Source organism: Semicossyphus pulcher, unplaced genomic scaffold (assembly GCF_022749685.1).
Source record: "Semicossyphus pulcher isolate SPU_LCO1_2020_fin unplaced genomic scaffold, fSemPul1.0.p SCAF_16, whole genome shotgun sequence".
Taxonomy (NCBI): domain Eukaryota; kingdom Metazoa; phylum Chordata; class Actinopteri; order Labriformes; family Labridae; genus Semicossyphus; species Semicossyphus pulcher.
The window spans coordinates 21,484,352-21,556,440 of record NW_027211670.1 but is presented as its reverse complement, the minus strand read 5'-3'; the positions used below and the strand labels follow the sequence as shown (position 1 = coordinate 21,556,440).

The following is a 72,089-nucleotide window of genomic DNA, read 5'->3' as shown; positions in this document are numbered from 1 at the left end:
ACCGTGCTGCCCTATTAATAACACCAGAATATAAAATCTGTGTGATACCTCAAGGTTAGTAGTTAAATCGGATATATTTTGGCCGCCGGTTTAGCTCAGTGGTTAGAGCGCGAGCCTCATGTATATAGGCCTAGTCCTGGACGCAGACCCTCAGCTGCATGTCATCTCTTTCCACATTTCCGACTCTATCCACCGTCCTATCTAGTTAGAAAAATAGATGTATGTAGTGGAGACAGAAATAGTAGATAAATGACATTTGGACGTCTGTGTGCGCACACTTCATGCCACCCCTGCAGAAGTCCCAGTTGGGTCACCCCGGTCCAAAAATTCTGAAAGGGGTTTCAAGTCCGAATGTCAAGTTGGTTTGAAACTAGCTGTGCCAGGCCCATTTGGTGGCTCCTGTGTACACATAGCACCTAAATGGGTGTCAGCATTGAGTACACAACTTAAAAAATTCTAAGCTCTGTATTAACAGCGTTTAAATCCGCCTCTTTCTCTGCGCTAATCCTTCCTTAGTTTGTGCCTGTGGAGGTTTAGGAGAACACGTTCTTTGTTGGTTTAACATGGGATTAACGTGAGTGTGAAACTGCTGAATCCACGGGATTACGGAGTTTACTTCTTAGTGATCAGCAACACTGGACCCTGAGTTTATCTTGTTTTAAATATTTAAATGAGCCTTACACACACAGATAAACAAACTGTTCCGAGTTTCATGAGGTGAAATAAACAGAAAGATGGGGAATCATTGTTTTTTGTGTCCGTTTATTTCTGACATGAAAAAGCCGACATGGCCGAGGTTGAAAAGATGTTTTCCTGTCATGGTGGACGTCAAAAAGGACTCTCTGAAAATACAGAAAGCAACAAAATAAAGCAAATATTCTCTGGGAATCATCTCTGTTTAAAGTCTTACAGCGCCAACAACGGGAGGAATGTGAAGAATAAGAAAAAATCAAATACCAGCTGGTCCGAATCAGAAATGTGCCACAAAATATCTCCTCACATCTTCTTAGTGCAGCTTTGGGAAAGCACAGTGTAAATATTATGCCAAAGCATCTGCTGGTGATGCAGGATTGGAAACAGTTGAGGAATACCAGCAAAATGGTGCTATCAAAACAGAGGTCCCGTGGGATTGTGTCCAATCAGTCCTAATCCTGCACAGACAGGAGGGAAAGAGAAAATGGTTGTAGTCTGTCAAAGAGTGGCATGGCACAAATACATAAAAACTCAAGGGAGTTAAATTTTAAGAGTAATACAGCCAAGACAGCTTTGGCTACAGGCCGACATTGTCTATTCCAAACTTCATCTAAAAAACAAGCATTTTAAGTTGTTTGTACGTCGCATCTTTGTCTCATTTTAGTTACTTCAGCATCCTGTTTACCGCAATCTGAAAACCGGCTCTGGTTTAGCTAACGTAAGCGTAAGCTGTTCGGCTGGTAGAGTCGGGTGTCTTTCAATTGGAAGGTCAGAGGTTCGATCCCCAGCTCCCTCAGGCTACATGTGTAAGTGTCCTTGCGCAAGACACTGAACCCCAAGTTGCTCCCGGTGGCATAGCCAACGGGTATGAACGTGATAACTGATCGACAGTCGGGCACTTTACGGCGCATGAATGGGTGAATGTAAAAGCAGCTTTGAGTGGCCGCTAAGACGACAAAAGCGCTATTTAAGTACAGTCAATTTACCATTCTAGACCAGCAAAGAGTTGGAGCCGCTCTGGAACCTGTTTTCCCGCCCAGGAGCCGGTTCAATTTCAGTCGAAACACAAAAAACTGGTTCACAATCGCAACTGCCTTGATGGAAACGGGGTGTCGGTAGAGCGGACGCCCCACATACAGAGGCTACAGTCCTCGACGCAGCGCCGGCAGGTTCGACATCCTGCCCTCCGCCCTTTGCTGCCTGTCATCCCCCACTCTCTCATCCCAATATTTCCTGTCGCTCTCCAGCTGCCCTGTCCAATAAAGGTCTAATAAATCTGTTTATTTCACACTGGTGAATCACAATGAAGCCGATTTGTGGCTCGCGAGATGCTCTGAAAATACGTGTTTAACCTACGGAAATAAACACATATAATCTCAAACTTTTTTTACATGCTTCTTCAACGTCTAGGTTCAGAGGTTTGGTTCCAGTCGGGGCCAGACACGTTTAGTTATCATGCTAATAAGGGATTGATTCTTTGAAATTGTCATGTAAAGGAAAGTCTTCGTGGCAGCTGGAGAAGTGAGCACTAAAGCCACCAGGGAAGCTGAGGAACTCCTTCTGTCTTCTCGCATTTGCAAGCCTATAGGAAGGTACAATCACACACACACACACACACAGAAGAAGTGGGCATTGTGCCAGCTCCCTCGGGCGTGATGCTGCTTGACCACAAAACCCACACTTAACACCTCAGCCCAGTAAACACACCCTCAACACATCCTCAACAAAGGGACAGAACAACCGATCTGCCCTCCTCCTCGCCATCCTGCTCGTATCTGTCCGTCATCCTTCCCTGCAGGCCCCGCCTCCTCGTGTGCTCAAGAAGAAGAAGAAAATGATGATTAATGTCATGCTGATGTCTTTACTCTTGTTAATATACAGCTGAAGATTGAAACAACAGACTCGCCCCTCCAAAGGGATTTCGAGGGGACGGTGTGTGTGTGTGATTTCTGTGTGTGTGAGACAGACAGGTGGTGCTGATGGGACTACGTGATTCACTTTGCTCCTTATTTGCATACATATGACAACCATCTGTGCTAATAGGCCTGCGCGATGTCTCTATTAGGCCCTCTGCCACGCTGTTTTGCCTCAGGACCGCCGCGTTGTACCAACACTGTGCGCACGTCCGTTGGCTTTGTGTGACACACCAGCTGAGGACATCCAGAGAATGGAGACAGGGAGGGATGCAGCAGGAACGCGTGTGGGCACCAAACTCAGGTCGAACTGCACTTAGGGTTTGTTTAGAAGCTCAGAGCACCAGAGAAGAGGATTTTTCTGCAAAGGAAACAATGATCAACAAAAAGTTTAAAAGTCAACTGTACTTTTGGCGAAGTGCTCATCTTGAAATTGACCTACATGATGATTCCTGCAGATCAGATTCCCTGCTGTTCATTGTCGTGCATGTTCCCGGGTGCATGCGACCTGAATGTGACAAAGGATGATCCACAAACCTCAAAGCAATAACGCATTCAGTTTCGTTCTCTTTGGCGATAAACGGTCATTTGCGGGCGCACACTTCCCAGATATCCAGAGAGTGCTGCATGTGTGACGTCCACGGTTGGCTCCGGTTGTAACTCTTGATTTTCCTGGCTGACGGTCGCTTTCCTTTTTAGACTGTTTGCTTCATCTGAGCGTCGAGTTTGTTTCTTCTTCTTTGGATTTTCACTTCTTGTTTAAGTTGTATCTGTAGTCATCCATCTTTTCTTTGTTTGTTCAGCCATAGTAGATTACTGTTTACTCGCAACACTTGCAGAGACGGGAAAAACAGCCGCTTAGCTCCGCCTACCCTCTCTGGCAGACCAACCACTGCTGGGTTATGGAAAACGCGTCACTAACTTTCGGGTTAGTCACCCAGTCTGTAATACTGCAAATGCAAAGGCTTTCATCAGTGGGCCATAGGCTCAATCACCGTTGTGTTACCTCATTCGGTGACAGATAGAGGCGGTTCACACCTGGTATCAACACATGGTTTTCGTGATCGAATCACAAGTGGACAGCCTTAAGGTCTGAATGCTCCCAGGTCGGATTGAAGTCGCATTCAGATCCGATCACTCAGGCCACATACGGAGGTGGTCTGGGACGCATTTATCCACATACGTCTGGTAGTGTGAACGCACATGTGTCCTGGGCCACATTAAGCACCGCCCACTCTCCCCGTATCCACGGCAACAATCACTCTTAAAAATCGTTTTTTAAAATGTATTTCTCATGTCACTCCAGCTGCTTAACCATAGTTTATGCAGTTCATAGTGACTTAACAGACTTGCATTATTAGACTGTAAATCAACAGGAAACAACTCATCAAGTTGACAGCCGGGCCTGACGATCCTCACAGCGTCGTGTTAATTGAAAGTGGCCTTTTTAGAAACAAAGAGGCGCAACAGAAGACGACTGGTTGCAGCAAACAAGGATGTAAAACTATTCTGCAACTCTGAGCACAAATGTTTCATGAGGAGGAACATTTTCACCTAATTTGTTAGACCTGCAAAACTCCCACAATGCATTCTGGTAAGAGATACTGGATGTACTGTACCTCTAAAAGTATATATGTAAGACATAAATGCGCGGTCACACTGGGGAGACGGTGCTCATAGCTGCCATAAAGGTGAGGAAATGAATGCTGCTACTCTCCTCTGTCCTCTGAAGAACAATGAGCTGCAGTCATCCTCTTCCAGGGAAACCTAATATACAAGACAGTGAACATACGAGGCCGTGAACAAGATTGGTAGCGAAAAGGAAACGGCAGACAGAGAGGGAGGAGAGAGAGAGAGAGAGACGGAGCACCCCGTGAGGGAAGCATGCCAACATCAGCACTCTGTTTTATTGTAGAATCGGAGCTCTTTTTTTCTCCGATTTTCCTCCAGCTTGTAAAGAGGAAACAACTCTTGAGCTGTGTGTCTTGGAGATACATAAAAGTCAGTGAACTTGTTGAGTCACCGTGGCGCCTGCTCGGTCCCCGGCGCTGCACTCTGAAAAACCGTCTGCGTCTGTTTCATAAATTTACTAATAAGAGAAGAGAAAACAGAAGGGGCGAATGAAATCACGCTTTGACTCCTCCATCCAACTTCAGGCAGAGACAACTGATACCAGAATGTTCTTACCAGTGTAATATTTTCCCCGTTGTCTGCCATATGGCTCCTTCTCACATGCCACTTGGAAATTTAGACTCTATTGTAAAATTGTTGAGTCTTTGACTGGACATAAATGTGATGCCTGCCTCCTGACAGTCCAACCCAAGAGCATTTTGACATCTGGATGTTTTCTTCCACTCGTGCAGACTAAAGGGACAGGGCAAGTTCACTCGTTTCCTTTGATCGCGTCTGATAAGTTTGTACATTTGAGCTTTTCTGCTGCTTGTTGCTCGGGTGCGTCTGGAGTCGGAGCGGGAAAGTAAATCCGGAGAGGAACGTCCTGAGAGAGAGACATGTAATGCAAATTAAGACGGAGTAACGGCACATAGCATTTGCTCATTTACGCTTTAATTATCGAGACAATGTACCGGCCAAAACGACACCAACAGAAGGTCAAATGCACTTTAAAGAACTGCATTGAAAATACTGTAGACAACTTAAAGAGACAAGTTCAAGAAATTGAACTTGTCTCTTGCCAAAAGATTCTCTATTTTCATGCAGATTCTTTTAATGGAGATAACTGCTGAGTTAAACTGGACTCAGTCTGCCTGCTTCCCCTTTGACTTCCTTGTTACTGTACACCTTCAGTTCTCGCTTTCTCTATGTTCTTTGAACCGCAGTGGCTTTGTCGTCGGCTGTGTTCCTGTTTCCCTGTTTGCAGCATGTGTGACATTCAGCATGTTCAAGCAGCCGTCTACAGCAGCTTGTTTCCTCTTGGTAGTTGGGTCGGATCGCGTTCCCACCACAAACAGCTCCACAGTTTGTTTGGGAGCGGACCCAGACCACCTCCTCTGAAGACGATCGCCGGTTCACACGGGCCCAAACAAATCACACCAAGAGGGTCGGATTGAAGCAGACTGAAGAGTGCACATTTATGGAAATCGACTCGGTTGAGACAGAAAGTTTGCGTTGGTATTTCTTCATCAGCCTCCTCTCTCCTCCTCCTCTCTCATCATTTAGCTCTTCCTCCTGATTACTGAAAGCCTGTGTGGGTGTGATGACTTCAAACTCAGTAGAGCCATCCTCTAATGTCATTTTTTTCACCTCTCCTCCTTTATTTTCTCTCTCCGGTTGACTCTTTTATTTTACCTTCCTCCTCCTCGTCCTCCTCCCCCTCCGCTTGCTTCTGACAGCTCACGTAGGTGTGATTACTTCAAACCTCGTGTACCTGTTTTCTCGATCCTCTTTTTTACACCTTCCTCCTCCTCTTTCCTCGCATTTCTCTTCTTGTCTCTGGCTCCACTTTGACTGCTCCTCCTCTTCCTCCTCCTGTTGATAAGTGGCAGCTTGCAGAGGTGGGATGTCTGCAGCTGCTCCTTTGGCCTCCTCCATCAGGTCCAGACAGCAGACTCCCAGGGTGGTAATGACCACCGAGCAGATGATGATGATAGCAGCCGGACAAAGGACATCTCATAGCTCATCCTCTACTCTGTCTCACTCCCCTTCTCTCTGTCTCCTCCATGTTTGCAGCTCTAACGCTTCTTTCTCAGGTTTTTCTTCTGCAAAAATAAAATGCAATTTGGTCGACAAAGATTTTACGAGGAAGACAAGAGGTTTGATTTATCCAAGAGAAGCCGTTAAACCACCTGCAACTTTCTTATACTCTCAAACTTCTCCTGCTTTATTCTCCTCCGTGCACCTGTGATGCATATAAAGTGAAAAAAACGAAAGGCAGTGTATCATTAACCACCCACCAAACTCCACTCTGCCGAGGAGAGATTTAATTGGAGGTCCCTCCACCTACAACCGCAGGCGCCCCCGGGCCTCTCGTTGGCCCTAATCCTGTTGCGTAATGTTTTTGCTCCACGTCGTGCCTGGCTGAAAATCAATTAGCAAGCGCCTGCAATCGCAGAGTGCAGGAGGACTCCTGGATGCCGTCCAAAGCACTTAATTTGTTCCTGAACGGACGAGAATTATGCTCCGCTTGTAGTCCGGTGTGTTTTTTCTTGAACGGACAGTTTTTTTTTGAGCAAATACCAAAAATGTTTTCTTGACCCTCCCGCCCCGATGAGCTAATCAACGCTCATTCCCTCCCATCCTACTTCTTCTCCCTCCAACGCCCCTCTCGTCTATCATCTCCCTTCTCCAATCTGCTCCTCCTCTCCTTGTTTTCTTCACCCCGGAGAACAGATGAGGGACGATGAGGAGAGGGCGTTTGAGGGAAAAGGCAGCTACAATCCTCCCCTCACTCTAATGCATCTTTCATTTTCTGCAGAGTGAAGGACAGACGGGAGATAAATCAAATCACCCGGAGGATTAATATCGCTCCGTCTAGATGAGAGCAACAGACAAGGACGTGTGCATTCCCTCAGATTTACTCCTGACAAACTTCTACTGGGACGTGTTTTCTTCCTCTAATGGAAATGTGACACATGAGCGTATGTTGCATGCAAACGAGGGATTAAATAAGCACAGTGAAAAGCATTGAGCATGATGACACTTAGCAGAACAGAAAGACAACGCAGAGTGTCACTGATGAGTTGAATGACCTCCCTGCCATCGGGGGATGCTTATCTTGGAAGTGTCACTTTTACGAGCGAGGGGACGCTGCTGTTAATGAAAGCGAGTGCCAGCGTCTCATTAGAGTCGGAGTCGGTGTGCCAGCTCTGCAGAGCGAGGGCAGCCGTGCACAGAGCTAACGGGCTCATCAAACTGCAGGAGGACTCAGACCCGACGCAGAGAGCTAACGCCGCAATAATGTCCTCAGTGAGGAACGAAGCCACCTGCTTGGCTTCAGCAGCTGCTCCTCGACGCCGTCGACGGCGCGACAACATTTGTATCTGATGACAGTTTGAGTGAGTTAACATGAAACTTGGAGAGCAGACGTTGTATTAGAAAGAGAATGAGTCACCGCTCTGATATTTTAGGGAACAAATAGAAGAGACGATGAACCCACTGATGTGTTTTTTTGTAATTGGAGTTAAAAGTTTAAAAGCTGTTTAAACTTTCATGATATTCCAATCACCATGTTTTTTCCTAAATGTAGCGTCGTTGTTGCTTTCCCAGAACTAACTTAGAATAAAAATAACACCTGTGATCAAGCTGGATGAGCTCTGAAAGAAAGATGAGGTAGAGGATATAGGGTTAATACCGATCTCGGCACACAAACAGAAAAGTTAGTTAAGATATGACGGTCCACTGGGGGCTGCAGGGGATAGCGCTGTCGCATCACAGCTAGAAGGATCCTGGTTCGAATCCCAGTTTGGACATGGTGGGCCTTTCTGTGTGTTCTCCCTGTGCGTGCGTAGGTTCCCTCCGCGTACTCTGGCTTCCTCCCACAGTCCAAAGACATGCTCGTTAGCTTCAAGACTCTAAAATTGCCCGTAGGTGTGAGTGCAAGCCTGAAAGACTGTCTGTCTCTATGTAACCCTTTTTACACTGCGGTTCCACCACAGTGCAGTTACAAAGCTCCGCCATCATGATGCCTTTACACAGCGTTCCTGTGTTGGAGAAGCAAAACATGCATGAGGTGAAAACAAACTCCGCCCTGCCGGCTCTGCTGTTCAACTCCGTCACTACCGGCTAGTCGGTCGTATTTCAAACAGAAGGTCGGAGGTTAGATCCCCAGCTCCCTCAGGCTACATGTCGAAGTGTCCTTGGGCAAGACAGTGAACCCCAAATTTCTCCCGGTGGCATAGCCAACGGGTATGAATGTGTTAACTGATTGACAGTTGGGCACTTTACGTAGCAGCCTCTGCCATCACTACATGTGACAGGTGGTGTAAAAGCAGCTTTGAGTGGTCGCTAAGACTAGAAAAGCGCTATATAAGTACAGTCCATTTCCCGACGCCGGCTCAAAGGCGGAACGACTTCGCCTCACCATGCCGTCGAAGACGAAACGTAACAGAGGCGTAATAATCTCGCCTTGAACTGGCAGTGTAACAGGGGCCTGTGTTAGCCCTGTTATTGGCTGGAGACCTCTCCAGGCTGTACCCCGCCTCTCATCCAATGACAGCTGGGACAGACTCTTAAACAAATGGCTTTTAAGGGATAGAAAAAGTTAACTAGGACTTAAACAGAGCATACTTTGGGACTCTTGACAGCCAGGCTAGCTGAGCCCACCTGCTTCCAGTGTTTGTGCTAAGTTACTCACCTCCTTGCTCCAGCTCAACACTTAAAAACATACACATAAGTGGTATCAGCAAGGCAGCAAATGAGTGGATTTTCATCAAGGCCAAACTATTCCTTTAATTCATATTCACACATGTGAAAAGGACTTTAAACGTCAAAGTAATTTAATATAAACGTTCTTTCTGCTGCCTTGTCATCACACCTTTGACAGCGCTCCTAAAGTGTATTCAGTCTGGGTCCATTATACTGCAGCTCTGTGTGACAGAGAGAGAGGCGACGTGGAAAGCCCCTGCTCGCCTAATGTTTGGATTAATTAGCGAGTCTCATCCCCTGACGTCCTCTAGGAGGAGGACACACTTTATCACTCCAGCCTGTGTCTGTTTACCAAAAGGAGACTGAGCGATCCAGGCTGACAAAACGTCCTCTCCGTCTCTCCTTCCTTTTGCTTTTTCGCTACAGTAATTGAGCAATTAAGCATGATTGATTGATCGGGGAGAGTGAGAAGAGGGAAAAATCTGCCCGGGGACACTGAAGGGATCCATACAGTAGCTTTAAATTAGTGAGAGGAACGGCAGCCAGACATCTGACTGCGGAGCGGCTGGGGAGGCTTAGAAGACCGATAAGGAAAATAAGACAGTGTAAGTGTGTGTGTGCGTGAAGTCGCACATAAAGCTGCCAATGAATGGAGATGTATGTGTGGTTTGGAAAAGAGAGAGAGGAGGGGAATTGAAAGTGTAATTAGCGTCTGAGTGATAGCAAAATGTTGTCCGACCATGTCTGTATTTTTCCCGGGAATGTACAGTGAGATACCAGCGTTACATGCTGTTAAATTCACGTCATATCAGATCAAAAGGCGACATTCAGGAGGCTATTTCCTAGCTTGAGCTGTCATCTCGACTCCAGCGGGCTTTCCGAGGTCATTACTGATAAAAAGCTGAGATAAATGAACACTCCTATTTGTTTTTTATCCTGTGCTTTCATTTTATTTCCTTATCTGGAACTGAATCACGACTAAACGCGTCAGATAACGTGACGTTTCATTACCATAAACATTAGCGATAGGGAAAAAGGGAGCATATCCATTAAAAGGGGGTCTTCTCTTCAATGTAATCCCCATTATTTTCTCTCGCTGCTATATTCCTGAGAGGTTAAAGGTCAAACAGTAATAAAAAATCTCATTGACCTCATGTGCTGCATGGAAATGTGCTCTTTTAGTTGCCCCAAAGAGAAACAACAACGCTAATGCTAAATGGGCTTTTAAAAGCACACAAGCTAATCTTCGGGGATCTATCTGAGCCCGTCCGGCACATATGGCTCCGTCCTCGTCTTCTTTCCCAGCCAATTATTGATATATGAGGGTATTAAATATGACACCTGTGTCACAGACGAATCCCCCACACTGGGGTTCAACCATCGTTTAACCGGCGCTAGTTTATCCGCCGCTGGTGGCAGCTGCGTGACAGAGATTACCTCCAGGTCCCCTGCCCACCCAGGCGGAACAACATCTATACATTAGCAGTGTCTCCACGGCTGCCGCTACACACACACACACACACACACGCACACACGGAGACAAATGCTGACGCTATCTTTTAATCTGAAAAGTGAAGCTAATTTTAGCAGCTTTTCGTCTTCCAGAGGACGTTAACAGCTGCAGGAGCACAAAAGCAGAGGAGGACATGTTTCTCTGCTCGTGGTAACACACACAAGCACTTTTACAGAAAGCAATTAAACGTAATATAGCATGATTGCAATAAGCCAGCAGAAAGAGCAGGTAGGAATTCCCACTGCTGACGAAGTTGTTTTGTAACGATCACACTTTGAACATGCAGCAACACTTCATCGTCTCTCACGGCGGTGATAAAAGTGTAATAAAAGGCAATGGGCAGTCGGCTTAAAGCATGTGTCAACAGCTTTGCGGGGACTGAATTAAATATGAGAAAAGTGACTGAGTTATTCATGAGTGGTTGAAGCTCAGCAGCAGGAGGATGTGCTGAGTGTTTAGCATGCATGCTAAGTCTTTGGAGCATAATCGATATTTTACACAGTCAGCTCAAACATAGATGCACGAACACTCTGTGAGTAGAAGAACTTCTCTCTTCCTGTGTGAGAAAAGAAACATTACATTACACACCTCTTCAAATCACGTCACACCAGCACAGTTATGTTAGCACTTAAAGCTGCAAGTGTTTCAGCTGTGGAGCATTTTGGCTAACATGCTAGCAAAAAGTTGCTTACACTCTGTTGACACAAAGAAACACTGACATCCCTTTGAAGTCTGGTTTCTAACCAAGAAACGTATTGGTCTGTTTGTGTCTCCACATCAATGACTGTATATATAAATGGACGACATTTCTCCATCTGCTCCCATTGTACGAAAGTGAAGCCAAAATAGCCCGCTTGATAGACGCTGCCATCTTGTAATGGTGACGTCATATGGAGCCAGAGCTGCGCAGTAGAGATTGGTGGGTGGCGCCGCCGTAGCCACTTCCGCTCACCAAAACACACACTTTACTTTACGAAAAAACAGCAAGGATCCCGCACGCCGGTGTGTTCAACATCAGAACAGCTTCTTGTGTTGGTCTGAAGCAGACGTTCACAGATATGGAAACTTCAGTGACTATAGTGATGTTTTAGTTACGCCTCCTTTCGCCGTTCCACCTCTACTCTGCTAATCCAGAACAGATCGGCTGCAGGAACCTTATTTGTCAACAGAGCTGTCAATCATCATTTTGGCAGCATCAAATAACTAATTAAAAATAAAATGAACACTTGGACATAAATCGGCGGATTAAGAACTAACTATAATGACAGAAACCATGTTTGAGAAACATTTATTTGACTTGTATTTTGATTTTATAGTTTGACTCATGTCCCATCTGTTAACATGGAGGAGGCAGCTTTATGAGCTATACTACAGCCAGTCAGCAGGGGGCGATAGAGAGGGTTTGGCTTCACTTTGAGGGAGCTGTCATGTCGTCTATCTTTTTATACAATCTGTGGTCTCCCCCAACTCCTGAGGGAAATATCTGGCTCTTAAGCTGCTAAATGATCCGCTACGTTTGTTAGCTAACCGTTAGCTGTGTCTTTCAGTTGTTTTTATACGCAGATATTGTTAAGTGGGGTTATCAGAGCTTTTTTTACAGAAAACAGCTGCCTTTTGTGAGAAAAATTGCGTTTTCACCAAAAGCAGCAAAGTTAGAGGCCCTAAAACCAAAACAATGAGCTGAAAGAGCGTAAAACACAACATAAAGCTAAGAGAAGCTGCACAGTTTGAGGATCATTTCTGCCACAATGAGCAACATTAACATTACATACAGGACTGTGATCAATCAGTTAAATGTACATATTGTTCAGTGCAGCTTTAAAGGAATCAAATTTAAGAACAAGTGGACATTAAGGCTGAAGAACTTTTCATTAGCATCCTCTCTATTACAAATCAAGTCCTCGTCCAGACAACAGCAGGTTTGTTTTACTGGCACAAGCTTTAAAAAACCACTCTGTCTCGTCGATATTACACTGTACAGTAGATTTCCTCCCTAAAGGTAATAACACTTTGTGCTAACAATTAAACCAGCGTGGGAGGAGAGGGTCCAACCACCACCTCCTTAACACACTCTCATTCCTGAGTTAAACATTACTGTCTCCCTGAACGCTTGTTTCCTCCATTTGAACGTGATCCAAACCGCTGGCAGAGACTCCTCCGACACCTAATGATGGGAGTGAGTCCGGAACTGGCTGGAATTCCAGCTGCAGTCGGAGAGTGCACTTCCTAATTAAAAAGTCTGAGCTGCTCCAGCGATACCCATTCATGAGGAAGTTCGCCCTCAGTTGAACCTTGTCCACCCACTCCGTCCTTACTGCCCATAAACGCGCTGCGAGCTCGAACAGGACGTCCCAAAAATGGATGTTATGCAACCCTGGTGCCATGATGCGAGGCTGTTTTATTTCACTCTATGTAATCTCTGCTTTTGTTTGCTCTCAAGGCTGGAAGTTGCCAGTAAACACATTGTTTATAGGAAACCTCCTCCAGCAATGGGAACCACTTTATGTCAGGAAGTGTTGCAAAAAACGAACAGCTGGAGGAAAACTGTTTACGCACCAGACCTTAAGGGGAAAAAAGGTTTTAATAAGTAGACACATGTTGTCATGATAGTACAAGTTCATAAAAGAATCACCTTCTGTTTCCACTCCAAAGAAGAACTCGGCCCACGGGGGAAAACAAATCACGTTGTTCTCATCACATCTGCAGCTGAGGAGCAGCGAAGCTCCAGCTGTAATTAGAAACACTCGACATGAGGGAATAAAGAACTGTTTGACTGACATAACTCACACTTAGCAGCAGAGGTCAGAACCCATCCTAACAAAATATGAATGATCGTCTGAGTCGCTCCCAGAGGGGTTGTTCACAGGCTAAAGGTCCTGAACGGCAACATTTCCCATGCTGCTGGCGTGCCGCAGACACACTGTGTTCAACTCGATGACCGGAAAATGGAAATCTTTTAACATTAGTGGGCAAGGTTCTGAATATACACCGCTCAAGTTCCTTAAGAAAAACGCTAACATTAGCGAGCTATCTTTCCAATGCTCTAAAAACCAGCTATATCTTAGCGTAGCTGGCTAGCATCAACATGAATTCAGTTATTTTACCAGAAGTTATGTCACAGCAGTAAATCTATTTATGTCTCAACGAAAAACCTCGTTAGAGTAAGATTTAAATGTCAGAGCTTTTCTTTTAGCGCCTCGTTCAATAGCCGATAACGATCCACTTTTATCAATCATTAGATATTTGTTCACTTTGCATCTTTTGTTGGATAATAACGCCACACGGTGAGGGCCTGTGTCCACCAACAACGTTTTTAACGCCCGCGACTGCACTTCTCACCGCCGCTTACTGTTGCTAGGTTACGAATGTTGTCTGGCGGTACTCCCGCTTTCCTTAATGAACGTTAAGTCTGTTTTAAATCGCTCTCTATGCTTTATATTTGCTTTTAATCAAGGAAACTGAACATAGAAACATAAATGTCCTGGCATTAGCAATAGCAGCTCTACACCTGGAAATTGAACCCTCCAAAAAACAAAAGGATTAGCTTCTTGGCCGCCATTGCTGTTGACAAAGTTGATATCTGAAGTCCCGCCCCTTTTCAATTTTGATTGGTTGGTGAGGGAGCGCGTTCCAAAAGTTGAACTATTTTCAACCAAGAGCGCTGTGATGCTGAGCGCTGAAAACACTGTACTGCACTGGTTTTGTGTAGAAAATAGAGGCTGCCAGCACAAAAAAAGTAAGTGTACTTTTTTTTAAGTAAGTGGGCACAGGCCCTAACTCTCATTTCAGCATCAGTATTGGTCATGATGGTGAAAAAGCATGTAGCTGTGAAATTCAGACTCTGTATGTCCGGTTGCTTTGCAGCGGCTCTCCAGTTCTGCAGTCTGATATTTTCTTAATTCAATTGGCAGATGTCATTTTGTTGAGGGAAATCAAGGCTTTGGATAAAATAAAGAATAAGATTCACAACCATTTGAAACCTCTCAGGCTGTTGGGAAGATTCGAGGTAGCTGCACAGGTTCAGTTTAACACTTTGTTAAAGCCTGACACTGGTTCCGTCTTTGACTACAAATTCAACAAAACTATTCCACTTTCACGCCTGCAAAGATTGAGACAAATGTTCAATATTATTATTCCCTAAATCTTAAGTTTAAGCAGATAAAGGAAAAAGAGGCATCCATCATAAATCACAGCTTCATTTTCTTCATTAACACTGGAGCAGTCAGCCAGAGGAAGCGCAGGTGTTCAGAAGATCAGCAGCAAGAGTAACAAAAGCCTCCGAACTATCTAAAGTGCATGTACTGTGTTAAAAGGTATCCAGCTGGAGAGTATGTGCCACTGGGGGACTAAAACACACAGAGAGAGAGAGAGAGAGAGAGAGGAAAGATGGCTTCTCAACCTGGCTACCACATCTAACACACAGCTGTTTTTCATTCAAGGGTCAAAACATGTTTTTCATTTTAGTTTAAATCAAATTAGTCCTTCAGTATTTATAGGCCCTTCAGAGTGTGCACACACCTGAAGCTGGACTACGGAAAGATTTAACTACAGCGCACACGCACACACACACACACTGCAGATTTCTATCCTGCTCGGGGTCCTTCTTGAGGGTGCACAGGCCGCCTTTCGGGGACTTTACATACATTTACATTGCACACAAACATGCATAAAACAGCATAAAGCACAGTCGGTTGTGTTCCTCCTGTGACTTGTTGACAATGAACTTGGGAAAACCCAAAAAAAAAGCCTCCTCCTTTCCCCATCTGGAATTGTAGACATCCTTCCCCTTCCTTGCTTAATTCACAACTTCGAGACAGCATCCTTTTTTTCTGAGGGTTGTTTTTTGCAGGAATGCTGGCGGTTAAACTTATATTTGCAGCGCAGGAGACGTCACAACAGCTCTAAAGCCCTATAAAGTATCCCGGGATTCCCGAGTATGGAATGTCCGTCTATTCCTGTTGTCCTCCTCCCGCCCAAAAAGGTCCTGCGAATGCCAGATAATGACAATCCCACCTGGAAAGAAATGTCCTAAAAAAAGAGACAGAATCAAGTTGTGAAAAGACAAAATAAATCAGTGTGATTTGTTGTGCACATGCTGATATGGTTAATAAACGTATGAAGCGATTTCATATGGATTTCTCCTGAGCTTTAGATTGATGTTTCCGACTGGTCCGTGGGGAGATATGGGAAAGAATGAGGAAAAACAAGACGACAGAGTGTCTATTTTCTGTCTAAACCTGCAGGCGTTTGACTGACAACCCAACACATATAGGTGCTACACATTGCCATGTTTCTCGCCCCTTCACAGAAAAACCTGTTTAATATTCTTAAGCAGCCGGGTAAATATTTGGCATAAGGAAGCACTTGATTCAGGCAGGACGATTCAACTCAGACACCGGATGGGAAGGGGGACATGAAAGAGGTCCTTCATGAATCCGACTGGCCCCCGGGGTCAAATTTCAAACGCACAAACACACTCGCTCTTCTTGAGTTTGTGCACGAATGCACACAAACACTCACACAAACTCATTCCGCTGAAAAGCCACGTGTAAAATGTTTAGTGTGGCGACATGTACCTCATAACGTCAGGCGATTGGTAGTTTATTGTAAAAACTCTGGAATTCAGCCCAGTGAAAAGTTTAACGCTCTGTAAATGAGCTGAAATGAACCCAGAGGTCTTTTGAAAGACAAAGACCTGCAGGGAGACGGAGCACTGTGCAGCCTCCGTTTCACCATCGAACACATGATAGCACCACTGGTTACATACAGCAGTATATCTGGGGTTGGACTCTATTTAAGGCAAACGTTGGTTGTTTGTCGAACACTCAAAGCTCCTTAGTATAAAGCATCTAATCTCTATTTACAGATTCTACATAGAAATGTAGAATCTCTATTCAGGGACGTGGATTTCAGGGACGGCAAGTGTTCTGGTGTTCGTTTTTACTACGCTTGTAGTCCGAGTAATATTGAGCAACTACCGACCTCCTCGAATGCATCAGAATTAATCCATCCGACCTCCTTTCAACAAACGAGCATTATAAAAGTAGTTTTCTTCTCCTCTTGTTGACAGACTTTTTGCAAATCTGCATCACGATGTTGAAATTTCAGCAAAGGTAAGACTGTCTTGCCTGGAAGTTGTGTCTCGCTAACCGCTTGCTACACGCCCGACATGTTCACTGTTGTCCCCAGAAGATACATCGTTGTCAGACGATGGGACCCGAGATTGCAAAGCACCTGACTTTGATCCTTGAAACCATGTTTGGATCCCATCCCAACCAATAGTTAAGTACCAGGATGCATTGTGCCAGCACTCAGCTTGAACTTATATGGCTGACGATCCAGCAAGCTGAAGTTATGTAAAATGTATCCTCCTCCTACTTCCGGGGCACCAACTAAGTGATGACGCTGGTGCCCAGAACAAAAAAAGATTCAGCCTCAAAGACACGGGGGACATGTTGGAATGGACAGTACCTCTTTAGGGCAAATGCCCAATAAAGAACATACCATGGTTGTGTAAATGTAAAGCATAATTCAGCACATTTTGTCAAAACAGGCAGGCAGAAACCAAGAAACCAAGACTTTAATCTGGAGCTTTACCAAATCTTTCAGCCTTCACCGACTCTGTCAGTCTAAAGATGGTTGATGCCTGAGTTGTATTTTACGGGCGGCTGCTCTTCGCTGTTGCAGACAGCTGAACAGAGATGGTGTAATGCTGGTAAAGGGAATCTCATAAACCGCAGAAGATAAGCAAATGTTCAGACCCTTGTATATCCTCAGCTTATGTGAGTTTGTTTACTGGAAATTACCTCCCATGGGGATGTTGGTGAGACCCATTAAGATTCAAGCATATTGAGCTCTAAGCTTCAGAGAGCTGCAGACACAGAAACCCATCAGTGGGTCTTAAGACATTCAGGCCTTAGAGATATTCAACCTGGAGTTCTTACCAAGTATTACCAGAATACTTTGATCAGCTTTATTTTACAGAATGTGCGACTGTTGTTCGTATGTTTCAGTTGACATCACTACCTTTTTTATTGCCCACCCAGGGGTGTGGTAAAGGCAGCGGTATTAGTGGTAGTCCTGGATCTTGTTGGGCAGGCTGTGGTGCTGCTCCGCCTTTTATTACAACAGCAGAAGAAAAATTAGAGACAGAGAGAGCCCACATCAAAGCTGATTCAACCACCTGTACTCCCCCCAGTTCTCCCTCAGCGCCGCGCTCTGCACAGATAACTCCTGCTCTGCCAATGTTTTCGGTTGAAAGGAAACTATTGATCATAGTTCAGAGGAATGGGGCACCAGGCAGCAGATACAGAGCGGCGGTGTCGAGGAGGCCGGGGCAGGTTTAAATGAGAAAAGCAAAATGAATTATGCAACTCTCTCGCACATCCACCTTTTTGCTCATTATGTGGAGCCAGCTGAGTGGTAATTAAATTCATGCACTGATAGGATTCCCTTCGTTTTCTGCCACTGTGCCTCTCTTATGCACTTTGTCATCCTGGCACTTTCCAAAAAAAGGAGGGGGGTGAAGCGCCGGGTTGTTGCCGCTGAGAGAACAAGCTCTTTGGTCATATTCTTACTTCCTTCATTGTTCCTTACTTTTAAATGCAATTGGGAATGTAATCTTCTGGAATATATCAAATTTGGACTTACAATGTTACAGTTTCATTTAGCAGACGCTTTTGTCCAAAGTCACGTACATCTGAGAGTTAATACAACACAAGCAACGATCAAGACAGAAGGTGCCAACAAACAGCTTCAAGTGCGAACGGACACATCATCATCAATAGCTTCAATATCACAATGGTCAGAGGTGTTCATAAAGAGCTGGGTCTTTAGCTTCTTCTTAAAGTTGAAAGGGACTCTGCAGACTGAATGGAGTTTGGTAGCTCGTTCCACCACCTGGGGACGACTGAGGAGAAGAGTCTTGTTAGCGACTTAGAGCCCTGTTGTGATGCGAGTACCATTGGCAGAGTGTAGTGGGCGGGACGGAGTGTAGACCTGGATAAGGGCGTTCAAGTAGGCAGGAGCTGTTTTGTAAGCGAGCGAGCGGCGACTGGGAGCCAGTGGAGGGATATGAGCAGCTGAGTGACGTGTGCCGCTTTGGGTTGATTGAAGACCAGTCGCGCTGCTGCGTTCTCGATCATCTGCAGAGGTTTGAATGTGCATGCAGGAAGGCCTACCAGCAGGGAGTTGCAGTAATCACTGCGTGATATCACGAGAGCCTGTACCAGCAGTTGTGTTGCATGCTCTGAAAGGTATAGGGTCTGATCTTCCAGATGTTGTACAGGGCAAATCGACATGACCGAGGAATCGAGGCCACGTGAACCTTAAAGGTTATCTAGTCGTCAATTTCTTCCTTTGTTGTAAAACAGCAGATTCCTAAATAAACGCTTTGAATTAAACCTGCCCTGTGATTGATTGCCGATCAGTCCAGGGACGGCCCTGGCCCAATGACGGCTGAGATATGCTCCAGCCCTCCCGCCACCGTGAACAGGATAAGCGGTATAGAAAATGGATGGATGGATGGATGAAACCTCTTCCAATGCATTAGGCGAGCTGTTGGTTACAATTTAAGTCGTGTGATCCTTATGTAGACTGAAACTGCAGAGTGTAATCTAACCACAAGAGATTGTTACAGCCTACGCTACATCCTTGTATCTGTTGGTGGTTCGGGGGTTGGGGAAATCATGAGCAGACCACCACCACAGTACAGACGACCCACACTTTCACGGTAATGTGTGGAACAGCTTTGTCCCCCCACAGATAAGAGCAGCATCCAAGAATGTTCCATATTTTCCTGCCTTACAAGACCCTTTGGACCACAGCTGCCAAGACTCTGTCATGCAAGCAGCCCTGCACACTGACCTGCAGGCTGGAGGGTCCTCCTCTGGGCTTGGGGCAATCACACGGTGTGTTACGCTAGCTGGTTTCCACTGAGATTTTCTCCAAGTCATTACAGAAAGTGTGACAGGGATATAAAGAGTGGAATATACTGTAGGTTTAAGCTAATTTATATGGAAGAGAGATTGTTGAAGTGCTACTTTACATGGATGGAAAAAGAAAAGCGCAAAGAAAGGCCTGATGGAAGATACAAAGACAACAACCAAACGTTTCAGCTGGATTCCTCTCAGATGTTCAACCACAGAGAGTTCAATATTTAATATAGGTTAAACTTTACTTGAAGAAGCAGTTGTTTTTTATTTTATAAAATTAGGTTCCCAGGAATGTAAAGTTGAGTTACAACGACTTGAACAGTATTGAGCAGGATTATGTCAGGGTTTATGATAAGGTCAATCGGAAATTATTTCCCACTCGTACCAATAAATGTCAGACAGACTGGGGACGACTCTTCAATACAGATGACATTTCATGGTTGTTTCTGTTTTTCTATCCATTGATTCACCATATGTCTATTTGTATTTGCCAGATGGGCTCAAAATGAATAAGCAGAAGAGAGAGCTTCAGTTCGGGTATGCAAATTGTATAGACATAGTGAATCTGATTAAAGCACTTCTTGATTGATCAGCGACTGAAAAGACGGTGAACATTTGGATGGACACTGGGCTATATGATTATTTGATGACTCATCAGGTACACTTGTCATGTCTGCACCTTAGTTACGTTACGTTTTTTGTTACCTCATGTATCATGTCTTGTGTTTCCTGTTTTATTTTGATCACTCACTCTTGTCTCTGTTTGAGGTCTGTTTCCTGTCCCTTCCCCCGTCGTGTGCTCACCTAATCCTGATTGTCTCTTCCCCAGCTGTGTCTAATCACTCCTCATTACCTCTTGTATTTAAACCTCATGTCTCGTCGTCAGTTCGTTGTACCTCGTCGTCACGTTCCAGCATTCTCACAGCATTCTGATTCACGTAAGCCTTGACCTTGTTTGTTTTCTGCCTCTTGCCTCACGATTTTGACACTGTTGCCTTGTATGATTGATGCCTGTTATTAAACCTTGTTTAAATCTGCTCCTGAGTCGAGTCATGCAATTGAGTCCTCCTTTCTCTGGTTCAAGTTCTTGACAACAGTGGGGGGTTAGTCTTAGGGTTCACTTTAGCTAACGTTAGCATTCAACAAATTCCTTTCTTACATCACTGGAGCCAATGACTGTATATATAGATAGACGACGCGTCTCCACCTGCTCCCATTGTACAAAATTGATGCCAAAATAGCCCCTGCGATAGGCGCTGCCATCTTGCGATGGTGACGTCATATGGAGCCAGAGACTGCGCAGTAGAGATCGGCAGGTGCCGCCGTAGCCATTTCCGCTAACCAATACACAAACTTAACTTACCGAAAAAACAGCAAGGATCCCGCACGGCGATGTGTTTAACAGCAGGACAGCTTCTCTGTGTTGGTCTGAGGTTAACGTTCACAGATGTGGAAACTTCAATGACTGTAGTGATTGTTTTAGTTACGTCTCCTCTCGCTGTTTGTCTGCTAATCCGGAATTGATTGTCTGCAGGAGCTGTATTTGTCAACAGAGCTGTCAATCATCATTTTGACAGCATTAAAGAACTAATAAAAATAAACTTGTCAGAAAAATGAACACTTGGATGTAAATCAGCATGATAAGAAATAACTATAATGACAGAAACCATGTTTGAGAAAAATGTATTTGACATGTATTTTGTTGTTATAGTTTGACTCATGTCCCATCTGTTAACATGGAGGAGGCGGGATTTAAGACCTATACTGCAGCCAGTCAGCAGGGGGCGCTCGAAATGTTGTGGCTTCACTTTTAGGGCACTTTTTAGTCTTTAACTGGAACTAACACTACCGTGAGCTAGCTGTAGCTAGCTATTAGCTAGGAATTCACAACTTTGCTATTATATCAGGTATCAAACTTCAATGCTAGCTAAGAAGTGGTTGGATGCTAACGTTAGCTGTTAAACTGTAGCTTAAGGGTTATCAAATATGTTGTTTTAAATGTAAGTATGGCCTGATGTCCCTCCAGACTTTCACTATCAGTTGTCTTTTCAGTTGCTGATGAATCAGTGAATGTATCTAACTTTTACAGATTCTCTGTTTGTGCGGCTTGGAAACCTGGAACACAGTAATATGACTGCATTTGAACTTCCTTCAAAGAGGGGGACGTCAAAGGAAAAGATGTTTATAAATTGTGAATGGGAAAAGAGATGATCATGCCTAAAAACAATGATGTTCCTTTTTACTTTAAGAAATGTTAGCATTGACCCATAGATGTTCATGTTTTTCCCATCATCGACCGACTTCGAGCTAAGCTGCAAATCTACATCTGATAGTAAAAAAAACTGCCTCCAACCCCAACATTATTTCAGCAGGGGAGGAAGAGACAGTCCATTTTGCAAATTGACTCCTTCAGGAGACTGCGGTCTTGCAATCTCCTCGCCTCCCCCATGTTCTCCTCTGTTGGGAGACACACACAAGGCAGGAAACCGATCCTGCGAAGACGGGCGTGGATTTATGACACAGAGGCAAGTGCGAGTGAACAAGGCCTATTCCCATCTGGGCTGGGAGCCACCGCTGTACTTGGAGATTTATAGCGAGGATGACACAGCTGATTACTCTGGGTTACTGAAGAGAATTGGACATGGACCGGCTTCAGTGTGTGTATTTGTGTTTATGATATTGCAAATTGGAGCACGGTAACCCACTTTTGTTTGACTTGCTCTTCATCCAACCTCCTTGACCTCCATCGCCCCAAGTTTCCCATGGAAGGATGTAACAGTAACATGACTTCTGAGAAAATCAATGATAGAATAAAGGGACAGAGGAATGAAAGATAATAGCACACCCAGACTAATGGAAAAAACACACTGAATGTTGCGCATGCCATCTCTGGATGTGAAGAAATGTGGAGACATTGCTGTGACCCCGTAAACCGCATGTGCTGTGGACATTTCCTTATTCCTCTTGACAAATTTGTGGGCTTGGCGTTGCGCTGCGGCCAAATCCTGGACTTTGAGAGTTCAGCCAAACCAAATAACGGCTGCACAATGGCTGAGGAGTTGTTACGACCCCACTGACCCTGTCTGGAAGAAGAGTCTGGATGACTGTCCTGGATGTACTTAAGCAGCAAACTGCAGAGTGTCTGTCACCTTCTGCAATGAAATGGCTCTGCGCCCACTTGGAAGGTGCTGCCACCAAAACCAAGACAATAAAGAAATGCTCTTGTTCTTATACGCTAAATAAGTCACGATGAGGTCGAGAGAAAACGGCAATAAGAAACAAAGTGAAGCCAGATGTTTGTCTGTTTTCCGTGAACCAACATTATAATGAGATTTGTCATTTGTTTAGCAGCATGTTTGACAATCTGAGCTTTATTAAAAAGCACTTCATGCACCGTGAACAAATCAGAAATTGGGGCAGTGCATCTGCAGTTTTTCTTGGTGGAAGAAGTCAATGCATGTCAGCAAAGACAAAGGACAGGCGCATACATTGCTCGACATCAACTTGGAATAAGTGTGGGTTTCTCACAAACCACTCGCCCCTCCCAAAGCCTACTTTTAGGCCGTTGGGAGGCCTGAAGTCCATTCCATCGGTCTATTTCCTCTTAGCTGTTTGGATGAGACTTTGGGTGAAAGGGGTTGCTCTGTGTGATTGATGAGCCATGGCCAATTAGAGGCTTAGCCTCGGAGGCCCACAAAGACACCCGGGATCTCAGACATAAACATTGGCGACCATAGGGTCTGATGATACCTGTCGTCCATGTGTAGAGTGCAGGGCTCTGGACGGCAGCTGTGGAGGACAACAGTTCTACTCCGGAGGTTTTGGATGCTTCGCCAACTCAAAATACCTTTTAAAAAGAAGTTGTGTAGGATTTTAAAAGAGTCTGGAAATTCCTGGGTGATGTCAGTATTCCTGCGTGGTGCCATTACATTGGGGTAGGAAGTTTGTGGGTGGCTGCTCCATCTGACACCCTGTGGTTGACGAGCAACAGGGCGCCAGGCGGGGGCTCATTAGACAAACTATGACAACAAGATGTTGCCCTTGAAAATCAATTATAAACAGAAGAGCGTCTCTGCATCTGTTTCTGCTTGGAGTTACGCAGCACTGTCTGACTCTTTTTTGTTTTTTTAGAGGGCCTGACTCCACTGCTGTTCAGCTGGTCATCCCTGTGGGATTAGTGATGGCACTAAAGCTTGTGGGACAGCACTTATAAATCAGAGCAGATGAACCGGGGCGATGACAGGTCTGGGAGGCCTCCGTTATTTGACTGCGCTGTTTATTGGAGCTGCCTTGGAGGGGGGGGGGGTTCTCATTATAGGCGGTAAGTGTGTCCCCCAGTGTGAGACATGTAAAACTAGAGTAAAAAATGCTTTTGCAAATTTGTGACGGTTTGCGTGGAGTAACAGGGCCTTTCTTATTAACGTCCATTAATGACCCTTCAGCACTTTGCTTACACAACCTGGGGCCCACGCTACCTTCAATTGATTCAACATGTCACCTTTCCACCACTAAGCGCCGAGGAGCTCGGTTTAAAATAGAAAACTGGATACATTCCTGGACCCTTGAAATTGCTACAGAGACCTGTTTCCCCCGCTGCCACACCAACTTCACAGTAAGCCAGACAGCCAGAGATCCTAGCACAGAGCTGGACCATCAATCTTACTGACATCTGTTCTCCTTTAGAATTATTTGTCTTTGCTTGCCTTGAGAGTAAAATCTGTTATTTGCTAAGATAACAAAGGTTTTTAAGTGACCATCAGTTATTTTAAGAGGAAAAAACAATCTTATTTTAAGGTCATTTTTAGCGCTATTAGCTGCCTTAACATGTACAAGCCACTGGAGTCCTTAAAGTCGGCCATTGTTTCCCCCAAGTAATGTTTAACTACAACCCCAAATCCCAAACCTATCCTGCATCAACACACCCCTTTAGAGCCAGCCTTCCCTGCCTGCTTTTACTCTGAAAAACTGTATGTCATCGCCCTCAAACAATGCAAGCCCTGACTCCTTTTGTGTCTTTGCGTCTCTCTGGAGAGGATGTTTACGGCCGGTTCATTTTTTTTTCAAGAGTCAGTGAAAGCAGCGTGATAAAAGGCCCTCATACTGAGACCACCACCAGAGCTAGAATAACTGTAAAGAGCCTCTGAAAGACCCCTTTGGGTCGAGCAGACCTCACAAACTCCTCCTATTGTTCCTGAGCCATTCCTCTCCACTCTGTCCATCTGTTCTCCAGGTCCTGTCTTTAGGGCCACCTTATGGACAGAAGGCATTAAAAGCATGTTTGGCTTTGTCTTTACTTACTGGAGTGCATCGTGCAATTATCCAAAGAAATAGATCATCCTGAGTTAAGGAGGGAGATTCCCCAAATCCAAGATAAAGAGGTGTCAGTATGTGTTTTTTTACCACATATTAAAGTCACCTTTAAAGCCAATGGAAGCCCATATCCCCAATAGCCTTCTTGATAAGTTATTCAGGGTCTTATCTGCATTATAGTGAGCATCCAGAAGTGCTAGAAATGAGTTTAAATCAAATTCCAAATCTTTTCTGACATTGTGTTTTATTTTGTTGTGGTTATCTTTTGTTAACCTTTCCTGCTTAAGCATCCCGACGTAGTCGGAGAGCAGAGGGGAGACTTTTCATTCTGCTCCAGGGCCGAAGCTGTAGCTAGCTTCAGGGCTAACTACCATCACTTTAACACACCGGCAGCAAGCAGGAAGCAAGACACAGGTAGGGTCGTAGGCTTTTTAACTTACACACAGCCTTTACTGAACATTAGTTCTGTTGTTTTCTTATACTGATCACACTTTTTTCCGCTCTTCCGCTGCTCCGATCCACGCTCACTCTCGTTACTCATGCGCACACTCACTTCCTGGCTCTCTCACTCACTCGCTCTACGACCCACGCTTACGCACTCAGCTATTCCCAAACAGCCTAAATCTCATGCTTAGCAGTCTTTATTGTTATCGTGACTTTTAATTGGGAAAGCTTGGACCACCATTGAAATAAGTCTTTTACAATACAAATAGTTCCAGTGGCATGTAAGAGTGCAAATAGTAGTAAGCTAAATCAGTGTTACGATTAGAGGGGGTCCTTGGAAAAGTTTGAGAACCCCTGGTCTAAACAGAAAAATGTAAAGCTTTTTAAACTGTTTTATAATAATTATGAAGGTTTATATTCACTTAGATTTTGTATATGCTTAATGAGACTCAAAACCTTTCAAGCCTTTTTCTGTAGGCTTTAAATTAAAGATGTTCCACACAAATCAAACGCCTAATTATATGTCTGAAATGCATTAACCCGAGCTTCCAGACTAACTCTCAGGAGGAGAGAGAGGCTGCTTCCTTGGAATTGATTCCCCCGAGCCAGTCCAACTCTCACACTCATTGGCAGCGGATAAACTAGTCCTTGATGCAATAAACAAATATTATTCCATTCTAGCCCAGCGTAGGGGAGGGGAGGGAGGACGGCTGCGTACTCATGAATGAGCCTTGTTGTTAATGTGAGGCCCTGACAGTCTGTTAAGCGTGTCAGTCATCTCTAGTGGTAGCTTACAGATTGCTGTACAAAAGATTATGGTTTGACACAGTGCCCCGCGCAGCCATAAAGTTGGCAGGATTGACTCTCCTCTCAGAAACTGTGTTTCTGCAGCAAAACACGGAGCATTAAAATGGTATAACAGTACTTTAGAAATAAATAACATGGTGTAAAACGCGAGCAATAAACCTTCTTTTTCAGCGCTCGCATTAAACCCAAACCCAAGGAGGTCGACCGGGGTCAGAGCGGAATGAAATCTTGTACAACAGCACATAATGGTTATCTCCTGTAATAAAGGTGCGCCCGTGCCGGATCTGCGATGGCCTTGTATGTATTGTTGGCATTCATCAGCGCCTGCATCTTGATGATGCATGGAGATTACACCGTGTAATCTTAGCAGGGAAGGAGGAGCCGGCAGTAGAGGGGAATGAATGAGATGAATCAGGAGAATTGGATGCTCGGCTTGGATTGCAGCCGGATTTGAGCTCATAGACGACACCTTTATTTTCATTTCCAGTTGTCACAAAGCAAATGAAGTCCTACTGCACGTGCTCTGTACGCGATGGTTTCAAAATTAAATCACCTTAAATTCAATTAACCGACAGGGAATGTTTTGCTCTTGATCTGGGCAGCATAATAATCGCCCTCCCGGGTCAGTTAAATGTTATTGTTGGAGGAAATGAAACACTGCCACGAAACGGACAATCATACCGTTTTATTATCTTAGTTTCAATAAAGCAAGGCTGCAAAGTGAAAGCCGTGCAGAGAGTATTAATCAGGAGGTTTCCATCTTGTTGGCCGTGGCAGCCAGGGCCAACAACATGATCATACACATAAATAACGGGCCAAACAGCTGGGCCCGACAGAGGACGAACAAGGGCAGGAGGAAAAAGGCCAGACAATGAATTAGACGGCAATTTTGAATTAAATGAATCCCGTCTACAGCTTAGATTTATCTATCATTGGCTGAAACTCGGAAAACTCCACTCATGTTTATTACAAGTAAACACAGCTGAACTGAGTGAAGTTCTTCAGGTGTTCAAATCATTAAAAGGGGAAAGTTTTTCTCCACTTTTTACTGTGTCTGAATTAAAATCCAGCTCGAGAAATTAATGTGCGTCTGTGAAATTAAATCTTACGCATCAGTGAAAAAGAGCAGAGGCAACGTTTTACACAGCCAGTGATATATAAGCCTATTTAACAAGTGTGGCTATTGTTTAGTCTGACGTCCTCTAACTAATAAGATGCACCATAGTCCTTTTTCACAGCAGATATTTTGTGTTGTAATAGGAAAAACACTAACATAAGTGATCACTGCATTAAGTTCGAGAGTCACAGTAAGTCATGAGCCTGTATGCACAATACCAAGGGCATACAACTAAAGCATACAGATAGAATCAGCCATGATTTATATAATTTACACCTAGTTTTCATACTGTGACTCATCAAAATGTCTCATGTAAAAAGGCCTATTGAACATGAAGATTTTTCAATGAGGTAGCGTCATGTAGGGATTTATATTTATAATTTATACTTTTACTGAATACCTTCATTAATGATACTGAATTAAATCTACTTATTAGTTGTAGTTCATTTAGCAGTAAGTTATTTTATACATAATAATATGGTATTATTATAGTTTCACTGCACTGTCTGTCAATGCACATTACGTTCAGGAAAGATTACTTTGATGTTGCCTTTTTTTTTTTAGCTTTTTAATACGAAATCTGTTACTTATCTGTTACTTATACTTGTAATATTTAAAAAACGAGAGAAAACATTCAGGCATTATAAGAAAATAAAGTTAAAGGATAGTAAATTAAATCAACAGTAATTAAAATATCTGTAAATCTTTAAATATAAAGTAGGCGAAAACATTTTTTAAAATTATTTTGAAAATACTTTCAGCATATTAAGTATGTGAGCACATATCTTATTCCATATACTGTAGTTTAAAGCTGCTTGTGAAAAAATATCTGCAGCCCACAGAGAAAGTATACACGTGTATGGCTTCACGTACCGGCGTCTTGACGTTTCGTGCCCCGGAAGTGTTTCTCTTTACCTAACGAGGTGAAAATGGCGGCGCGCTGCTTGTGAAAAGGGTCGGACGAGGTGAACGGGAGCCGGCTTTATGATTCAACAACATGTATAAAACGCCATGTAGCAGACTGTCAGGTAACGCATGAACAGATCTGATCTTCCGTTCAACATGCTGTTAAATTTCAAAGTAATTTATAGGTTATTATAGCCGTAAATAGCCATCGAAGCTAAGGCGGAAGCTAGCTGCTAACCTTAGCATATAGCCATCCGTATAGAACTTGAGATGTTTGTTTGGAGGCTAGCAGTGACCTTAAATAGAAGTCAACTACATCTGCAGAACCCATAATTAGCTCATCAGTGCCTGGTTTTTATAACGGCAATATTTCACCTATTACATTGTGACTGTGTGTTATCAAACAGGATGTAAAGCTAACGTTCAAAGCAATTGTAGGATATATAACGGTTACATGACAAGTTGGTATGACGAGGACGCTGACAACACAAACAACGTCTTTAGCTTCGTTATGCAGCACATATTTGCATAATTAAAATCTACTTTTATTAGTGTAAATAGTTTGTTCATAATATAAAAAATAACTGACAGTATAACGAACTGCCAAAATGACCCACACCCTTGTAAAACAGTTTCAACACAAACTACATTGTACCCAGAAAGTAGGATTTTTATTTTGCATAAATGTACTCGGCGGCGAAGAATATGCTAGGTTTATAAATCGTGAAGCTAAAAGATTACATACAAGTCTTCTCAAGGGTACCCAATGTTGTATCATAACAAAATGTTAATGAGGAAATGCAGAACACGGATGTATGATCAGACAGTCTAGGTCTAAGGCTGAGCAGTGTTTGTTGTTATCATGATTTTTAATTGTGAAGGCTGGGACCACCATGGAAATAAGCTAGGCTAACTTTATGCATTTTCTCATGCTTCAATCTCATGCACTTCATACTAATCGTGTTACATGCTTCTTACTGTTTGTTTTATTTCATGTTATTTAACTTCTGTATTAAGTTTGGTCATGTGTGTTTATGTGAATATTGTTTTTAGTGCTGATAACAACGATTACTTTGATAATTGTCAATTAATCTGTTTATTATTTTCTAGATAACTAGATTAATTGTTAACCAAACCAACTGTATTTCATTCAGGAACACTCTTCTCATAGATTTAACTATTTGTTGCAAAATGGAAATGCTTCATTAAATTTGAACTTTTCCCCCCTTTTTTCTTGTAGGGTTAGTTGGTGTAAGCGTGAAACATAAATTAATACGATGTAACCAGACCGCTCGCAGCCTCATTCAGCTACACAGAAGAGATCCGTCAAACTGGCTGACGTACCAGCATCTCAACTTCCTGAAACGCCAGGTATCTTATATCTCATTGTAGCTTTTTTGTTATTTAAGCTTCCTCTGCAGTTTAACGGCTTTGTGTTTATTAGTGCTGCTTTTCTCCATACCTTCTGAATAAACAGACTTTTTTCCTTTCAGTATGTAACAAAGAAGAACAGTGAGCTTTACCAACGAGCCATCCCCAAACAGGCTCCCGTCCTGACCATTGTGGATGAGAGAGATGACAGCATTGAGAGGCAGGTGCAGAGAATACCAACCATCGATCCTGTGGCTACTGATGCAAAGTTACACCCAGAGGATGATGCTGGAAAAGCACAGGCTGAAGTATCCTCCTTAAGGCCCGCTACAGAAGATGTGGCAGCACAGAATGATTCTGTCTCTAGTTCGGTTTTGAATTCGGATGAAACCCCACACATCCATGTGGAGACGGACGAGGCAAGACAGGCCCGACTAGACAAACAGTGGAAGATGCTGAAGGTTGATGTGGCCGACTTGCCGGATATTTACGCCAAGCTCGCCAAGATCAAACTCACAGGTAGAGTTATAATCCCCATTCAAGTGTTTATAGAGTGATGTTGATGCATTCAAAAAGTTACCCAAAATACAAACACAGCACATGAAACTCTATCCTGGTGCATCATCCAAATCACAGATGCTGCATCTTTTGATAAAGCTCAAATGTGTGACAGTAATGTAATGAGCTGCTGTAGTGCTGCAAAATGCCCTGACCTACAAATCTTGTTCTCTAGAAGTAGAAAAAATAACGTTTGTTTGGTACAACAATTAAAATATTATATAATTAAATAATTTCAGTATGGTTTTTATCCCTGCGCATTATGTATGTCTAGTTATTTTCTTGTTTTAGGCTTAAGCCATTGTCACAAATACAATAAGATCTGCAGAATAATCCCCCTCTCCACTTTTGACCCATGTGGTTTTGTAATCAATCTCTGAATTCCTATTTCTGGTGGAGCTTTAGATCTTTGATATCTTATGGACAGTTATTAAATGAACAAATAGAATGCATGGGAAGCCTGTTCAATTTGCACGACACAAAAACTGTGTGCTGTCAACGTCTCTTTCCCTCCACACTGTTCTACTCCTTTTTCCAATGAATCAGGCTTCAAGAGCAACATAACATAGCCTCTGCAGTGTTCTTTAGCAGTCACTTTAAGGTGTACTAAGCCCTTTTTACACTGCGGTTCCTCCTCAGTGCTGCAATGAAGCTCCTGCAGCCTTTTCCATTTTCCATTGGTCCCAGGAACGCCGGCTAAAGCCGCTCCAGTGTTTGTTTTTACATAGCCTTGCGTCTTTGCGGAAGCAAAACGTGCACGAAGTGTAAACAAACAGCGCAAGCTTCAAATACACACACATGGCGCTCCTCACAAGGACGCCGTTTCGCCTCTGCTACTACCTCTGATGCCGGCTCAGAGGTGGAACGACTCCGCCCCGCCATTCCGACTCCGTGCGTTAGAGACGAAACGTAACAGAGGCGTAATAATCCCGCCTTGAACTGGCAGTGTATAACGGGCTATAGTTAAAGACACAACACTCTAAAATGTCTGTTTTTTTAATCTGTTGTTGTCTTTCTTTTTGATTTCAGCACTTGTGGTAACGACTGCAGCGGCTGGCTATGCAATGGCTCCAGTGCCCTTCGACCCCCTCATGTTCTTTGTGTCGTGTCTGGGAACAGGCCTCGCCTCTTGCACTGCCAATTCAATCAACCAGGTCAGTCATCATCAAGTTGCTTCAACACCTGCAGTTGGCTTTTAATGAACCACACAGCCCGGGTGTCAAAGCACCCTAAGAAAGACGTTGAACAAAGCCAATGCATGTTTGTTTCAGTATGTGTGTGTTTTGGTTTGGCTGGTATGCACAGCTTAGTCACTCACACTACAAAAATCCCAAACACATTGCTTGTGTAATTGTTACAAGGATTGCAGTAAACAGTACAGATGCTTCTGCTCTTGGATCTGTTTATTTTCTAAGTAACATTTTCCATTTGGAAAGAGGGCGCTGAGGAGTTGACTCAGAGCTGGAGACATATCTGTTGGTCTAGTGATGCATGATACATTTTTAGTTTCACTTACACCCTCTTTTTATACCGTTTCCCACCATAATTAGCGCGTTGACGCTGGTTTTTCAGACCCAGGAAGACCTTCTTATAAATGCCTATTGCCAGTGGAGTATACTCGGTCTCTTTTCTGCTACGTCACCGTCTGTCATCGCGAACGCGCCCTAAACAGGGTTATTAAACAGTGAAGGTGTTACGATGGTTAGGTGTTTATTATATCTATTACTCATTCAGTCTGTTTATCAAACTCGGCACAGACAAATCACGAACGTTGTTCGAGCGCTGCTCAGACGGAGACGGACGGAATTGGGAAAGCGGCTAATCAAACATAAATACTGTTGTAGACAGACACTTGCATCCACGGTAATGATAGTTAAAGTATCACCTTTGTTCTAAACATTGTCTCAGGATCAGGACATCCTTTCTTTTACACTCCTCTTTAGGAGCATCTCAGAAATGCACCCGGCTCACTGTAACGCTGTTATTATTTTCCTGCTGAAAGCTTTTTCTGAAGCTATGAACCAGGTAGAGCGAGTGAGCCTAAACGCTTAGAATGCCTTGAATACGTGGGGCCTCCTTGTGCTTTCTTGCGTTGACGTTGTACACAGGAATTTGCTCTGTGACTCAATAATGTTAGTATAATGGCCGACCTCTCCCTCAGCCTGAGATTGAACTCATCTAAAGAGTGTCTTTGGCCTGTAATTTGGCAAAGGCCTTGATTACGCTGCAAGTTCCTGCCCTCGGGGCTAACCCCCCCTTACACCCAGCCACCCACGCCTACTAACAACTCCAACTGCTGTCTTCATTGTTTTACAGCTATGAAGTGCTAAGTGACACTGATATGGATCATCCTCTGAACTGATCTTGCTTTCCTTAATAGCTTTCTGTACCCCCTCTGCATGAGCTCAGGTGGTTACAAGCGTGGATACAAATGTGCAAATGTTGACACAGTTTTGTTTTTGTAGTCACGTCTGTATCGTGTCAATCATCCCGTCGCTCAGGTTAAAATTGTATCGTCTCCTCAGTGGCCTGAAAACGAGCTCCTCTGTGCAGCTCTACCTCACACTGAGCAGGTGTGTAAATACCCTTCAGGTATTTGAAAAATGCCCCCCTCTCCTCGTGCCGCTGAGAGTTACCCAGGCTCGAGCTCAAAGAGGTTCAGAGCGATGAGTGATGAAGAAGCGGCTGCCACTGATCGCACTGTTTGTGCCCTGGGTGTCCCTTTATCTGCGGGCCCACCCTCGCGTCAGTCCTGTCAGTCTTCATTTTCTCCACTAACTCAGCCTGAGGTTAGGACACGACACGGCTTCATATTTCATTATGTTGTTTGCCTCTCAGTGCCTCTCTTCTGGCCTCCTCCAGTTGGATCTAGTTTCAGACCTACAGTGAAAGATGAAGTTCAGAGCACGTGTAGCACAAATTCAAATTAGAGAAGTGTTTGTAAGTGATGAGTGAGGGTGTTTCAATTTTTTCCAGGCCTTTCTGGAAAAGCTGCATTGTTGAGAATTAGGCATAGACTGTTTAAATAATGGACGTACTCACCGTGACGTCACCCATCAGACTAAAGAAGTAGCAGACTCGCCGCTTGCTTGCCCGGTGAGAGAGCAGCAGGAGAACAACAATGGGAAACGTAAAATAAGCGGTCTTCTCATCACTACGGACCGCTGTAATCTCTCCTGGGAAAAGCCAACAACTCCTGACTCCTAACACTGAACAGGCTAACAAGCCAGGTATAGCGAGGGCAGTATACCTGCTACTTAGTGCTACAAATATATCAATACATTAACACTGGCATTTAAGTCACCAAAAAGCTGGAGCTCAGACTTCTTGCACGGCCATAAAGTTCCATAAATCCCACAGAGAGAGAGAAACGGATTATTTGTCCAAACTTTGAATGAAAAAATCCCAAAAGGCTCCAACAACACAAACAGGTGAAGTTAAGCTCAGTGTCTGTGTGTCTTTGTCTAGCAGACAGCCAGCCTGTCAGTCAAGTGAGCCGGCTCCTATGATTTAAGGCTTAATGATTTAACGGGTGTGTTATAAACACAAATCTTGAACAATTAAATTAGCAATTTATAACAAAACTTGCCTTTGTCTCAGGCTGTAAACATGTTTATTTCCGCTGTAAAAATTGGCATTTTCCCATCTGCTGTAATGTTATTTCTTGTTTTCTGGAGCCTCAAGTGGCCACTCGAGGAACTGCAGTTTTTTGCACTTCCGCATTAGCTTCATTTTTCAACACCGGAGGTTGCCACTTGGAATTATTGTAGATTTTTGGAAACTGTTTGGAAAAATGTGACAGAATTAAGCAGGAAAATGTGTTTCCAACTTAATGATGACGCGGTCTTTGAGTTGTAGTATAAAATAATAACATAACACTTTGTGTAGACCAGCCATAAAAAAGTTTCTCTACTTGATTGTGTGAATATAACCTCTTCATTTTGCACTATACGAGTGAAAGTGCTCTATAGCAGAATGTATGGTATTATAGGAATGCTTCTGGTTTCTGTAGATAAATACACACTGAATTGTAAAGAGATCCTGGTGGAATATTACTCCAACTTCTCTCTCTGTTTTCACAAATGGCCTTGTGTGTATTAGCCTGAAATTCATCAGCGCTCGCTCCGTTTGAGGCCAAGAGCTCCTTTTTTGTGGCTGGTAGCTGGTATGTGCGCCCGAGCCTTCACATTACTCATTCCGCTGCCTAATCCCTTCTTCTATGCGGGGACATTTTGCGTGTCATCATAGTCTTAATTAGCGAGAGTTGGAGATGGGATTATTGTTTCAGAAAATGAGCCACCTGTTTCTAAGCGAGGCTGACTTTGAAGCTGTTTTTTTATAGTGTCGTGCGAGGGCACATCTTTGATGTAAGAGGTGGTTAAAGGAATAAACATCAAGTCAACTTATTTGTTGGCTGCTTGTTGTCTCCCTCGGCTCGTCTGGTATGAAAACTATGCACCTCTGTACGTACGATGCTTGTGTTGCTTTGTTTGGAGAAGAATGTCATTTTCCTCGCTGTAATTATACACACACAGGCACGAAGGATGTCATGTGTGACACATAATTGCCTGTTGCGCTGCCACTGTGGCGGTGCTCTGCACTTCTTGAATGGACGAACACACTCTGTCGGCTCTTGTTGTCAAAGACACGCCCACACCTGTGCGTGATTGATCTCACCACCTCGGTCATCTATTGGTTTTTTCTAACCCTTCAAAGAAAAAGTGGAGTACAGAAGAAAAACAGCCTACAACTTACCTTCAGATCTTCTGCCAGGCTGTTTTTTTTTAAATTAAAACTCTTTCATCTTGAAAAACTGGTGCTTCAGCATCAGTGTGGTTAGTCGTGATCAAAGCTAGATGTCTTTTTCATATTAAAAATCAAACAAAAGCTTGACAAACAAATCAAAGCAGAGAAAGACGCCGGTGAAGACGACTTCCTATGGATTCTGCTGCTCGGCCCTAATCCCTTAATGCTCTGCATCTAAAGAGGCAGAGGAGTGTGCGAGGATGTGACCACACAGCTGTCGAATTACCTTGAGGAAAGGAGGAAAATGCCTGGAGCGAGAGAAAAATGCTTTGGCTCTTGGAAGTGGCAGCCAGACCTTCAGCGGAGCTGTCAAAAGCCAAGGCTGCTCTTTGTCCCATTGGGAAGTGGCCGTAGGGCAAACAGAAACGTTGTGGTTTCCTTTTAAAATGTTGCTCCATTTAGGAAACTGACGGAAGGGTGTAAGCGCTCAGAGTCACGTAACAAAGGCATTTCTCCGTCTACAGTTTCTCACCACAGTCAGAAGCCTTAATGCTGTCATGTCTTGACTTAAAATCAGGGAGGACAGTCATTATTCGAGCTTCCAGTTCAAGTAGCTCTCATGGTTTGGCAGTAATAAAGTTTTCTTGGCATGTTTTGTTTGCTAACAGCTCTTATTGCTCTGCTCAGACTGTCTGAGGCCTGTGTGGAGAAATTCATCGGCAATAAATTCAGATTTTGATTAGAAAATGGATCTAAAGAGCGTTCAATGTCAATAATTAAAATCAAAGCAGGCATCTAAAGGTGTCAGTGTTATTTGTATACGTCCTTAAAAACCCGAATCGAGACGCATGTTCAAAATGTGCATGATTTTACATCTGTAGTAACCTGCAAACTAGCCTCTTGGCTGATTCTGGTGTAGTTACAGCATGTTTATGATATGCACGTTCCCTGAAAAATAAACAGAAAAATAAAGAGTCAGTTTTTTGCCTTTTATTGAGAGAGACTGGACAGTTAATTGTGTTGGAGACAGGAGAGGAGCGAGTGGGGATCGCACACGGCAGAGGGCCGGGGGTGGGAGTCGAGCTCGGGCAGTGTTTGTTTCATTAACGAAAATAATGACGAAGAAATGTTTGACAGCGACCTTTTTTCCATGATGAAGACGAGACGTTGACGAGCAAAAAATAAATCGTTCAAAATGTATATTTTCCCTCACTGTGTGTCTAATCTGTCCGTCTCTAACCCGGTTGGAGATAACGTTTATCACGAAGGTGGTTGTGAACTTTCTCTCCGGCTTTCTGCTTCAGGCTCTGTGCGCGCTCACAGAAAAAGGGCCGTTTTACACGTCATTTGACACGTCCATCGGCTGTCTGCTTCAGTCAGACTGTTTAAATGAGAAGATGAACAGTAATCTTTAGATTCTGTGTTGTTCATTTACTGTAGGGATGATCTGCTGAAATTCTTAATTTTACCTGAAGCAAACCGGTAAAAACGAGAAGAGGGAGACGAGAGAACGTTTAGAATAAAAGTAACGGCTAAAATGTGACGACTTTTTATGGACTAAAAATAGCCTAAAACTATAAAGGGTAAAAATGACTCAAATGTGGCTAAAACTAATCAGCATGTTCGTCTGAAGACTAAATCTAAAATAGCTGCTAAAGTCAACTCTGAGCCCGGGGCCGCCACATCGAGGACTGTAACCTCTGTGTATTGGACGCCCGAGTTTAACCGCTGAGCTAAACAGCGTCCCATATTTTAATATTCTCAGTAGTGGTGGAAAATTACTTTGTTTATGACTCCACTGGCATAGACTTAAACAAAATGTTTAAAGCAAAAAGAAATGATGACGTCCCAAGCAGTACTAATATCTCTGGCGGCTCGGTCCCACTAAAGCTTTCCCCACAGAGCTCCTTCTGTCCCGTCTGAGGACGCAGTCCCGGCTAACGTGAGGAGAAAAAGCTCTGGTTTGTCTGGTCTGCAGGACTTGGGGGCCCCACACCAGGCGGGCCCTCCACAGGTGCTCCAGCCGTCATCACCTTCCAGTCTGGCCGCTACTTCAACTAATTGGATAATTGGGTCAGACGAGAGTTTCAGTCGGGAGCTTTAACGACCCCGGGGAAGTCCGAACTCCCCAGCAGTGTATCAAAGACCTGATGTGGCCTCTTACTGTCACAGAAGTCCTGCTGCACTGTTTTGACAGTGGCTGCAGTGTAAGCCACACCATGTCAGCTCACATGTTTGTTTTGATGAAAATTGAAGCTGGCGTGCTTTGCGGCTGCCTACTGTCATTCCTGCGTTCGTGACCATGACAGTCAGTCTTCTTTTGTGTCTGCGTCTCTCGTGTGGTGAGCTGTCTGAGGCTGGCACGCATAAGCGAGCCCCCACAAGCCCCCGGCCCATCCTCTCCTACCACTTCAAGCTACGCCCTCCTCTCCCGTCCTGTGCAGGCATGCATTATTTACCCTCCTGCATGCCTCCTTCTGTCTGCATCTTGGTCAGTGTGTGGGTACATGACTGAACATGGGGGAAGGCTACGTGTTATCAGCACATTACGATAACATGCTTTATTTATCTTTTAAAAGCAGGCAGTGCTATCAGAAATCTTCAAACATTAGACGACGTGAAAGGATTTCATAACCATTCCGAGAACATAAAGGTTATTTTTTTTAATGTAAACTCTGGCAGGATCATGACAGCTGAGTCGCCACTTTTTGTAGCACACAAAAACCCTATAAACAAGCTGTTAATGAGCAATTCGTGAGTGATTCCTACGGCTACATATAGAGGCTTTTTTTATCAGCGGAATAATGGAAAGCGATTCACAATGATGGCACTCAGACATTTTAATGCACAATGCTCTGCCACATAAAGTAAATCCATCTTGTGGCAGCTAATGCTTTAAATTTTAAAAGCATTGTCAGGCTCCTCAAAGTCTAATGACACCACAGCGCACTATTTTAAGCCCAAACTAATGCAGCGCAGGCTGGTTGTCACAAGCGATCTTTATCTCAACCGTCTTTGTATTGTTTGCAGTGGCAGTCCTCTTGTCTAACTGCATTAATCCACATATTCAGAGGTTATATTGGTTTGCTGCCACCTAAAATGCGATCTGAATAAAGCCTGGAAAAACCCCTCCATCATTTTGAGTATTCAAACCTTCCTTGAGGCGCATCCATCGCAGCACATGAAGCTGTGAGGGGTTTCAAACTGTGCTGGAGCACATTTACAAGCTACACTTGGTGAAAGTCCTTCAATAACACTTGAGTAAATTTCATTAACATCAGCATGGTGAAACTGTGTAATGTTTATATTACAGTGCAGTCAGACAGCATTAGGACTGCAGAGTTTTGTCTTGGCTCTGTGCTGCAGTGCATTTGATCTAAAATGAAACACTCAGTATGAACTTCAAACGCGTCCTGTCGGCTTTAATTTAAGGCTGTTTACGTCCACACTCATGGAAAGACTTGTACCCCTCTAGAGCTCTTTTTCTAGGGGACGTAAGGTAATCAGATATGTCACCACAAACTTATATTAAGTCCTCTTTTTTTTCGCCGCTTATGAAACAGACTGAAATTAATTCTGATTACTCCACATGAGCTACGAAGCAAACCAGATCATCAGCGACAAGACCGATTATTTCTGGACATATTTTAGCAATGCAATCAATTTTTCTAATGTGTCTTTCAATCTTGTTGGTACCGTTTGTTTCGTTTTTTGTACATATTTTAATTTATTTTTCGGAGCCTCTCCTTCCTCCTGAAACGAACTTTGCCGTTCAAAGGTCAGACCTTAGCCACGATTGTTCTGACAGAATTTGGAGTGACCGCGTAGCCCCTCCCCCATGTGTGCGACCCCTACATGGGGGAGCGGCCGCACTGCACTGTCGCTCCAAAGTTGTAGAAAACATGGCTGCTCTAGGATCGGTTATTCACCTGGGGGTATCAGAATGGTAAGCTGAAATCTTGACAACGACTTGACTACAAGCTCGTGCAAGAAGGCAGCCTGAGGTGAACGAGGATTGGTCGATTTCAGCGAAAGCAAGGTTGCTGCAGCTGTTCTCAGCGGCCCATTTCAGAAGCAACCTTTATAGAAATCACTTTTTCGTTGTGAACAATAAACACCCAAAAATGTGAAACCCATACGGCCCCTTTAATGGCTGATACCGCTGGCGGGGGGGCAGGTAGATGTCAGACAAAGCCATTGGCTGCACCTTGCTTTTGTTAACATTTTCCCAGGCAAACATTTAAAGTGAGTGATATATATGTTAAAAGAAAGCAGATGAGATTCTGAGAATTTAGCAACGATAGAAGACGTATCGCTTTGTCCACAGGGGGCGCCAAAATCGACACAAACCTAAAGTTCCTCACAGGAGCTTTAACTACAACATGTTTCGAATTATATCGATGTCAAAGGTTTTGTTTGTGGAAATAAAACGACGCTCATTAATACTTGATAATAGGAAAATATGAGGCAGAAGTGTCTCCATATAATAATATAGCCAATGCTAACTGTAGGTTTTATGTTACACTGTTATATATTTGATGTACTCCATTCACTTCTTAGAGTCGGCTGTAACTACAGTGGCGCTTGCCAACTTGACTACACCAATATGTTTTGTCGCTGCTTCAGACAGACTGTAGGTGTAGAGAGCGCTCCATCAGCAGCACCGTAGGCGGTGGTCGTCTACCTCAGGCTGCGTTGGCGGCAGAGTTTCTGTGCCCCAACAGTCAAGGCTGCCACAACAATTTCCCTGCACATTGTACGCTGGGGTGCCTCACGTATCATGGTACCTCTTAAGAGGATCATTAGTGGTAACAAGACCTCGCAGCCGCTAAAACCCCACCGACCATCGCTGCCCTTCAAAGACAATGAAAACCTTCCACCGCTGGATTTGTGTCTGCTCCCTGCTGAGCGGAGCGACAGGAGATACGGTTTCAAACGGCTGCTGTAGAATACCTCTGCCATGATGACATAACTATCCTTTCTGGGCAATTTATTCTCCTTCTCCTTGAGAATTACCCCCCACTACTCTCATACCAGAGTCCATTTGATGAATTGCAGGGGATGCCTTCAAAATAACCCCCATATTGAGGGAGTTCTGCACTTGTTTTTCCGTGTGGAAAAGTTCAAAGATATCTCAAAACAGATGGAGATGTAAAAGTGTCGGTGCTTGTCATATTAGTTTCACTTGCTGTGGACTCTAATTGACTGGTCAGAAGTGTTTCTGTCAAAGGATTGTGTTTTTTTATGTTAAAGGCCAAACCCATCAGAGGATTAGCCAAACGGGTGATTAAACAAAAACTAGATCCCCTCTTGGTGCAGATGCTCCTCTTACGTTCTTGTTTTTAACAGCTTAGTTAAAACAAAAGAGACGCTGATCTTTGACATTGATACTTCTCAGTTTTTTTGTCTCCAACAAGCTGTTACTTGACCCTCACAGAAGAGACGGAGATTCCTTTTTAATTGCCTGGCAAGATGGCACAAAAAGGCCTCGATGGGTATCTGTCTCTCAGCGCTGGATTAAACTGAATATTTAACTAGACAGGCCTGTTTAATAGTTAATTTCTTTTAAAGGCTTTTGTCTTAGTCATCCACGGGGTGCCAGTCCGTTTCAAACTGTACAAATGAATCTCCTGCAGCCTCAGACGGAGACAGATGCTTTCCTCTGATAAAGTCATGAAGGGTAAATCCATCTATTACATACCCCCGAGATAATGCCCGAGGGGAAGTCGGAGCAAATACTGTTGCCAGGCAAAGTGTTGGTTAGCGGCAGAGATGGTAATACTCTGGTTTCCAGTAAAGTCTGTTATTATTCATTTTATTGTGAGTTTTGGAATTAACTATTCTTTTCATTCATGAGCTTTTATCACTTCAACTTCTGTGCTTTACATACGCGTAATATAGAAAGAACCGGTGCCAACAAAGTCCTGGTTCTTCTATTAATGGTAAACCCAGTTCAAGGTTATTATAAAACAGCCGCCTGTGATGTAGCTGTTGACGTTTTCCAGATATAATTTATACATTTACATAATAGAAAAGGGATTAAAACATCTATATGTGAAGGACACACTTATTTAAGTGGGTGGACATGCAGCCTATATATTTAATTCAATCATTTTTAGTCTTATTATTGATGCCTTTTCCTCTAAGCAGCCGAGCTTCACCGCTGATATGAGTCCTTGAAATACCAGCTTTCGTCGTGCAGTCAATACACCATGAATAAAACCAACAGGGTGAATTTGAACACGTTGAAACTTTCTCTTATGTCAATTTTTCAATCACTTTTCTTCTTCTTTAATATCAACTGGTACAAGCTCAAATACTATAAACCAAATCTCAGAGTTTAAAGACTCCAAAAATTGTAGCTTTCGCCCAATGACAGCTGGGATAAGCTCCATCCCCCCCGCGACCCTGCACAGGATAGGCAGTATAGTTAATGGATGGAATCTCCATTGGTTGCCAACCATTGGTGGCTAACATTCAAACGTCTTGAATCTTGAATTCAGAGATAACACATGATGTACAAAATCTAGTTTTTGTTGGTATTTCTTTTACTCCAAGAAAAACAATCTTGACCCCTAACCTCCAATCATACCCTGCTTCTTCCAAGCATAGAAGCTAACTTTAGCGAGCATAACAAACAAAAATAGACACTTATGAAAATCAGTTGGTGCAATTACATTTTTTTGGTTTGGTGTCTGACAGGGCAATTAAGTGTGCTTGCCTGAGTCATTGGTTGGGGTAAAGAACAGGATCCTTGTACACTCAAACCTCTACAAACAAAAACAACCTTCAGCCACTTCAAAGAAGACGAGAACGTGGCCTGTCGACAACACGTCGTCATCTTTTGTGAAGATCACACCGCTCACACGCGAGGTGTCTCCCTGAGCTTTTAGCGCCACAGCTTGTTTGGGCGAACACGCCTCACCACAATAGAGTCACCTCCACCTGAGGGGATGAACATGACTGACTGATGGGCAGGTGGAGCCCCTCCTCTCCACCTCCCTGATTAGCCTTTAGTTTATGACAAAACACTGTGATTATGGGCTTCAGTGGCCGACATGACAAGATGCAGACACCATTGAGACCTGAGTCAGAGGAGGGGGAACCACCCACCTCAGCTCTGTCTGGCTCCACTGAACCTTTCTACACCTCTCGCTGCATTGGGGAATGCCTGACCTCATGCAAGCTGAGTAAACGCTCTTACAACAACTAGGACACGCCATCTGATGTATTTGTTTTCTCTCTGACTTATTAGTGCTCGTGGCAGCTTTTTCTGTAGGATAGATGGAGCCCAGGTCCCAATCGCTTTAAATTCGTCTTAAAAAAAGGGTTTTAACTATCTGTACTGAAAGAGAGTGGCATGTCTGCACCTCTTGCATGCATGGTGGAGGTACAGTATTAGTGAATGGAGGCAGTCAGTGTAGAAGCTCCTGTATGTCTAGAGGACAAACTGCTGCTCTTGCTTGTCATCAAGCCTGTGCAGAAATGTATCTCTGTAGGGCCAGAGGTTAGCATGCCTATTCGATGTAGCATCTCTGAATATTGCCAAGCGTTGGTCCACATGGTTAATAATAGTCGGATGAATAAATGTTGTGATGAGTGGCTAAATAGCTATTTTGCTTTCAGTGATTTGGCCTTCCGTGTTTTTTGGTTGCCGCAGAGATAATTGTACATATGGATATATAACTCGGGGTTGGACAAAATATCAGTACGGCAGTACTGATAGCTATGGGTTTTGTTGTTGTCAGGGCCCCTACATAAGACATCACTTTAATGTATTTTTGTACAATTTACTGTTTGTTGTCCATGAAACTCAAGTTTGCCCTCTGTGTCTGAAGGTAACTCAGCCCAAGGCGAGTAGGAACACTCTTTGTCGAGCTGAGATCCGTGGATAATTAACAAAAGCAGGCCTGTTTATGGCGTGCCCGTGAGCCAACACTGAATGCTAATTTCATTCAAACGCAGAAGCTTTTGGGGCGAGGGCATCGGCGCTGGAAAACAAAACGGTCACCAACACGTACCGAGGCTTTTCCTAAGTCGTAGGTGTGTCTCTTTTTGAATGTCTTAGTTTTTAAGTCAAGTTTAGTGATCAATCAGATCTGCAAACAACTTTGTTGTCTTTAAACAGAACTGTTTTCAGGTGGTGATTTGTAAATGGCGCCCTGCGGATTAAAACAATTAGGCCGGTCATTTGCTAAAGGAGGAATATTTTATCTTAAATCTGTCTAATTGTGGGATTAATTAAGACTGGATTAGCATTTATGTGGTCATCGGGTCATTGTCGTGTTGTCAAATGGACATATTTTTGTCGTTTCTTTTTAAACTCCAATCAGACTCGTTTGAACATTTCCTTTCTCCATCACTCTTCCAGTAAATAACGGGATGTTTTGAATAAGTATGCATTACAAAGCACCTCATCCATTTAAGATAAAATGCTTTCGCTCCACTTTTGCTCTGCATGTCGGCTGAATATTATGCAGACATCACTTTATTCCCGGGCACACAGCCTACATTTAGACTCACTGTAATTTCTCACTCCTCTGTAGTTAAAGCAATCTTTTCAGTGCTTTCAGCTTGAAATTTAAAAAAGCCCTTTTCCTGGTCTCCAATGACTATTATTCAGACTGAATTTCCTGAATCTTAACCCACCCAAGTCTTCACTCCTTCATTATGTAATCGCGCAGCATACCCTGAATAGTTGAGGAAGTCACAGGTGATCTTTAGCATACAGAAAGGGTTCTGCGTGACTGTGGGTTTGCTCACATTTCAAAGCAAATATCCTGTATTTCTGTTTCCTGTGATAAATCTCACTCAAATGTTTGAGTTAATCTTTTTATTTGATCTTACTAGGCATGGTGTAAAAACCTCATGTCACATAAAAGCTAAAGCTAAAACATACTGGAATCGCTTTATGTGATAATTTTAACAAGTTAAATATTTTTATTGGGTCACAGATACAAAACACCTTTTTCTTGTTAACATATTTGTTAACAGATTTAAGCGTTTTTTGTTTAGTTTAATTCCTTTCTGTTTATTTTTGCCCTTTGACCCCTGGATGGACAATTTTGTTGCCATCGTGTGTACTCCCTATAAATCTGCTCTTTGAAGTTCAAAGTTCAAAGCCCTTATACACTACCTGGCAAAAAGAAAAGTCACTTTAATATTTCATTGGACCGCCTTTAGCTTTGATTACGGCACGCATTCGCCGTGCCATCATTTTGATAAGCTCATGCAATGTCACAACATTTATTTCCGTCCAGAGCTGCATTCATTTTTCACCAAGGTCTTGTGCTGATGATGGGAGAGTCGGGCCGCTGCGTAAAGGCTTCTCCAGCACATCCCAAAGAAGCTCAATGGGGTGAAGGTCTGGACTCCATATGTGAAAATGATGCCTCGTGCTCCCTGAACCACTTTCAATTTGAGCCCGATGAATCGCGGCAACGAGTCACATCTTTTCTACGACCATGGTTGTTAAAGAAATGAGAAGCTACTCACTGCATCAGTTGGGGTTAAATAACTTGTTCTTGCTCTTACCTATTTGCTTAGTTAAATCCAGGTGGTGACTTTGTGTTTCGCCAGGCAGTGTATGAAAGATGGCAGCATTAAAGCACTCCAAATGTTTTGTACGTCTGCCTTTGTGTCTTTGCTTCAGTGTAGCGTTACCTGTGGTCTTTCTGCATGTTGGTCCACCTGTCATCTCCCTCCACTCTTTCCTCTCTCACCTGTGGAGGTCATCCTGCTGCGCTGGGCGTGGACTTCGGTCTGCCTGTGTTTCAAAAGAAGCTAAAGCAGCTAAATGATGACACGGCAGTCTGTCGGACTCTGTCATGTAGCAACGGTTCATTACTGTTTACAAAAGAGACCTAAGTGTGTGTGTGTTTGGGTGTGTGGCCTGTACTTACTTACAAACTCTGCCTTACTGTACCTATTACCTTCTACTCTTGATCTGCAGCACTGCTTTTTACTTTCCCATCTTTTGTGCCTTCTTCCATCAGACTCATTTGAGCAAGTCTGGGTGCTTGACCGTATTATTTATTTGTTTATTCATGGACATTTTTACGTCGAGCTTATTCTTTCTTTTACACAAATGAAGGTGCTAACAGAAAATTTTTAGAATTCGGACTGAATTGGATTGTTTCCTGTGTAACATTACTGCACCCCTGTAGGCTTTATGTCTTAATAACTTAATAAGCAGCTTTAGATTTCCTGCTTTGTCAAACCACAAACAAAAATGAAGTTTTTTGCTCTGAAGTTTGGTTCTGCTTTGACGTGGCGTCTCTTATCAAGTCTGTGCTGTATTCATGTATTTCTGAACTAGTTTCAAAGGTAAACATAATATTATTTTCTCTTTTTATGAACCTTTTTCTAGCCATGCGATAAAGGAGACCTTGTGAAACCATTCAGGTCCAATTCGTGCCACACTCATCCTTTCATGACATTATCTGCCTGCCCACAAGCCTCCAACACAACAGCCATCATCACACAAGAAAAGGCCTTGACACGCAACATGTGTGTTTTACTCTGACCACCGTTAATATCACCACACAGTCACTCACTCGAGATGAAGGAAGTAACCACTGCTGTGCTCCCATTCATTTTACACCCACACGACTGTAATCAGTCAGAGAATGATAGACATCGAGGTGCACGTTCATGAGTGGTTATAACCTCGTGTGTGTTGCTCTGAACCTCTTTGTCTCAGTTACCAGGTTCCTGGGGATTAAACATTTCCGCTGTGCTCTGTAGTGGTACGGTGTGTGCGTGTGTGTGTGTGCTCTTTCTCCTGCTTGTAGACCTTTTATCTCTATGCTGCTCTATGCTAGTAATTGCTTATGAAGAGACAGGGTGGGTAGAGGAAGAGTGGCTCCAATTTCACCAGCCCACAATTGTTAACGGCACTTTACCTCTTTGAAATGCTGCCTTTGTTTTGGACCTTTTCATGTCCTTTATACCGCCTGCCCAAAAGTAGACGAGGAAAATGAATCTTTCAGCTTAAGTGCTGCTCTCAGAAAGCAGATGCTAAGTTGCTTAGTATACGGCTTTGACTATTGGTTCCTTACTTCAATTCAGCGCCAAACCAAACTCCATTTATCGGCCGAGATGAGTCTCATGCACATTCAGAGTTTTCAATGTCTTCCGAACTGTAAAGCATTTCCAACTAACCACTGTCTTTGGGGTGACTCACGATACGATACACGGTCCACGATAACGATAATATCACGATTCTGCGATAATTGATATATTGCAAGACGATCATATAACGATACATCACGATACCTGATTAACCTCTTTGGCCAATCAACTTCTAAAACGTTACCCTCATTCATGTCGCAAGCGCCACAGCAAGGAGTAATGACACGCTGAGTCAAAATCGTCGGGAAGTCTGTTTAGAGCTTCAAATATTTGTAAATTCTAATATCAATATTAAGCACCAGCCAACCGATAATTGTATTGCATGAGTGACCGTCGATATATTGCCGTATCGATATTTTGTCCCACAATGTCATTTAACTGAATGAAGGATTTTAGTCGGCTAGCGAGCTAAAGTTAGCAGCAGCTCGGCTAGCAACCCCCAAAGCCTTGACATAGGGCCATTCTTGGGTAGGGGTATATATTAAATATTGATATCGCAATATATCGTCGTCCCGACTGGTGTGATACAATTATCGACTCACTGGTGCCAAATATGGATATCTTAATTAAAAAAAAATTCAGCATTAGGGGCATTTTGTATTCTTCACTTAATCAGATGTTGTGATTTATCATGATATGATTGTATTTCAATATATCAATCATCGTAAAATCGCTGTATCGTGATATTATCGCGTATCGTGAGTTACCCTGCGATTCCCACCCCTCTTCTGTTTGTCACCATCATTACATCTCATCCCAGGAACTCTGCCAGCTCTGACTATTCCCCATTTAGACGCTGAAAGCTGTGTCACATAACATCCTGACAGGAAGAATTTCTGTTACATCCACAGACAGATGGTTGACATCTCGCTTGTAGAAACCGTTGAGAAGCTAACTGGTTGTTTTTCTACTTGAGGGGATAGCCAGAGAGACGAGTGGAGAAACGGGGAATATGGCAGACGGAGCGATGGGTCTCGAGGGCACAGCTCTGGCAGTGGAAGAGGACAGACTCTGACAGGAACTTTGTCACCCTGTTCACACAGTCCCATCCCATTTGCTCCAGCAAACAAGACTGAAACTCGTGGATAAATTATTTACTCCTGCTTTTTGCCACTGTTTACAGGCTGTTCCCTCGTGTTGGACGCATTAGCAGATGTTCAAGCTCCATATCAGCAGAGTTCAATCTTTAAATTATTCTGTTTCCTGTCGCTTGAAGATGACAAACTTAGCTGAGGGGGGTTAGAACACTAGAAGAAGTCTTAAACAGGGTTTATAGGCTGAAAACCACAAGTATTTCTAGTTTATAATCGTGGGATGAAACACACGGAAGGCTTTTTTTCCTACTTCCTCGCACTTCTTGAGGCCAGTTGAGAGCAGGCCCCTGATATTAACCATGTGCTCGCTGTGTCTTTATGTATTTGGATCAAGACGGAGGTGGTTGTGAAGCTCTGTAAAAGAGAGGAAAACTCTTTGCACTCATTTTCTACTCTTTTATCTGCCCTGTCTTTGAATCAAACTGCTCTGCACCAACCAGAGCTGCATGTGTGTTATCAGAAGTCTTGTTTACAGAACATGCTGGCGAGGAGAAAGGAAAGGAGAACAAAGATGCTGATTGAGCTATGTAAATCCCACTGTGTGTTCAGTTTGTTGGGATATGCAGGATATTTTCACAAACAACCTTACCCTTGAGAAAAAGCAGCAGTATGAGAGCGGTGACCCATGTCCCAGCATGTCACAGTGCACACAGCAAGCCAGAGATAACTAAAGAATCAAAAAACACACTGAATAGTGTGTTTTTTTTTGCCTACAGTAAAGAAAAAGAAAAGATGTTTTCATACAGATGTAAAAAAAGATGGCTTGTCTGTGTTGATTTTTTTAACAAAAAGACATGTTGCAGCATCTCAAGTTGGGAGTAAAAGGAGTAAAGAATTTTTTGTTAACGTAGCTTATTGTGAATGCAAATGTTGACAATATAGACAGTATGCAAAAAGTAGTCACCCATTTTAAAGCTTATAAGTTTGGCATTTTGGCTGCCATCTTGGTTTTTTCCCCAAGCCGGGGGTCTTCATGGAGCAAAAGGGAACGAGGGGTTAGCATGCTAAGTTTTCAAAAGCTTATGAATCGAACAGTTGTGGCCTGTGTCCACTAACGCTGCATTTTCTGCTGGCAGCACGCACAACCTCAATTTCAGAGCGCTTCTCACCGGTACTTACTGTTGCTAGGTTACTAAAGTTATCTGGCGGCACCTCTTCTTCCCTTGGGAGTGATTGTTAAGTCTGTTTTAAATCACTCTGTATGCTTAGTAATCGCTTTTGTTCAAGGTAATGTTTCAAAGATAACTTAAAAACAATGGAGATGAATCGTGTCCTGGCCTTAGCAGCAGCTCTACACCTGGAAATTGTACCCTCGAAAAAACAAAAGGATCAGCTTCTATTTCGACATTGTTGTTGACAATCGTAGGTCCCGCCCCTTCTTCACGTGATTGGTTGGTGAAGTGACATTGACGAGTGCGGCGGTGTTCCAAAAGTTAAACCATTTTCAACTGAGAGCGCTGTGAGCGCAGTGACAGAAAACAGCTCACGCCGTGGGTGTTTTTGCACTGATCCTCAGAACTGCATTGATTTTGTATTGAAAATAAAAAACGCTGTTAGTGGACACAGGCCCTTATGCGGGATGCTATTTCTGTAGCTGCCTAATTAATTACCTCACAAGCTAAGCTAATGGTGAAGTTAGTTCAGTGAATCTAATAAGCAAAGGTGATGCCTAGCCAACAGTTAACAGTACCCACCTGTCACTTGAAGCTGCAACGCCCTTAATTATGCATAAATCTCAGCTTTAGTGTAGTTTAAAAGGTTTATATATTATTAAAAAATATATAACGCTCTGAAAGTTGTCATGAATGTGTAAACCAGCAATTGAAACCAAAACCCTTTTTTTGAACTAGGCTGTAAACATGTTTATTTCAGCTGTGAAGTTTGGCATTTTAACATGGGAGTCAATAGAGATGGACTTGCTTTTTGAGGCAGCCTCAAGTGGCCATTAGAGGAACTGCAGCTTTTTCATCTTTTTTTCAGCCTTGGGGGTTTCCACTGGTTTCAAATCATCTATCTAGTGCATGTCATGACAGGTCCTAACAATGTAGGTTGTTTCGTTTATAAGTAGATGAACTTGATCCAGAATTTTAACCAAATATTGGTAAATCTGTTTGTGAGTGGGGGAAACACTGGCTGTTCAGAGGACTGGACCTCACTGTGTGTCGTTGTCTCCTTCTGAGGTCCTCCTCATTTTGATTTGAAAGGCTTGTTGAATGAGCCCGTCTGGATGAAGGCTTGGATTCTGCCGAGGGTCACCGCCGCAAATACAAATCTGCCAGAGGTGCTGATGGCTGCTGTCATGTTTGGGAGAACAGTGAGGGCCTTCATATGCGTCCACACGTTATCACTTCTAATATCCAAGGGGTGCATTTCTTCAAGACCCGTCAGAACCCGAGCAGTATCAGAGCTGTATTGGAGCTGACACACTCGCATTCACACCCGTTCGGTTTCTTGTGGTCGGACACAGCTGTGGACTTAAAATCTAAACACTCACATTCTGTCAAACACACACACGGTCATGCACATGCCTCTTCTCCAACTGCACCCAGACTGTTGAGAGGCTTTCAAACTGCATGTCATGTCAGTCACACCCGCACAGATATTTGGGAATGCCCAGTGATGGCGGAAAGGGACTGTTTATTTCTCTTTAAACAAGTGACCACACACTCACACAGACTTGTTCTATGTATCCATCTCTTACTGAGATTATTTCCCACAGTATGTGAGACTGAATAGAAGCGTTGAAGTGTGTGCAGAGTTCAGGGTGATCAGGAAAGTGGAGTGAGATGCCCTCATTAGGTGAAAACTAGCACTATGCTTTTCAGCACTCTAATAAAGGAATTTGCACAGATGATATGTTTACAGGTGAAACTTCTACAAATGAGGATTTGTAACACTGGCAACAAGTCCGAAGATTTAATATTCTGCTGCATTCTTTTAGGGGTTTAATGGCACACACATTTCTGGGTTCAGAACGTGGCTTTTGATTCAGAGTTCAGGATGTTTTTTTACAGCAGGGTAGGGCAGTCACGATACCAGAATTTGAAACTCAATACCATACTAGTAAAAAAAATGATAGTCGATACTCCGTCATCTTCTTGTTTTATGTGTGTATTTTTTCCTGTACAGTGCCAGTACAGAGAAATTCACAGAGTTACAAAGTCGGCAGGATGAAGCACGACTTCAGCTGCAATCAGAAATCTTTTTTTACCCTTGTCATTGCTTTGTTTTCATTAACGGTGCTCGCTCTCTTTAATTCCTGTCTATGTCCCTACACACACTCTCTTTGGGTTGGAAACTGATCGTAGCTGTGTGTTTTTTCAAAGCTTCGGTACCTTTCGGTCCTATCAAATGTAAAATTATGGAGAGTGTTGTTTTTAAAACCCGTCCACGGAGGATGCTCCATTCATAGCCTGTGTAGACCGTTAAAGCCGAACTGAAATGAGACGGTCTGGTCTACCCTTGCGTCACCAAACGCTGCTCCTGTTGCCTAGCAACAGGTAGCTAGCGGGCTAACTAGCTAGCATAACTAACGTCGTGTAACTTAACCTCTTATTTTAATGTATAACACTAGATGTTCGATTGAGTTTAAACCTAAAACTTTTACATTTTAAAGTGTATTCCTCAGCCGTTTAAAAGTCTGCCATTTCGCTTGGATTAGTGCGCAATGCATCTCGGGATACGATGGGCCGTGAAGGATGCACCCGATGGATCCTTCGCGGCCGGGGAAACGGAGGACGCATTTGTCGGCAGCATCAGAAGGAGCCTTCAAATTGGGACAGCCTTCGATGTGCTTCTGTGACGCAATCGGCCTTCAAATACCGCCTTCGAAAGCTGCGGCCGCTGGATTGGGACACAGCTCGTGTCTACAAGTTGCCACAGATCAGCAGTTTTTTTATCATTATGTTGTAATTGAGTCTGCTGTGTGATTCAGAGGCACCAGCTTGATTGGTGTAGACAGACACGGCCTGCTGTAATGTTGATTAACTGTATTCAGCTGGCACCTGGTTGAGGCGGAGTGATACACAGAGTGAAAAGTCCTTTGTCGGAACTAACTGTTGTATCTTCCCTCACATTAGGAGGCACTGTGGTGTGGTCATGATGCAGCATCAATGATGGATATAGTGATATGATCTGACACGCACATGAACTATGACATCACTTCTAAAGAGCACTCATAGGCCCCCCAGAACCCCCTGTCTTAGCAGCTTAAGACAGTCTTCCACACCAAACAAAAATAGACATCACTCATTTATCTGTAGTTTCTTTATTCATGGAGGCCAAGACGACGTCTGTCAGAGCCTCCTTTGATCAGACAAGATAGAAGAAAAGCAACATCTTAGAATAATCCTCTCCTTTAGACATTTTCTTTTCTTCTCACGTCCAAACTTCATCCTCTTTTTGTCCCGCCGCTCCTCCTCTCTCTTAGTGACTCAGTCACTGGGAGTACAACGTGCCTCTACAGTGCAGTAAGCGTTCCCAGATCCTGCCCGTATCTCCACAGGCAGAGCGACTGTTCGGGGCAGAGGTAACGTGGCTCTGCTCAGCATTAATTGGCTGATTACCATAAGGACAGTTTAGCACTTCACTGTCCCACACTCGGGCCATTAATCAAGAGGGAGGCTGTGCCAGCTGAGCCGCTGCCAACAGCTCCACACAGACCACTAGAAGGAGAGGGAGGAGAGGTGTGGGTGCAGCTCAAAGGGAGATGTGATCCGCTGTTCGGCCAGACGGAGAACTGCAGTCTGTGCAGCGGTGCCTCGGAAGAACGAAAGGAGACTGATGTGTGTTGTTAGAGGAGCATGGAGGGTAGTTTCAGCTTGGCTTGTTGCATGCTGAAGCAAAACGTCTAATGATTCTGCTCACATGCACAGACATACAACAGGAATTACTCAGCTATGAAATTATCTCGTAGATTGGGTTTTTAGTCTTATTTTCTTCTCTCGTGAACTTTACAAACAATTTAAGCTTTTCATGTCCGATCACACGAGCTCATCCCCGATCGTTACATCACATCAAAGGATCCCAGAGGGCGAGGAACCCGGGAAACATCTGCCAGCTGTCTATATGCAGCATTCCACACACAGACATGTCTCCTGTTTTTATCTGTCACCTCCACTGCAGATAGTGTAAACTAAATATTAGGATTTATTCTCAGTGACAGAAATGAAGTGATGGAGATGTCTTTTGTGTCAGAATCCAGTTTCTAGTTGTACTTTTGGCTGACCGTCGGGGTGAGTGAGTTGCGACATCACAATGGCGGATCCATATATATACACATATATTGGACCTCCACTGACGCGACTCTCTGTCTATACGGCTCTGGATACTTTGTTCAGGGAGTAGGCGGGGCTGGTCCTCCGCTGTCCTCACCTACGTCTGCAGCGCGCACCTGCTTTCAAACACGTTGTCAGTGGCCTCATAAGGACAGTCCTTGCACTTTTAATTCACTTCCATGTTTTGTTGTTGTAATTTGACAGACATTGTTCCACAGTTGGGCTGCACGGTGTTGCAGTGGTTAGCGCTGTTGCCTCAAAGCTAGAAGGTCCCTGGTTCAAACCCCGGTTTGGGCAAGGTGGGCCTTTCTGTGCAGAGTTTTGCAGTTTGCATGTTCTCCTCGTGCATGCGTGGGTTCCCTCCGGGGTCTCCGGCTTCCTCCCACAGTCCAAAGACATGCTTGTAAGGTTAACTGGTGACTCTAAATTGCCCATAGGTGTGGGTGTGAGTACGAAAGGTTGTCTGTCTCTGTGTTACAGCCCTGTGATTGACTGGCGACCAGTCCAGGGTGTACCCCGCCCTTCGCCCAATGACAGCTGGGATAGGCTCCAGCCCCCCGTGACCCTGAACAGGATAAGCGGTATAGATAATGGATGGATGTTCCACAGTTGGATCACTTCCACTCTCCTTTAGATTTTCACTGAAGAGTTTGAACACCTCCGTGTTCTTGTGTGTTTCCACAAGCATTTATGAAGTTGTTGATCAGCCCATATTTCTAATTCCTCGTCGCTCCCACACGTCTGTCCTCAACTCAGCTTGCTGCCTGGCTGCACGGCTGTCTCTGCAAGTGGCTACACCCGCTGACAACCCACAATGCACTGTGTTTTGGTTTGCTTCCTATATCAGGTCCTACTTTAAGTCCGATTATGTTGTCACATGAATCAAACCGAACCGTGCTTCATTTGGAAACGGGCCGAGTCCTGTCTTTTCTGCTGGACCATGGTCTTAGTGTGGTCCGCACCAGAGTTCGAATGCGTGTTCACACCTGTCCAAACGAACCGGACTTTCAGAGTAAAGTCCCAAAGTCTGGCCCAAAGCTGTCAGGTGGGAACGCACTCTTAATTTCAAAGCCAAACATTACGCAACTTATGGCTGTAAAGCTCTTTTAATTTCACCCTTTTCAGCAGAAATGGAAAGCTCCACTTTTTTAATCCTCATTTTTAATCTCATCTCTTGCAGCTTCATCTTATCTCTTTCTTGCCTTCTTGCTTTTGTGTTTTACATTTTCCCAGCTTCTTTGCACCCCTCCTCTCCAGACCAACAGCAGCACATGCACTTGCTAACAGTTAAATAAGTACTTTGTAAGTGTCTAACAGGTTCTTCAGGGAAGCAGTGTAGAATCAAAGCATTGCTTGCATAGCTCCAAGACCACACGTTTAACTCGAGGCACATCAAAAGCATTTCTGTGACAGAGCAGCAGAACACCTTGCAGTAACCTTAATCTGCCACACCGTTCTGTTGTGACGGTTTAGGCTGCATACATTGTCTGTTTTTGTTCCGTTTCTTTTCATTCACTTGACTTCAAACCGCCGTGAATGTCTGCCAGAACCGTTGAATTGACTTCTGAGGAGAGCTTAATCTATGTAAATCTTTTGGCTGCTTGTTTGTCAAGTGGTTGATCAGAGCCGGTTCACAGCCGGCGCTGAAGGGGGCTTTGAGAGCCCTCGTGCTTTTTCAAGTAGACTTGGCTCGCATGCATCGGAGCACCACCCGCCCCTGTGGATGCCTGCCATTCAGCTCCAGCGTGCCAACAGGTGACATTCTGACAGGTGATGCCTTGGTCTTTTTTGCTGGGTTTAGTCGTGCACCTGTGTTTCCCTCTGCAGAGCGAGGGAGACGCTGTTTAGACCAGCTGATGTTTCCGTGAGCCGTACAGCTGCTCAGCTGTGTGTGTTCCTGTGCCTGTGTTTAGGCGCACGCTAGCCATCGAGTAAACAGTGACTGCACCTTGTGGAGTTACTGTGTCCTTCCTTTCTGACCTTTAATGCACTTCCTGTTGTGTTTACAGAAAGATAGGCAACTTCAGGTGTTCACTGAATAAACTTAAACATTTTACACGTGCAGCCCTTTAACTCTACACTATAAATGATATCCCGTTACAAAGCCTTGTTATCTTCCCTTTCTTCTATACAAGAGTAGGAAATGCCTGCCTGCAGCCTGTTATCAATTGAGCCCCGGTGGTTGGCGGTGGATCACGTTCAGTCTTTGATAGCTCCGAGGATCTGGCAGCTGAACTCCCCCTCTCCTCTGCCTCTCGCTTTGGTCTCGCCTCTTTTCCGTCCTCATCATCTGGCTGATAATTGTCGCTATAGTTCTGGGTTTTATGCGTGTGAGTGTGTGTGTGTGTTTGTGTTCATAATTGAAAGCAGCAGCGGACGCCATAACTTCCGGTTCGGTCTCTCTGCAGCCTCTCTGTGTGTATCCTGAGCTGAGCGGATTCAGTCGAGTGTTCATCGTTCATGTTGTCTGGTTGCTGTAGCTACGCCAGCTCCTCTTCACAGCATTTAGTCAGAGAGTGAATCATGAGTAAACAGCAGAGCTCACAACATGAACCAGTTATTTCGACTGGACGTCTCATTGTTTGTTAGCGAGTGACGCAAGCAGAACCAAAATAAACAAACTGAATCAGAATCAACCTCTCGCCACATCGCTCACTTTACAGATGTTTGTGACTTTGGGACACATTAAAAAATCAAAAGAAAATAATAATACGTTTTATTTAAAGGCGCCTTTCATGGCACTCAGGGTCACCTTACATCATATAATAACATACACCAAACAAAACAATAAACAGCAACGCACCAGTAAGAAAACATCTGTTCAATCATACAAGCAATTAAATTGATTAAAGCGAGTCAGCTCGTTTAAAAAGCCGCAAGTCCAGCAAGTGGACGTGAGGGGGAAGGGAGGTCCAAAGTTTGGGTGCAGCACAGGAGAAGGCCCTGGCACCCATTGGACCGTATGGGAGCGAGAATGAGTGTAACTGCGAAGGAGGTCTGAGAGGTATTACGAAGAGCTTTAAATGTTATTAAAAAGAAAGACAAGAATAGAAAACAAGTAATGAAAGCTGTTTTTCCCTCAAGCAGAGCTACGAAACTGACAAACAAGTTTATAACGCTAGCTTACTGTTTGGGGTTGCAATAAGAGGCGTTAAGGTGCATCTCTATTAATCGTATTAATCACTATTGAAATACACCTCTCAAAAAAACATTATTTAAAAAAAACAGCAGCTAACTTAACAAAATCTTTTATGGTCGACCAGGTGTGCCATTTTATAAATGCATTTCTAGTATAGTTGAATTCTTATCAAGCTCTTTAATAAACACTTGATTATAATATTAAATCACATCACTGAAACAAACTGTATTTATATTTTTTTAGTGTAGTTTTTACTGATCAATAGTAACTCATACTTAAATGTGAATATTGACTTAGGTTTTCATAATGTTAATAACTTAAAGTATCAAGCTTCAAATTTTTAAGACAATTCCATTAAAGGCTTTTTGAGCAGGCATTGTAAATATACACTCTGGTGCCCGCTGGATAGACTTGACCTAATGCAGGTTGAGCTTGTTGCTAAAAGCTGTGACTACACGATGTGATGATGGTTAACCACACTGAAAAGCTATTCCGACTCAGTGCAGGTAAAGAACCTGTTAAAGTTTAAAGTCGATACCTCCTGAACGGAACCTGTAGACCTACCTGTAGCAGCACACGTGCATGCACACACACACACAAAAAATTGGCCCAATAATTGTAATGCCATCGCTGTAGCACATGGCAGTGTGGGGCGGAAATAATGACATGGAGCTGAGAGGGCCGCTGATGTGAACCAGATGACTCAAAAGAAGGAGGAGGAACGAGAGCAGAGCCGGACAAACTGTGAAACGACAGCACAACACACACAGCGGGAGTGACTCCTACATTTACGTCAAATCATCCGTATACACACTCGTCAAGCCGATAGCAACACTGTGGATCTTATGTTTGGGAAAGTTCCTCCGTCTCTTATTTACTGCACAGGTGCATTCAAACCTGTGGGGGCTCAATGCACAGAGCAGCGCTATGCACAGAAACAAGCTTTTTATTTATATGATGTTCTTGGAACCTAAGTGGATCCTTTTTATGTGAGCAGAGGTGCAGTGGGCTTGGCCCCGGGCCCGTCCCAGGCCTGCTTCAGCACCGCTCCGCTCTGGCCTGGCCACAAAGTGCGTTTCTCTCTCATGCGGCCCCTGACCTCCTGACGCATTTCCTGACCCAGGAAATAGAATTAACACCTCAGCCTGGGCCTTTGGGGTCCCACAGACGCACAACACAGCTGTCCATGAGCCTGACCCAGTGCATTAAGACCCAGCTAGCATAATGCTACGCTACAACTGAACCAAAGACGGAAAAGGGGAGGCAGGAGATTTTGTTTGGAGCTGTTGGAGAGCTTATTCCACCGCTTGTTTTAATGTCTTCGGATGCTTGAAGGGTTTAAGTGCGGCTGCACTTTAAGCACAAACTGGAGCCAAATAAGGAGTGTTGTTGATCCCTGCAGTGAGAGGTTGGGTGTTCCTCTGAAACTCCAAACTATGACAAGAAATATGATCACTATATTTTTTCTATTTTTAGCCATTCTGGTTTTGATCACAATATATATAGTTTCACAAAGCTGCCAGTTTAAGGTGTACACTGATCACAAGAAAGGCCTGAAGACACAAGGCGGTTTATAGGTGAAGCTTCAAAATACGGCTGATTAACATGAGCTAAATGTTGTAGGAGCTAGTTTCATTGTTTTCTTTGTGGGCGCGGGAGCACCTGACCAATCACAGGCAGGATTCACATATAGGTAGCAGGTGCTTCACTGTCCGGTGATGCACCAGGAAGGGGACGCAGGTTTTTACCAGGTCAACAAGAGGCAGCGTGGAAATGTTTGTTTGCTTTGAACTGGAATAAATCCACTGAATCGTGTATCACGACTGGACATTCAACTCCTTGTTACCCGAGTACGACCAAACTGGAGCGGTGCATCAGTGGCCTTTTGCTGAACGTAGATATTTTAAAGAACATCCTTTTTTGTTACCTTTGACAAATAGCATCTACAGCTGTCTAGCACACATTTATAAGAATATACAATTTAAAGGAAAAATCATTCAAACTGGTACAAATTACTGAGTTAAGCCTTTAAGTACCAATGTCCCAGACACAGCATGTCAAGCAGTCTGCAGGCTGAGCTGCCTCTAACATTATCTCAGCTTGTTTCTATCAACTCAGATTTTTAGGTTATGATTCCCCCGTGTTGTTCGTTCACAGCATTTTTAAAGGAAGCCAAATTATCCACTGAGGTCTCCTCCTCTTCAAAACAAACAGAGCCAGAAACCAAAACAAGTTAAAACACTAAGTAAAGCACTTTCAGGCTAATAATCTGTGTCTCTCCACTAACCTGAGGACACAGGATGTCCAGTGAGGGGGCTGCTAGCCGAGCGGCCGCTAAAGTCCGTTTAATTGACGTCATGTTCAGATTTTCAGCACACAATGTCCTCCTCCTTGAGGATAAGTGTTACTGTCACTTTTGCTTTTGTGCCCCCTGATTCCAAACATCTTTATCGCTTTCATAGGGGACACCCACTTTCTCCACCGGCAGCTCAGACTATGCTTTGCAATTGGAGGTGGGCGTGTCCTCATGTACATGTACTTCACATGCAAGCAAAAAAACACTAAAAACGCTATTTCTGTTGTTTAATGGACTCTTTTATCCGTCCATGTGGAGTAAAGTCATCCGAGGGTTATAATTTTTATTTTTTGAATATTATCATGATCTAATTTGAGATAGATGTATGCCTAGCCCTGGTCCAAGTCTCATTTAAAGGGCCAATTTGCCGGTTTTCAACCTCCTATTATGGGGAGCTAATGCAATTATGGTAGACAAAAAAGCATTTTCTCTCTGTGCCTTTGGAGGATGCAATCCGCTTCTCCAATGGGCCCTGGAAAACCTCCGCCAGAGGCCAGGGAGCTCGGGAGCACTACACTTCCTCAATCTAGGACGCCCGCCTCTGATGTCATGTCTCGTTCAAAATCGTCAGGTTTTAAATGTGGATTGCAGACCTGAAGATTTTGTAGACGAAGCACCGGTTTGTTCTCATCGTATTTCTGATTCTATTCCGCTCTGAGCCATTGGCTCCTGTCAGAGGGAGGGCCGCAATGCACGCTGGGTGTTGTAGGAATCTAGAATGGGCGAAACCACAAGCTGTTTGTACGACTTTCTGCACAGCTATGGCGCCAATTTCAAATATTATTGCTTTTATCGATGACAGAGAGCACCAGCTTTGACTGACAGTGTTTTTTTCCAGGGGTGAACTGCTCCTTTAACTCAGCAACAATGTTAGGAAACATGTTTGATCCTGTTGTGGATGCTTTGTATTGGAAACTGAACTCCAGGCCTTACTGTGGTGTTGTGACATATCTTGTTCATCAGAACTTAAAGGAGCAGCTCACTCTCTAATGTTATACGACATAAAAATCTATATGACATAACTTCTCTACCTTCCACCAGGAGTTTTTTAATGATATGCTTTCCAATGTCTTTAGCGCGGTAAATCTGGGAAACGGGCTTTAAGGAGAGAGAAGTGGATTATCTGTTTATTAGATATTTTATATGGACCGTATATCACAAGATATGGATCTTAATATTCTGTGGTCTAAGTGCTTTATCTGCTTTCTTCATTAGTCAAAGGCTCTTATGCAGGCAAGCAAACAGACGCATGTATGTGCCACACACACGTACACACACACACACACACACGTACACACACACACACACGTACACACACACACTCATACACACACACACAGATTAGCCAGTTCCTGCGTTTAAGCACCCCATGTGTTTGCATTTTAGTCACACATTGCCAATCTCATGGGAGCACTTTGAAGCGTACTCCTCCAGAGCAGATCATAAAACAGGAGTATAAGTAGTTTTTCACATAGTTGTATCCCAGAACGCCCCCAACCTCCACCTCCGCCTCCGCCTCCCACCCGACAGCTCCGCGCTCCACCTTCCACCTCCAGTCCATTTACTGTGGAGGTGCAGGGAGAGCGTTCGGTTCAGAGGTTTGCAGTGTTTAAAGCAGCTCCCCTCGCGTTGTTTCTCTCCAGATGTTGCACAGAAAGACTCACAGAGGCAGCCGAGGTGGAGGTCATGTGATGGTTGTAGATTTACCAAGTTTATTTACATTTCTGCGAACGTAAACACGAGTAAGACTTTGCAGGCAGAGAGAAACATACCAGAGGGTCCTTTTCTTTCCTTTCACACTTTGGTTTGTTTGCATCTCCAGAATGATCGCCTGCTTACTGTACACAACTTAAACTTTGAGTTTTCTAACCCACATCTCTCTTCGCAAGAACCACAAATTAAAAATGCGCATCTGTATCTGTTAAACTCAACTTTCACACCCAAAATGAAACGTCCTTACTGCTGCTGCCTGCTGTAGTTTTTGATACAGTGTGTGTGCATGGAAAAAGATGGATGTGTTGGTGCGTGTTCTACATTAACCTCCATGTTGTTCTGTCTCCACAGTACTTTGAGGTGCCCTTCGACTCCAACATGAATCGCACAAAGAATCGTCCGCTCGTCAGAGGACAAATCAGGTACAGTTTCCTCTCTTTGTAATTATTTAAAGTGATCATCTCGAAGATTTTAATTAAATAAATGTCTGTTAAGTCTCTATCTATCACCTAATGAGGTCACACAATGGTGATTGAGCCTGTGGCCCACTGATGAAAGCCTTTGCATTCGCAGTATCACAGACTGGGTGTCACAAGCGGCGCCCAGTTAGTGAATTGTTTCCATCACCCAGCAGTGGTTGGTCTGCCAGAGAGGGTAGGCGGAGCTAAGCAGCTGCTTTTCTGCTCTCTGCAAGCGTTGTGAGTAAACAGTAATCTACTATGGCTGAACAAACAAAGAAAAGATGGATGACTACAGATACAACTTCAACAAGAAGTGAAAATCCAAAGAAAAAGAAACAAACTCGACGCTCAGATGAAGCAAACAGTCTAAAAAGGAAAGCGACCGTCAGCCAGGAAAATCAAGAGTTACAACCGGAGCCAACCGTGGACGTCACACATGCAGCGCTGTCTGGATATCTGGGAAGTGTGCTCCCGCAATTACCGTTTATCGCCATAGGTGCCGCCAAAGAGGACAAAACTAAGATCTTTGAGATTACAGCTTTAACTGCATTATTCTCAACAAATCTTCTGCATGGAACTTTGTCACAGCAATCCTATTAGAGCAGTTTTTATTCCATAAAAAGAGAATGAAGAGTAAGTGGAGAATGTACGGGAGGAGACAGACAAATGAGCTCAGCATGAGTTCAGTTCAGTGCAGAAGCAGCCGAAGAACACTACATGACAGCGACTGAGACATTCTGTACAATTCATCCTGGACGGATGACAAAGTCTGCTCCTGTCCTCGTGCTCACTGACCTCAATCCTACCTTGTCTTGCTGAGGGACATTTTACCCGGGATGAAACATGAACTAAAAGCTTACGTCCAAGCACGTGTGTGTACTAGAATGCAATATTTGAATAAAGATCACCCCTCTGTTCTGCTTTTAGTTAGCTAATACAAACAACAGCAATGCCTGCCAGCAGCGACAGCCTGTTGCTTTACACCTGTCAGGTGTGATAACTGCTTGTTATCAGATAAGGAAGGGGGAGGAATTACGTTGAGGTTAGGGTGTAGATTACCTCCTGACCACCCTCACTTTGCTACCTCCACCGTTTAGATGTGAGATAACCTCTGCATTAGAGCTCAGTGAACTGCGTGCATTACCATGCTCCTGGAAATGTGGCTCAGCGACTGCTCGTCTCTACCTGCCGCTTCGGGAGGCTGCCACCCTTAAGCAGCAGGCAGACGAGGGATAGTCGCTGATGCGTGAACCAAAAGACAGACAGACCACATGTCCTCTTCAGCCAGGAAGCTGCTGTAAAAGCCTCTAAATGTCCTTGTTGACATAAAATGATGAAACTCATTTTGCATGCAGCTTAATACCTCTTTTACTTATTGATTTATACAACTGACACAGTGTCTTTGGACCTTGACCTGCAGCTATCTCATCCCACTTTCAGGAATTCTCCACTGACATCCTGTTTAAAAAGTGGACTCTGGTGCTCTTGAAATGTTGATTGAAGACGTTCTCCCTGTATAAACACGTCTCCGTAGCTTTCAGCCCGTTCCCTGACGAGAGGCGTGTGTCTGTCTCCGAGTAGAAACATTAGATCTCTTCAGCGCTCTTTGTCTGTCCTCTCTCACTCGTGTAATCTTGTGTAGAGACGGCGAGCAGATGGGAGGCTGGACTGTCCTGTCAAACAAGCCATCAGAAGGCCACATTGTACACATTCTGCACGTCTTCTTCGGCACAGTGCGGGAGTCTGTCTGCAACGAGATGATGTCAGCAGTGGAAATAGTCCCATTGTACGTCAGGACTACAATAGTGACTCATCTTTCCCGGTTTTGATTGTTCTTCTGTGAAATGGGGATGACATCTCCTGTCCTTTGTTGTGGTTTTAAAGGGTCTGAGGCATGTCATTCCACATGTGATGACGCTGAACAGCTTTTAGGTCGGTGTAAGAGGAACACAGACGATGAGTTTTAGCCGCATCAAAGAGGGGACAGATAGCTATTTTGTTATTACCTTCTGATCAAGTTGTGCCAATAGTTCCCCCGAAGAAGACTTCTATCACTTGACAAAATCACATCCTATATCCTGGTTCTCTTACGAACACTTTCCAGAGCATTCAGCTGCATCTCTCAGGCTTTGTCAGCCATTATTAACATTACTTTGTAAAAGTACTTGAACACCAGCTCCACTCATGTTTTAAGACATATAAAATACCCTGCTTGAAATAATAAATTCTATCTGATCCTCCTTCTCCCTCATTAAAAGTTCCCAAATCTGCATAGTCCCCGCCCCCTCCGGCGCAAAAACAAAACACGTCTCAGCCATCGTTTAGTGGCGACTTGTTGAATCTTAGCTAGCTTGAAATGTAATTAGGAGTATTAACGTTAGTAGTCAGTAGTGAGTTTGCAAAAATTACGATGGCGGTTACAGCTGGCTCGCGCATCGCCAAATTGGTTGCCATAGGTTACACATAATGATATGCATAGCGTCACCCCGTCCATTAACGGGATTGGCTCCTTAGGTTTGTGACGTCTCAAACCTGCCAATCTGAAAACGTGTTGTTCAGCCTGTCCTTGGTACACTGCAGTTTAAAAGCAGACAGGCCCAGCCATGGAGATGACTGCTGATGTTGTCCCTGATACGTCTTGTAGCACATGAAGAACACCACATGGAGATGTACAAGGTTAAACACTGGATTTTACTGTGCTAACAGTCCGTCAACTGCTTTGATATGGTTAGATTTTAAAGCGCACGCTGCCTTTGTTTACATTTTCCAGGGCAAAAATTTAAAGTGAGTGATACATTTGAATTTCTGTTAAAAACCACCTCTGAAGCATGTTCAGGACAAAATCAGCCAAGACTTTGTCCACAGGGGGCGCCACAATCAACACAAGCCAAAAGTTCCTCACAGGAGCTTTAAGGAATGCTATTAGGACAGTTAAAATCATGTACTTGGATTAATATAGTTAGCAAACTGTGAAACATTTCAGTATGAAGTTAAATACTTCCTGTAGTTTAGCTCTAAGCACACAGCTCAGCTAAAGTTTCCCTCCTCATGTTCTCACCTCCTGCTTTCTCCCCGAGTTTTACCATCTTATCCAAACGTAACATTTTCCTTGGTTTCTTTGCTAGTTCCACATAATTTGTCGAGACAGACTTTTTGACGTGGATCTCTCGCTGGATAAGTCTCTTCAGGGTGTTCAATAAGTGCTTTATTTTCTGGCTGTCGATACAAAAATAATCTGTGCATGGTTTTGGAAATAGTCCTTATTTTTTCAGCGTCTAGACTTTGTAGGTTTTATTGTCTATTCCAAGTTTTACAACATTTCCGTAAGCCGCTGTATTTGAGGCAAGGCTCCTACATATTTGGAAAGTTCAGAATTGTTGTTTTCCACACTTCCACCAAGTTTTAAGTAAACTCCCTCGTGTTTTATGTTTGGATGCTTGGCCTTGATTGTGGTCGAACCAGGCGGCCACATCTTTGGCTTTCTGTCTCGACCTTCCCTTCGACTACCTGCCTGATGTTAAGGCTTTAACCAGAGGACGGTAAGCCCACCTCAGGCTATGTGACGCACTCCCTACCCGGACCCCCAGCTGAGCCACCACACAGCCACATTGTCGACAGCCTGTAGTCAGCCTGCACAGCCCCACCTCAGCCCACATGAAACAGACACAACACCACTAATCACATTAATGCCCTGATCGCTCCGCTCGGCCGCCCCACCAAAATAAAAGCCCTGTTTGCTTTTTTTGAAGAAACGTCCTGCGTTTGGTCAAGATTTAAATCTCTCCCTCCCTTTAATTTATGGAGCATTTACTGGTGAATTTGAACCAGATTTCACCATCACTGCTTCCAATAAAAGACGAGAAGAGGAGGAGGAGGAGGAGGAGGGAGTCTTCATCCGGCTAAAAGCCTGAGCCGTAGTGGTTTTTCTTCAGCCAGTTTTGATCTCTGGAGTGTGCAAATGCTCTTCATCTCGCAGGGCTACTTTTATTCCTGACAAACTCTTATCAGATGAAGCTTCCTCTAAGCCTCCCGTTTTTGCACGGCTGCTGACTGTCAGTGTGTGGCCCTCACGGGTCTGCATAAGAGGTGTGTGTGTGTGTTAAAGGTGTGTGGAACTATCTTCGTCTTATCTGCTGTCTGCACAAGCCCACAAAACTTTATCATCCTGTAGTTCCCATGGCAGGGACCGGCTTTTGTCTGAGCCTGATCTGAGTGTTGTAACTTACCTTTCATCCAAAAACAATAAAACCATCTTGTAATTTATTTCTCTTTTGATTAAACTGATTCTCACACCCTCTTGTTTTCTCTTCAGTCCCCTCCATGCAGTCTGCTTCGCTCTGGCCTGCGGCGTTCCCGGAGTCGCTCTGCTCACGCTGGTAGTGAACCCCCTGACGGGCTTCCTGGGTGCCCTCAACATCTTCCTCTACACCTGCTGCTACACTCCGCTCAAGAGGCTCAGCATCTCCAACACCTGGGTGGGGGCGGTGGTGGGCGCGATTCCTCCTGTCATGGGCTGGACGGCTGCCACAGGTTGTCTGGAGCCAGGTACGACTCAGCAGCTGAGATAAGGGCTGATAGTGGCCAGGCGGATGTCACCCTTCTTAAAGCTTTATTAACACACTCCCTGTAGTGCTGTCACTGCTGTTCTGGTGGAGTCTGAATGTTCTTATTGTAGGTTGCTTCGGACACAAATGTAATAGTAATTTTGTGAACAGACTCGGGGCTCGTTCAGCTTGTTTGCTGCACACATGAAGTGTTCTGTTATGGCGACTGAACGAGATGTGTTTATTATGCTGCTGGCGCGTCCCTGAAATGCTCATGAAGTCAATAATTCATGCTACAAATATTTGGTTTTGTTCTTTCATCATGTTTAATGGATTTATTGGCTTTTCATCTACTCTAGTATGAGATTATACAAACAGACAAAGGAGATGCATCTCTGCAGCGTTGTTTCATTTTGACAGTTTAAAATCATGGTTTTATTTACTTTTAAAAGAAATATAGGGCTGCACGGTTATGGGCAAAATGATAATCACCATTATTCATTTTAGGGACACTTTTTTTATTGTACTTTCACATTAAAATAAACAAGACAACGCTTTCAGTTCCGCTTTGTGCTGCATCAAAGTGAGACTTACAATTAGGTTCTTTATCTGACTTTGGTGCATCTTCTAGAGGCCGAAACGGTCGGTCTGTCTTTGGGAGTTGGGTGGCTTCGCTGTCATGGATGTCTGACTTGACGCCGGACAAAGACGGGCAGTAGCGACGTTACTCCTCTTGGCCTTCACAAGCCCCTTTTACACTGCCAGCTCAAAGCGGGGTTATCACGCCTCTGTTACATCTTGTCTTCTATGTAAAACACACGGAGGCGGAATGATGCAGTGAAGTCGTTCCACCCCTGAGCCAACATCAGAGGTAGTAACAGAGGAGAAACAACGTCGGTGTAAACAGCGGAGCCGGCAGGGTGGAACAGCGGCGTGTGTGTGTATTTAAAGCACACACTCTTTGTTTACACCTCGCGCACGTTTTGCTTCTGCAACGCCGGAAAGTTGTGTAAAAAAACACACACTGGGGCGGCTTTACGCTGGCGTTGCGTTGTCCGATGTAAAATGGCAAAGGCTGCAGGATGGCGGAGCTTCGTTGCGGCGCTGAGGTGGAACCGCAGTGTAAAAAAGGCCTTACACTCATCGTACTGCACTTTGTGGATACAGGTTTCATTCTCTCTTTGCCTATAATTGTTTCATGCTTAACATCACTTGCCCAAAACCTGAAATACCTCAAAACAACCGATGACGAGCCGTTACTGGGGACCGGTGTTTCAGTTTAACGAGTGACGTGCTCTCTTCCTCTTCCTGATTTGATACGCAGCAGAGTTTTCTACGGGCGGAGCATTTTAAACGTCAATATCGTCGTCAATCAATTATTTCATCGCGGGTCAGCCTAAATCGTGATCGGGATTAATATTGGATTGATTGTACAGCCCTGAGGAAATATACGTTTTTATAAACTACAGACACTTCTCTTTAAACTGTACGTTTTATAACAGATGAAGCTTTTTCAAAGAGGTGTCGTCATGGAGTTAATGGTCTTTTATTTCCACTGTAAGATAAAAAAAATACTAACTTTTATCCTAAAATCGACAACATAAAACTTTTATTTCAGCTCTTGGCCTGTACTTCTGCACTCTGAGTGTGAATTACACGAGCTGCACGTTAATTTGAGTCCCTCAGACTCAGATCATTAATCCCCTCCATCCTCTCTCTTTCATCTCCCCCTCTGTCTCCCCCCTCAGGTGCCTTGTTGCTGGGTGGTTTCCTGTACAGCTGGCAGTTCCCCCACTTCAATGCCCTCAGCTGGAACTTGAGGGAAGACTACTCTCGCGGCGGCTACCGCATGATGTCGGTCACCCACCCCGGCATGTGCAAACGTGTGGCCCTGCGTCACAGCGTGGGTCTGATCGGCCTCTCCACGTTAGCACCCGTTCTGGACGTCACCACCTGGACCTTCCCCGTCATCTCCCTCCCCATCAACATGTACATCAGCTTCCTCGCCTTCCGCTTCTACCGCAAGGGCGACCGCAACAGCGCCCGCAAGCTGTTCTTCTGCAGCCTGTGGCACCTGCCCATGCTGCTGCTGCTGGCGCTCACCTGCAAGAAACCACGCAAAGATGCAGAGAGTCCGGCTCTACCTCCTGCTGCTTCACCCCTCGCGCTGCAGAGCTAGCTAGCTTCATAGATAGAGACCCTTTATTTAACTGAGATTCTTCTTTAACCACTTGTTGTGCTCGGAGCAGCTGGACGAAGGACACAATATTTTAATCTGTGTTTGATTTAACCCGACGGTGCTCGCTGCAGATGAGGAAGTGAGCTGGATCAAAATAGCTGATTTACAGAAAACACAGAATTATTACATCAGGTTGTAATCATTTCACTATGTGTGTCCTCACTGTAAATATTCTGTATTTATTCATGTAGGGGTCCAGCTGTTCCTCTCCATGTTGTACATGACTGATGTTAAATGAGCCTGTACAGTGTCAATTGCTCCTGTGGATCCACGCAGGGATCACTGCCTGCAGAGAACGAATGAATTGTGTAAGAGGAAATTTAATGGATTATGAAAATTAGGAAGAGTTTTGTCAGTTGAATCGGTTGACAGTTTAGTTTGAAGCTTCAGTTATTAGTCTACTGAAGTCCTGTTAAAGTAAGCCATAACATGAATCTTCTTCAGTTAGCCGTCAGCTGGACTTCTAAACATCTTCAGCCAACAGCTCTACGAATATTCGTCTCCATCGTCTTTAACTTTGTTACCTAACCTGATAAAGGATTAAAGTCACTTGATGTCTGGAAAAAGAGAAACGAGCTGAGCTAGAGTTAGCCGCAGCTCGGCTCACAGTCCTCGAATCCCTGAGGAAAGACACAAATATGTTATCATGAGACTGCTTGAGTTTGTTTAGGAGAGGTGGAGGCCTCTGCGGATGATTTGGCTCCCTGGTTGTGAACAAGGAGCACAGAAGGAATCCTAACCTTGAAACAAGCCGAGCGCCTAGAAGACAAACTGGTGGCAGCTCGGCTCACAGCCCCTAATCATAACCCATGACATCCTGTACTTGCAGAAGAGCATCAGAGGAACACGTGTAAAAGGGCCCGATCAGACGGCTTTTTTTGTTGTTGTTTTCAATGAGTGGGAAGCTTTTTGCGCTTTTGAATTGCTTAAACTTGCTTAAACTTAAATGGAGAGACAGGCCTTCTGTGGGGGTGACGACATCAAGTGATGGCCGTGATCTTTCCTCTTTCTGAGGGTCTCATGCACCCACACGGATCTCTGTTTCCCTGTGTGTAATGTGTTTGGGAACAGCTTCTCCATCAAAGCCAGAGCAAGTGCCCTACGCCTGCCCATTTTTACCGACATATAACTGATCTATTGAACACAAAGTTAAATATGTTAGCTAGCCAAAATAAATGGGAACAGTAACGGTTAGATTGACAGCTAATGATTCGGTGGTTGCCTTAACAACTGTAGGCTTCAACAGTAAAGGCAGTGCGGTGCGCCTTGCGTTCAGCAGGCTCTGTCTGATCGGGCCCTTATCTCCTGGGTTGTTTGTTTGCAGAGGAGTCCTCTGCAGGTAATTCAGCACCTGAGAAAACACCTTGTGACAATTAAAACCGAAGAGCAGACTCGTTTGGTAAAGGTTACAGCTCGCCGTGCTGTTGCTCCTGCATGCAAAATGCAGAGATTCAACTGACAAAATGCGAGGACACGATTTGAATCATGGAGTTTTAGGGGACCGCCCTAATCATAAAGCTAACAGAGGATTTGTGTTTGTGTTTCAGAGATTGAAAGCAGGACAAATATGTACTTACTCTGACGCAGCTGTTCTTTGACTTTCACCTCAGCCCTGATACTTGACAGTTAGTACGCCTCATTGTATTTTGCTACTCAGCGAACACACTGATGGCTCATTTCTGTAATGCAACACGGTTAATTCAACACGGTTGTTCTGCACCAAAACAAAGGGAATAGTTCACCCCTGTGAGAAACACAAGGGCAGATATTCTCTTACAATAAAACACGTCATGATTGTGATTCTGTCTTCTGTGTCATCATTTACCCGTCTGATGTTTCCACTTAAAACCCAAGTTAGAAATTGTGCGTGAAATGCCGCGTACCTCTGCCACAGCTCGTTAGGCGATGGCGGCGGCGGCGGTGGCGGTGGTGGTGGTGACTCCATTTAGATTTAAGTTTCAATTATAGCCTTAGTGGATCTGCTGGCTTTAAGCACAATCTCCATCCCTCCTATAAGCTCTCTTTAGCAGGCCACCTCTGCACCTGTCAGTCAACATGTGCTCCCCTTCCGCCCTTTACCCCTAGTTTTGGTATTTGGTTACATTTCCATCACCGCACTCGCAGAAACAAGCGCGCCCCTTCCCCTCGCTGCCATCCTCCCTCCATAAAAAAAAAGAAAAAAAAGTGGGCTGAGGGATTTAGCCAAGGCCGGGAGACCTGAAACGGCTCGACATCCTCGTAAAGTGTCCGACCGGATGCCGAGTTTCATATCAGAGGGTGAAAGGGGAGCGACGGAGCCAGCTGTTACAGTCAGGAGAAAAAGAGGGGAAAACACACATGAACACCCGACCTGTGCTGGGATTGAATGTCGGAGCCCGGACTCCAGGGCTCAGTGTGACGGCCCGTCCTGGTTTACAACATCCGCTCGTACAGAGGTGCTGTGGTGCTGTCTGTTCCTGTCAGCCGGGAGAACAGATCAGATCATTTTGAACTTTTGGTGTTACTTCTTACTCTGAATTTTATTTAGCATTCAGTGTTAGCGATGGCTGAGCTCTCGTCTGTTGCTCTAGGCACTCTACACTTCAGACTGTACAAGAGAGATGTCTCTGAGCTGCTCTTTGCTCTTATGAAATTTTCATGCTCAGATTTAGTCGTTGGAGTTGTACAAAAACTATAAACTTTATTTCTACCAACAGGCAGTGATTTTAAGACTTACAGTTTTTGTAATTTCTCTTTGTTCTTTGAGCTTTATTGACAAGAATGATGCATGTTTGTGATGCATGATATTGGATTATTGTCGATATCCAAATACCAATACTTTTCCTACCTTTTTTGGTTAGACATGTTTTTTCCACCTAACAGCAGAGAACATCAAGCCTCCCCTGTAGTGGAATTGATATCATGCCCACTCTTCTGGCAGATACAGAAATAACATAAAACATACAGTGCTTTTTAAAATGTACACAGTCACTGGGCAAGATAAGAATACCACTTAAACTTAGGTTATGTACAAAATACCATATTTATTTGTATGTAACATTTTTTTTCAAATAAAACTGTAATATTACATGCTGAGCAACCATAGCAAATACTGTCTGTTTGGAAAAGCTTTGAAAAACTGCCATACCGCAGACATCTTGCACCCTTCTTCTTGCTTGAGAGGAGAGGCGTGGTGCAGGCGCACACTCGCGCCGAGTTAGGGAATCATCAAGCATTTAGGCATAATTAAAGCGTTGTTTTATCTGCGGAAAATATCTGCAGAAAAATTACATATCTGCCAATGCCGATAACGTGCCAATAATATTGCGCATCCCTAATGCATGTGCAAAGTTTTACAGTTTTTAGACAAATCTTACCTTAAAACAGAGTTTACGTTGTGTACAATATACACGATCAATATTTTGTGACATCACAGCTGGTTTCGGACGCCATTTATGGCCGGATACACAAGTTTAATGCAGAAGCCTTCAGCGTGCTGGACTGACAAAGCAGTCAAACTCCAGCTTATCTAGAATGCTGCAGCCAGAGTACTTAAAACCCAAAAGGTTTGAACACTCCCATTCTAAAATGTCTTCACTGGCTCCCAGTAAAACAACAAATTGATATTAAATCAATAGTTTTTAAATCTATGCACGGCTTAGCTCCTTCCTGCATTGGTGACATGCTCACGTAACGGTCTCCTCATTGCAGCTAGAATTAACTCTAAGTCTGCTTCTGGTGCCTTCAGTCATTATGGTCCTACTCTCTGGAGCTCTCTACCAATTGAATTAAGGTCTACTTTTAAAAGTAGACTTAAAACGTATGTTTTGTTGAAAGCTTTTAGTCAGGTTGGAAGTGGACTCGTTGGGGAGGGTTTGGGTGTTTGTGTTTGGTCACGTCTCGGCTGTTGGTGGCCGGCTTGTGTGGGTGGGTCTCGGGTGGCGAGTGCCGTTGTCTGTGGGGGTTTTTTTTTTACTGTACATAGTGTCTTTTTACACTTTATGTTCCTGTTTTTTATGCTTGTCGTATGATTTTTACCTTTGTGTTTAACCTTAAGCACATGGAGTCTGCGCCTGTCGTATGAAATGTGCTATATAAATAAACTTGAGTGTGCATACACTCCAGACTTTGAGGAAGGAGACAGAGTTTTTCTGGTAAGTAAACTTTTAGAAGTGAAAAATATTTTTAAAATGTAACATTCTTGTTTCACAGTAACGGAGGAGAGTTTAATTAAAATGTTAATTTAGTTTTATTTGATTTTTCCAGAGTATTTTTATGTGCTGTGAAACATTCTTGGAGTTATGTTAGTGATTTAATAAATTATGCAGTGAGACCATAAAGTTCTGTTAGGCACCATTTATCCCCTTACATAAAAGAGCAGTTTTAATCATTAGACATTTTTGTGCTTTAGATTGATCACATTTACACACTAATAGAGGAAACGCTTTAAAAAGTGTATTATTATTTCATAAGCTAATAATATGTCCTGTTTTTCTCTCTTATTTCACTTCCTTTCATGCATAAAAACATGGAGGTCGCTCTCTTTCCCACTGCTGATATCAGCCATTAAATCACTCATGTTATTGGCCGGTGCAGTGCGAGTCTGAGCTTTAACGCCAGAGTCAACAAAGTGAGGAGTAAAAAATATGCATCTGTAAACAGGAGAGGGTCCCCACACAGCAATCTGCAGACAGCCCAGAGCTGCAGCTTTAATGTCCTCACATCAGAGCAGGAAATACTGTAACAGCTCCGATTCCAGGATTCTTCAAACCACCGCACAGCACTGAAATCCCAGGATGACGGATGACCTCTGGCCTCTCTTCAAAGGTTGGTTGTTGCAAAATAGAACCGAAGAGCTGCAGTGTAATCCTGAAGCAATATTTAGACTGAAACTGGACAACGGCAGAGTAAAAGTATCCCTGCAGGAATATGTCTGGATTCCGAGGACAAAAACACCTTTCAGTGCGATAAACTATTGCACACTTTCGAAGACAACAAGTCGTCTAAATGGTGATTTTTCACCATGAAAAAAGGCATAATTTAAAGCCAAACCTCTTCTTAAAAATACGTATTTTTTGCAGGACACTTCTGTCGCGGTTTCATTCAGATGATGTCTTCATTATGTGTTTATATAATGACTCGGGCTGTTATTCGGCGTGACTTTCACTGCGTTAACTGCAGCCAAAACTAGGAAAATAAAAGCCTACATGTTTATATGTAATAAAAACTAAGTAGTATATGTTGTACAGGTTCAGTCTATCTGTTCGTTCGTTTTAAAATGCAGTAGGCTATGTCAGTGGTTGTGTTTCATGCAGCGGCTGAAGCTCCCGGGTTTAAATTACAGATCTGTTCTGACTCATCTCTCTGAAGTCAAACAGTCGCTGAAACTTTTCCTTCTTTTTCTCTCTTAATTTGAAATTTCGAACACACTCCTAATGTCGAGCTTCTTCGTCGAGGGTTTGTTGGACTCTTCGTGTGCTCTCAGATATTTAAAGGCGTGTGTTTGGAAGTGAACTGAATAAT

The 72,089-nt window shown here is 43.9% G+C and overlaps 1 protein-coding gene across 1 annotated transcript; it reads left to right on the top strand.

Moving 5' to 3' along the window:
• The first annotated feature begins 27,999 nt into the window (after positions 1 to 27,999).
• On the top strand, positions 28,000 to 68,473 carry cox10 (cytochrome c oxidase assembly factor heme A:farnesyltransferase COX10). The gene is made up of 7 exons (XM_069664299.1): positions 28,000 to 28,079; positions 29,198 to 29,328; positions 29,451 to 29,847; positions 30,916 to 31,040; positions 59,695 to 59,765; positions 64,117 to 64,349; positions 66,097 to 68,473. The coding sequence occupies exons 1-7, from the start codon at positions 28,049 to 28,051 to the stop codon at positions 66,525 to 66,527; spliced, it is 1,419 nt and encodes a 472-aa protein (XP_069520400.1). The 5' UTR covers positions 28,000 to 28,048; the 3' UTR covers positions 66,528 to 68,473.
• The last annotated feature ends 3,616 nt before the right edge of the window (positions 68,474 to 72,089 follow it).

Excerpts from the sequence above, each read along its gene's own strand:
- cox10 (XM_069664299.1), top strand. The coding sequence starts at position 28,049 with ATGTATAAAACGCCATGTAGCAGACTGTCAG. Across the intron at positions 28,080-29,197 it reads GCCATGTAGCAGACTGTCAG|GGTTAGTTGGTGTAAGCGTG; the intron begins GTAACGCATGAA and ends TTTTTCTTGTAG. Across the intron at positions 29,329-29,450 it reads TCAACTTCCTGAAACGCCAG|TATGTAACAAAGAAGAACAG; the intron begins GTATCTTATATC and ends TTTTCCTTTCAG.